The sequence below is a fragment of the Solea solea genome, chromosome 5 (assembly GCF_958295425.1).
Source record: "Solea solea chromosome 5, fSolSol10.1, whole genome shotgun sequence".
NCBI classification, from domain to species: domain Eukaryota; kingdom Metazoa; phylum Chordata; class Actinopteri; order Pleuronectiformes; family Soleidae; genus Solea; species Solea solea.
In genome coordinates, this window is record NC_081138.1 from 26,480,292 (window position 1) to 26,541,239 (window position 60,948).

General features: G+C 38.9%; 3 protein-coding genes and 1 long non-coding RNA gene across 12 annotated transcripts; all 4 read right to left on the bottom strand.

The window, feature by feature from the left end:
- Window positions 1-859: 859 nt before the first annotated feature.
- Window positions 860-20,692, bottom strand: rufy2 (RUN and FYVE domain containing 2). Of its 5 annotated transcripts, none has more exons than XM_058628694.1 (19): window positions 20,487-20,692; window positions 15,574-15,747; window positions 15,344-15,461; window positions 13,765-13,866; window positions 13,565-13,688; window positions 12,932-12,996; window positions 12,772-12,837; window positions 12,311-12,380; window positions 11,959-12,060; window positions 11,745-11,861; window positions 11,542-11,634; window positions 10,399-10,473; window positions 10,204-10,319; window positions 5,340-5,459; window positions 4,779-4,908; window positions 4,540-4,634; window positions 3,360-3,408; window positions 3,171-3,251; window positions 860-2,197 (listed from the first exon to the last, which is right to left on the bottom strand). In XM_058628694.1, exons 1-19 carry the CDS (start codon window positions 20,560-20,562, stop codon window positions 2,054-2,056), a joined length of 1,917 nt encoding a protein of 638 aa, XP_058484677.1. In that variant the 5' UTR covers window positions 20,563-20,692; the 3' UTR covers window positions 860-2,053. The 5 variants fall into 5 exon arrangements, with proteins under 5 accessions (XP_058484677.1, XP_058484678.1, XP_058484675.1 ...); XM_058628695.1 differs by having other exon boundaries at window positions 10,204-10,301; window positions 20,487-20,691; XM_058628692.1 differs by lacking the exon at window positions 20,487-20,692 and adding an exon at window positions 18,937-19,662.
- A 2,574-nt stretch (window positions 20,693-23,266) lies between these two features.
- LOC131459197 (uncharacterized) lies at window positions 23,267-27,723 on the bottom strand. 3 transcript variants are annotated; one of them, XM_058628705.1, is made up of 5 exons: window positions 26,314-26,451; window positions 26,135-26,179; window positions 25,623-25,800; window positions 25,005-25,228; window positions 23,267-24,135 (listed from the first exon to the last, which is right to left on the bottom strand). In XM_058628705.1, the coding sequence occupies exons 1-5, from the start codon at window positions 26,323-26,325 to the stop codon at window positions 23,818-23,820; spliced, it is 777 nt and encodes a 258-aa protein (XP_058484688.1). In that variant the 5' UTR covers window positions 26,326-26,451; the 3' UTR covers window positions 23,267-23,817. The 3 variants fall into 3 exon arrangements, with proteins under 3 accessions (XP_058484688.1, XP_058484689.1, XP_058484690.1); XM_058628706.1 differs by lacking the exon at window positions 26,135-26,179; XM_058628707.1 differs by lacking the exons at window positions 25,005-25,228; window positions 25,623-25,800; window positions 26,135-26,179; window positions 26,314-26,451 and adding an exon at window positions 27,294-27,723.
- A 6,840-nt stretch (window positions 27,724-34,563) lies between these two features.
- LOC131459200 (uncharacterized) lies at window positions 34,564-44,158 on the bottom strand. Its single transcript, XR_009240222.1, has 3 exons — window positions 42,338-44,158; window positions 39,979-40,034; window positions 34,564-36,440 (listed from the first exon to the last, which is right to left on the bottom strand). It is a non-coding gene; the product is annotated as an uncharacterized LOC131459200 (long non-coding RNA).
- A 578-nt stretch (window positions 44,159-44,736) lies between these two features.
- fam120b (family with sequence similarity 120 member B) lies at window positions 44,737-60,015 on the bottom strand. 3 transcript variants are annotated; one of them, XM_058628688.1, is made up of 15 exons: window positions 59,729-60,015; window positions 59,304-59,429; window positions 58,724-58,914; window positions 58,469-58,602; window positions 58,274-58,396; window positions 57,881-58,072; window positions 57,239-57,506; window positions 56,946-57,123; window positions 56,729-56,830; window positions 55,404-55,576; window positions 53,253-53,345; window positions 50,404-50,610; window positions 49,321-49,477; window positions 45,937-46,161; window positions 44,737-45,796 (listed from the first exon to the last, which is right to left on the bottom strand). In XM_058628688.1, the coding sequence occupies exons 2-15, from the start codon at window positions 59,425-59,427 to the stop codon at window positions 45,696-45,698; spliced, it is 2,268 nt and encodes a 755-aa protein (XP_058484671.1). In that variant the 5' UTR covers window positions 59,428-59,429; window positions 59,729-60,015; the 3' UTR covers window positions 44,737-45,695. The 3 variants fall into 3 exon arrangements, with proteins under 3 accessions (XP_058484671.1, XP_058484672.1, XP_058484673.1); XM_058628689.1 differs by having other exon boundaries at window positions 45,891-46,161; XM_058628690.1 differs by lacking the exons at window positions 44,737-45,796; window positions 45,937-46,161 and adding an exon at window positions 46,276-46,977.
- Between the last annotated feature and the right edge of the window lie 933 nt (window positions 60,016-60,948).

Below are 60,948 nucleotides of genomic sequence, written 5' to 3' on the forward strand. Positions count from 1 at the left end.
CTCTGCAATAAATGCAATGAGATGAACATGAACATAATACAATTCATGTTGTGGCACATTAGCAAATACAAACCTGAAGTTTAAAGTTGGATTTACCTCGTCAGTGTTTTGTGTCACTCCACTCTGAAAACTCAGTGCTTTTTAAACCAGACAGCATCAAGTCCACTATAGATTGAGTATAAATTGAATTGTATAACTTGATGTATACACACATGTAGGTTGTAGGTTTGGCTGAGGAAAAACATCTACATTAAGCTGCAGCAGCGCAGTTTCTCTTCCACTTCATTGTAAACTTGATTTTTTTTTTTTTTTTTTAATCATCCCACCTTCATATGGCCATAAACGAGTGCAATTTAGATTTAAACTTAATCTAAAAAGGTCCACATTTACAGCAAATAAGTGGTTTAATTTGGAACTGTTTTAGATTTTAGTTTAAATGATTTGACGGAGGAATGTCAGGATTGTCTGAGGCCGTGTTCAGAAGTGGGATTAACATCTGTCCTCAGTGATCCCGTCACACCTTGCTGTGTCTCCTCCGACCACATAGGGCCAGGCTTCCTCTGCCCTGATTTCAAAGAAACACTGACATTATATTAATGTTTTTAAGGAGTTTGAGTGTACAGAGAATGTCTGCTGTGTATGTGCCTGTAAATGACAGAGTGGGATCGGCAAATAAACGGCAGTGGCTGCAAATTAATACATACTGTGAAACTATTGCAGATCAGAGGAATAATAATTGATTACTGAATTAATCATCAACTAATTTCATAATTGATTAATCGGTTTGCTTTTTTATATATATATCAGAGAAACTTGTTTTAACGATATACATATATATATATGTATATCGTTAAAACAAGTTTCTCTGATTTTTCAGCTTCTTAGATGTGAATATTTATAGTTTTATAATCTATAGTTTCTTTGCTACATATAACAAAGAAATCATTCAAACTGAATCAGAAAACAAAGACATCTGAGAACATCATCATTTCTTCAACATCTTCTGGTCCAAACGATTACTCGATTAATTGAGAAAAAGATGGACAGATTATTCGATTATGAAAACAATCGTAAATTGCAGCCGTACTCTAATGTGTCCTGAGGGTAGATTGTGTTTCTGCATACACTCAAAAATGTGAATAAATGTGTGCTCAAAACCACCTCCGAATGTGGTTTCTGGATCTGAGTACAAATTTTGTACAAAAGTGGGAGGGTTCTAAGTGTGGACATGACTGGATCAATGAGGACGCATGTTAACACCAGGTCTGAACAGGGAATATTTTACTCACACATTATCATTTCCAACTCCTCAGCTGTGGACTGACTTACACAGCGTTATTTTTGTGCCACGTTGTTCTTTTTGTACGTGCATGCCGTATGTTTCTCACTCCGCTTAACTCAACGCAGCTTTCTGTTGAGCCATTTCAAAGACACAGCTACAGTCTTCACATTTATTATTATCTGTTCGATATCTGATCCAGGGATTTACGTGTGATCTAGTTAGTATATGTTTTTACTGTTGCAGTGAAGCCACCTGTGTAACATAATTCAACTCTACTTGATTCAGTCAATATTTTTTACAGTGTAAAATCAGTAATAATTTGCATATACTGTAAGTCAGTCAACAATTGGCTGAAATTTGGGCTCATTTGTAACTCATCTGTGTTGAGTTGAGTAAGTGGACAGTGAGTTTTGTGTGTAAAAAGATAACACGTACAAAACATACTTGCGTGCGCTCAACAACATGGCACAAAACTAAAGAGAATAGTGACCAGACACAGAAACAGTAGTGACATCAAACTCAAACAGGCCTGATAGATTAACGACCGTGAGGTGAATTTGTTTTTGACTTTGTTTTTTCTTTCATTTTCTTTAACTTGCAATTAAAAGAGCAGTCATGTTCTTCACATTCATGCACGTGGTCCACTTGTTCCTAGCAGCAAACACTGTTCAGGTAAGTTAGGAGAAGGGTTTTGGTCTCACAGAAGGACAAGGACAGGAGAGTGTGATCTGTCTGTCCGTCCTCCTGACGGCAGCCCCCGGGGACACGCGCTCACGTTGGATTGGACGAGCATCGCTGGAGGAGGAGGGCGTGGCACGTGTCGCACACTCGTACTGGTTTTGGTGACGCAGGCAGAGGGAGCTCGTTGTCGGAGCAACTGTTGCAGAAAATCTCGCCGCAGTTTCTACAATGGTGCTGCAGACAGAACACACAGTCAATAATGACTGAGCTGTCGTTTTAGGCAAACGTACTGTTAGTTATGCAATAATTATATGTTTAATTATAAGTTTTTTAATTTGAAATGAGTTAGAATTTTGCCAGAAAATGACAGAACCATGTACAGCACGTATAGAAAACATATTATAAACATCAACATGCATCATTTACAGTATTTAACACTTAAAATTGAAAAAGATCTGCCTTCATACTTAACAATACAGTCCCTATTTTCAAGAAGATAGAGAGTGCTTATTCAGATACAATAGTTGCAACTCCAGACTCATTCAATATATGGAGTAAAGTCAATAAAAAAGATATATATATACATATTAGTTACTTGCAACTAAATTCCTGAGTTGTAAGGACACATTGATCTGATGACTCACATCAGAGTGGCCTTCATTTTTAACCTTGGGCCAAAATGTATTCAGTTTATCTCTTGAGCGAATGTTTCTGCCAAATATGGCTATAGATAATAGAGATTGCTTCTGTACCTCAGATAATATTGTTTTGAGGACAAAACACTTTTTTCGTAAGAAAACATGGAAAGATAATCAAAAATGTAAATATCTCAGACTAAAGCTGTCAATTTAAACCATTGACATTTACATCTGCAAAGTGACTGGGGAGAACAACTTAAGTAAGGAAGATCATTTCAGTGTATTTGTGACAAGAACTGAGCTGATGTGTTACCCAGCATCAGTGTGATACTGGTCCAAATCACTAGATCAGAGATATGTAACAGAAAAACATGTATGTATGCATCTTTACACACGTAAATTTCAGATAAATAATTCACTAAGCACTGGCTGTAAGAATAAAATGTGTTATACATTGTTTTATAGCAGTAAATAATCACCACAAACTTAGTAAGTTTTAAAGATTTAAAGATTAGGTGGTGATATTGATACTGAATTTTCAAAAAGGACATACAGATGTGTAAACTCACCTTTCTTCTCGAGATGGAAAACTCCTTCTCACAGAGTTTGCAGTGGCTGGCGTCCTTGTCCTTCAGCCAAACCTGTCCCCCCTGAAACAACAACACACATCAAATCACAGGCATCGAAAACACACCGTACATATGCAAATTGAGTTATTTCAGTAAAACCTGATCTAAGTGAAGATGCTGCTGCTTCACCTGAAGAGCTTTGTTGGCTTCTTTGATGTCCTCAATCTTCAGTTTGGACCTGATGACAAAAACAACAGCACAGTGCACGTTAATGAAACCTTCATTAGTTTTCTACAAAAACTCTTTATTAAAGAAATAAATAACCTCACTTCTTTTAGGAAAATGTGTTGATAAAGAGCTAGTGCTTCAAATATCACAGTGTCTAACTATATTTACAGGTCCAGTGTGCAATATTTTGAAGGTTTTAGTGGCAGAAAATGAATATACTAACTATAAGTATCTGCTTAAGTGTATAATTGCTTTTTAAAATAAGAATTGTTTGCCTTTTAGGTAGGGGGCCTTTCTTTACAGAGGCTGCCATCTTGTGGCGCAATATTTCGATAGCAGCCCAATCAGACAAAGCACTAAAATTGAGTTTTGGAGCAAAAAAAAAGAAAAAAGGATGACATCATTTCTAGTATGAAAAGGCCACCATAGTTCCCTGACATGCTTAGGAAAGGGAGGGGTGAGTAAAGGAGTCCTAGATGTGTCACAATCTGCAGTTTTACATTCATATGTGCAGCTTAATAGAGCTAAGGCCGTAGTCCGGCTAAGACAGGCAATGGGAGTAAACATGTGGAGGGGAAAATGTATCTATTGGCAGTGCAAGTCTGACTCACCGTAGCTGGCGCTGCATATCTTTAGTAAACTAGTGTGTATTGATCAGTTTCCTGTTGATCTTTCCTTCACCGAAAAACAGATGGCGACTAATGATGGTGAGAGACTAAGCGTATACATGCAGGAGCAATCAGACTATGAATCGCGTTATCCAGGTATGTTAGTCCGATTAACTACTTAATTAGCTCAATTTTAGTCAGACTAACGTGTTTACATGATATTAAGGAAACCAAATCCTTGTCAGTCCGACTAAAATTAGACTTTTAACATGCATGTGAATGCACTGAATAATTTTTACACATCGATCTTATAATCACTAATCCATTCATAAAGATGATGATCGCAGAACTTTACATTTTAGAGCCTTTTAATTCAAAAGTCATACTATTTTACCAAAAACGAGGTGCATCACAACTTTTAACAGTGAATCAAGCATAACACATATTACATTGGAGGACATGGAGCCACTCTTCTGTCTAACTGTCTCTAAAACCCACCTGAGCCTCATACACAGAGAACATAGTGAACATACTCGCTGAGTTTGGAGCCCAGTTCCTCCAGAGCCTGTTCTTGGTCTTCACAGATTGTCTTCAGCTGAAAGTTTTCTTCCTGGAGACGATGGAACTCCTGAAAAAACAACAACATTAATAAATAACTCCTTGAGTTTCAATAGGGTTCTACGCACTTTGTGCTCGAACCCTAATGATAATTAATAAACATAAATAAGAGAAAACATGCATCACATTTTGTCTCGTTTCTGTATCTTCGTACTTTTTTTAGTCCATTGATCTGCAGCGCTTCTGTGCTGAGTTGAGACACCGTGTCTCGCTCTCTGTCCAGATCATTTTGTAAAGTGTGTCTCCACTCCCTCTCTATCTTCAGGTCCGTCTCCAGCTGCTGCCTGCAGGAGAAACGCGAACACAATCACGAGTGTGAGGACGGGCAGAAACAGAGCAAAGTATCTAAGGACTAATGGAATAAAAAAGATAATAATAGCAACAGTGAGATAAGTTACAAGGATCATATCACAAGAGGAGGACCTTATTTCACTTTCTGTCGGCTCAAGTAATGCAATTAAGTCAATTGACCATAAATGTATTCATAAAATGTATATTTGTATTAACTGTTTATTTTGCTTTCAAAGTTAAATCAAGGAGGAACATTTGGACGTTTCATGTTGGTCCTTCAAATACAATAAAACTATTTATAATTTACAGATTTTCTTTGGTTCATTGAGGCCAAATGGCACCTCAAGCATGTAAACAACACCACAGGTTGTACAGATGTTAGGTGAAGTTGTATGTATGTGTGTGCAGATGTATTTGTTCTTACAGTTGTTTCTCTTTGTGCTCGATCTGCCGCTGCAGGCTGTCGGCCTTGTTGGCAAAGTCCAGCTTGAAGCGTCTGGTTCCCTCCTCGGCCGAGGTGCGGTGCCTCTCTGCCTCCTGTAATCTGCACCATTATAACCAGGGACAAACTCAGGACCAAGGAGAGAAAAAACTGGAGAAGAAGGTGGGGGGAGGGAGGGGGATGGAGGGTGAAGGAGTGAAGGCTGAAGGAGTGAATGAGGAAGTATGGCGTTGTATTTGCACTATTACAACATCAGAGTAAAGTTTAAAAATAGCAGGGATGAGAGGTGTTCCAATTAAAGAATACAAAAGGGATGATGAGTCCAAAATAAAGACAAGTGATAAAAACAATGATCTTAAAGTAAGTGAAAGGACAAAAAATTAAGAAAACTAACTAATGCAGCATCTCACAGAGAGAATCTGAGCATCAAAATGGTGGGATCAGACTGATCTGTCCTCAATAAATTCTGCCAGCTTAACTTATCACTGACTCCAAAGCCTTGGTAACAGAAATTTCCCCAACACACAGCATCATCTTGAGCTGAAATGAAAATCTACGATAGAGAATAAAATACAGAAGAAAAATGTGAATTATCATTTATTGTGAGCATTTTAAGTAAAGGAACAGAAGATGAATATCACTGACTACAGTGTGTTTAAAGCAGGCTGGAACTGTTCTATGTTTAATATCAAATAATCATTAAATCATAATGTTTGCAAAATATGCCAAATGACTTATCTATAAATGCAGAAGGAGGAACCTTGTTTCCACTGTAGTTGATAGAAGACAACATACACGGATATATATATATATATATATATGATAAATGCTGCTAAGTTACTTTATTTTTTCATATAAAATGTATTTTGTTTTTGGAAGACCTGTTTCAAATATTTCATATTAAATGTATACATTATTTTTATTGAAAATTCTGTATATAATAGCACTGCAGTGCACTGCAGAGACGCAGACCATTGGTGTTGTTCAAAAAATGGCTACTGAATGTAACCTATTTATTTGCGTTATTTGTTATCATTAAACAGTTTTAATTTATCAGATGGAGAAAAAACGGCTAAATATATGGACCCAAATAATTATCAGCATAATTTATCAGCCATCAGCTGCACTAATTTCTGGCACTGGCCATAAACCACAACCACATTAAACCACAACTGAGTACAAAGACATCCACTCTGAACATGGCCAAAAAATCCACAGCAATTTCAAAACATCTAACTTTATTTGTCATGGTGGTAAAAGACAGAAGTTTTTATTCTTCTACAAAGTGAGTTGCAGAACTTTTTGCAGAATGTGGAGTTAGAATAAGTCGATCGATTACTTCCTGATATTATCACAAAAGTCAATAAATACGCCAAAACGAGACACAACATCACATTCAGAAGCTTCAAGGTCTTAGAGTTTAGTAGCAACAGTTCATCTCAGTGACTCTAAGCACATGTGTCTTTAAAATCAGACTCAATCTTTAAACCTCTTCAGTTAAAGGTGAATCTTCAGAGGAAACGGAGCATATAAACGATACACTGTGTCTTTTATAAAGGTACAGTTCACTGTATTAATCCTCTGAGACTGTAGTGTAGTGAGATGTTTGCTCTGTATACTGCCCAAAAATCTTAAATGTCATTTTACGTCATTTGGATTTGCTGTGACGACAAACTAGCGACAGTGCCCGAAATCTACGGTACATACAGTGACCTATTTTCCATCAATCTATCACAAATTTTTACCATATTTTGAAAATATTCGTAAAAGAAATTGCACATTTACTGCTGATATTTTGTTTAGAGCGACAAGTTCATTGAGATAAGCGGAAGGTAGCTCATTTTAAGTTCGGTTTCACAGTAAAAGTATACGAAAGTGCAACTGTTATAATGTTATAATGAATGTTTCCCAAATTTTCTATACTTTTTAAAAATGGGACACAGTCGTGACGCAAATCCCGATATAAATCATGAAAAGAGACCTGACACCTAATTCCATTTTGAATAGGTAAATTGGTAAGAAATTAATTACTAACTTCATTTGATGTTATTTAAAACACATATCCTAAATGACTGAATTTGAAATAATATTTTATCTTTTACTGTACTACTGTACTAGGAATGTTTGTTGTGTTCAATCATACCTGCTCTTGTTTCTGCCATTTTATCAGTGCAGGGAAATGTGAAAGCAGAAGTGAAATCATCCTTTATTTTAAAGACTCTGTTCCCATTGAACATAATGTGCATTTGCCTTTTATCGATCTGCAACGTTTCCACCTGCATCACGAGTAAAAACCTCCAATATTTCAAGATACGTTTACACGTATGCACATAAAAACGAGCTGAAGAAAACCCACCTATTGAGGGTCATCGCAGCCAGTCAGAAGCAGGTCAGGTGAGGAGGGATGTGCAGAACACACAGAACCTCACTCCTGAGGTCTAACTCCCATATACAGTACGTTTAGGCCTGTCCTTCTGTAAACACTACAGTGACTGAAATTACAATTCAGAGCTAAAAAAACAATTATCATTCCATTAGCGATACCGCGAGTATAAACTGCCAAGCATGTGTGTGTATGTATGTGTGAGCATGTGAGTGAGTTAATAAAGTATTATGAATAAATTCAAATGTTTTTTTCAAATTATTTTTTAAGTATAACTGAGGAAATATTCAGGCAGTTCTCTCACCGACTACACACAACCTTTGATTATGTTAAAACTGGAGTAGAATGAATATTTAAGTGTTATTTACCATTTCCCACAAAGGAGATTGTGTTTTTGGCTGCGTTTATCATATTCAGGATTTCTTTTTAAACAAGTATTAATTAGGGAGAGTGTGTTGACACTGTGGGAAATCGAGTGGCCTTTGAGCAGAGGTTTGTGCTCTCCATCTCATATAACATTTCAGCATAATGTGATTAAGTGATCCGAGAGAAAACCAGACTTATTCACCTCCTCTACGCTGGGTTTATAGCCTTGGGAAAAACTGGCCCAGACGATCTCAGAAAGAAAGAAAGAAAGAAAGAATGAAAGAAAGAAAGAAAGAAAGGAAGCCTCTTATTGGCTGTTCTAACGACTTCACTTATACGACTAAGGAGTCTAAAGGTGAGATGGACAATAAATGCTTGTCAATATTAAATGGAGTAAACTGGGGATTGAAATTTCAACTGAACAATCATCTATTTTTCTAGCAAACCCACCTACTGCAGCTTTAAGTAAGAAAAGGTGAGATAATTGATTAGGCCGTATGACTGCAATCTTACTACAGATCACGACACACGTTATCAGACAGTCTCTACAAATCGCAGCGCTCTGTCGATGTTCACGATCATCATGTTTCAGGAAGTAAAGGACAAAAACAATGCAATCCCAGTTACGACGGATTCTGTGGCTGCATTTCCACCAGAAAACCATCTAAATATTATTATCTGCAAAAAAACAAAAAAACAAACAAACCCCAAAACAAAACAGTAGTGTTCCTTAGTTAAGTCCATGTCGTCATTAAACAATCGTGTGTCCTCAGAAGGAGATGTCCTTCACTAGTTTGTACTGGTGCTCCGTGTCTGCGCTGGCACACTTAACAAATGACATAGCAAGCGTTCTGGTCTGACTTAGCAGGTCCTTATCGCTACACAGCGGAGCAGGGACAAAACAAATCAGGAAATCAAAACCAAACATGGAGGATTCAAGAGGAGCAAAATGGATGAATGATGTAAAATGGCAAACAGAAGGGAGGCAAGAAGGAGGAGGAAAAGGAAAGAAGGAAGGAAGAAAGGATGTCAATACATCAGTAACGACCCCCGCCCGCAGTTACACTAAACACTTGAAGTGACTTTAAACATCAAGCACAGCAGGAAGTGTGAATGAAATGCAGTAAAAAGACCAGCATCTGATCATAGACAGCCAGGCTCCTTCTGTGATGAGACTTTTCTCTTAACATAAGTTGAGAGTAATGAGTGAAGTAGTGAAGGAGAAGCAGAGAAAGGGTAATGTGGTCATATAAACGAAAACAACTACAGCAGACAAAGACTGTACAAAGAGTGACATCAACAACATTAGAGTAATCAATACTTTATCTTGTATCCACATGGTAGATTGTGGGAGAGATGTTTCTCATGGAGTGTGTGTTCAGAATATATTTTACTTAATTAAGACTAAAGAAAACTCACACCAAAAATAACCAGAGTAACCTGAATTTGTGCACTGCCATCCTACAACAGCTTTCAGAGCAGCAAAAAACATTCACAACCAATCACAAATAGGATGGAACAGATTTAAACCAATGGGAGACGAAGAGGAGGAGGAAGAGGAGGGATGGACAGTGGAGTGAGGAGGGATCATAAGGTATCACAGAACCAGCAGATCTAATGACGGATGTAGATATGACGCGTTTAAACAGACTAAGAGAACTTAGCCGCACAAAAAGATCTGGAAAATTATCAAAGCAAACATGATGAATTAAGGATTGTAATGAAACTGAGAAATCCTGACAAATCTCGCCCTTCCCCAGTCACACGCCAGGTGGCATTGTTAAGCAAAAAAACAATAATTTACTTCAGTCTATGGGGTTTTCACTTAATTTGCATATCACAGTAAATGAAAAAACGTAGACTTCCACTTCTCCAGAGAGAAACCCTGATTGGCAGGAAACTCGAATCATCTTTGAATTGCATTAATTTACTGAGTAATGATTCATGTCATACTGTACATTATTTTGTGCGTCAGCTTTCCACGTACATTCAAGTTAATTTAAGACAGGTGGACCTGCTGAGAACACATGGGGTAAACTATACTAATACTAAAGTATTGTGTCCTGCGTCTTAACACATATATAAAGTGCATCTCACCTTTGCTCCAGCTGCTTCATGGTGGCAGTGATCTGATTGGTCTTCTCCTCCAGGCGACTGATCATATCGTTCTTCTTCTTCATCTCCTCATCGGACGACTGAGAAATGAGACACGTCTGTCATAAGAAATTATTACAATGTGGGTTTTTTTTATCTCACAGGCAACATTGAAGTGAAGTGTGTTTGTTACCGTACATGCATCTTCTGGTACATTTCTACGTTGATGGCTTTGACCTCGTCCAGTTGATGTCTCAGGCCGATCAGTGTGTCCTGTTGAACCAAAGAGGGTTTATTCATAAATGAGTTAATTATTGAGTTATTTCTAAGCAATTCATTTGCGTTCATCTACTTCTCATCTTTAGAGATAATTACTCTGGCAGCTTTGAAGTTTAGTTGTAACATTTAGGAGAGTTTATTGGTAAAAACTGAATTTATTACCCATTTGTTTAAGTGTATATCCTATCGTAGCCTCAGAATAAACTTTTACTTTTTTGTACTTAAGGGTCCTAATGTACAGAGCTGGCAAGAGCGTGAGTTTTGAAGAGGAAACATACTACGTAAAAAAGAAAGAGGAAAATTATTCCAATGATACAACATAACAACATCTGTAAAAGAGAGACAAAGAGAGAAACAATTCATTCTCACTGATTCACCCATTGATACTACTTTCATGACGCACATAACTTTCTGATAAAATCGGTCATGAAGAAGCCACTGAGGCTGTAACGGTATGTCACAGCTTGACTACAAATGCCAGCTGGTGGTATTTATGCTTCAGAGATCTCAAGTTGGTGGTGAGAGACCCGACACTGGCAGCGCTGCCACAGAGACGGGCACAAGAGCTTCTGACTCATAACTGCTCCATGTGACCAAGTACAGGGCAGACTGGTGCTGTATTTTTAGTCTTAGCCCCAAAGGGCTTGTTATCATCAGTTTAGACCAACAAGAGTAAAGAAAAATAGGATCATCATCCTTAATAGAGCCACTTGGACTGGAGTTAAAATGGATAGTGCTTGAATTCTACCCCTAAGGACAACCCTTCAATGAGAGACTTGACATCAAATTCAAGGACAGTTGAGCCAGAGATCTTGGAATTTGAACTTCCCAGGCATCACTTAATTTGCTCTGTCTTGCTTAACGTTGCTCGCTCATTGTTCTGCATGGAATCTCACGCCAACGGTGGAGAGAGACAGTGGACAGTGTCCACTACACCGCTAGTAATAAGGGTCTAGTCTATGTACATCAAGCAATAAAGGGGGCATATAGCCGTAGGGGACAGTAGGTGAAAGAAAAAAAGAAAGAAAGAAAGAAAGAAAGAAAGAGTAAATGTATGTTGACCTGTTTTTCATGAATATCCTTCTCCAGAAGTTTCATGGCCAGCTCCATTTCCTGTTTCATTGACACCTGGACGACCAGCTCATTCTCCACATCCTAAAAAAAAAGTACAAACATATACACACAGTCAGTCATTACACAGTCAGCATGTATCACACAAAATGTTATTTTTATTTTTTTGACACATAAGCAGTTAAGAGTGTGACCTGTCTGAGTTGACACTCCTCCTTCAGCTGTCTCCGAGCCTCGTTGTACATCTCGTCCAAACCCTGACGAGACTGTTTGTACGTGTCTCTCTCCAATGATACATCACCTTGAGTTACCTGGGGGGTAACACATCAATAGCATTATTTATTTTGTACATAATGATTTTAATTATGAGGCTTGTATGTGTGTGTGTGTGTGTGAGTGACTGTATACCTCTAAATGTTGTTGTGCTTTCAGGAGAATGAGGCTGTTTTCACTCCTCAACTGCTGGTTCTCTTCCTGCAGTTTAATGATGTTGTTCTTGGCTATGGCTAACTGCACATGCACACATGTAGAAACAAACAATGACAGAAAATTAGACAGAAGATAATGCTAAAAACTGCAGGAGAAACCAAATAATATAATGAGATTTTACAACAGAAAATGTGCTTTGGTGAATAAGGATGTATGGCATTGTCAAAAATAAACAAAACAGTGTAATTTGTATATTAAATAACTGCAGCTTTTACAAGATTCTCTAGTCATATTCCCTCTACTGCATAGATATATAAAAGCCAAGTCTCACCTCCTCTATGAGTTTGGAGTTGGACTTTTCCAAAGTGTCAACTCTTCCCTGGAGACCATGGACTGAGGAGCTGGGTGAACAAATAAACAACAACAGGAAAAACACAATCAATCGCTGATCATTTGCAGTCTCACCCAGTTTATCGTGCCAGAGTTTATATAGTAGCTTTGGAATCGGCTGAAGTGTCATTAACATTCCTGTAATTATTACACGAAGCTGCGACAGATGTTAAGTGTATAAGGTTAAACTACTATCTTCTTAAGGAGTGGGGGTAAATGAAGGGATGTGCAGCAAATCAAGGTTGAGTTTTGTGAGATGTGGAAACTTCTGAAACCTGAAAACTGTGATCAGCTTTTTCAACCCTCTACCTTTGATTTAATACATGATAACAACACTCACACATCCACTTCAGGTAGAGGTAGAGAAATAGATAGAATAGATAGAAATAAAGTAACTCTTACTTCAGTTGTCGATTCAGTTCCTCTACATAGTTCTTCTGGTCCAAGATGGATGATATCTGGCTGTTCCTGTTTCCATGGAAACATGCATAAAATAGGACTTCTGCATCAAACACATGTTGCAGCAAATAAAGTGGGCAGATACTGATCATACAGGTCATACCTCTCTTCACTCCTGTAATCATCTATGTCGTTTTTCAGGTACATGGAGAAATCGATTACGCCGACCTTTAAAGAAGAAAAAAAACAAAACAAGAACAAAGCCGTGTTGACATCATTACTCGAGGGAGATAGCATGAACTGAGAGGCAGAGTTTCCATGACCACTGATTTGGTATCAAGCTGTTAGCCACATAACAAAATGAGGTACATTTATGGTCTTCTGAGGACTTGGATGCACAAATTTGCAATTAAAACTCAATTCAAATCACTTTATTTGTCCCCAAAGGGCAACTTAAAAGGGTCATGAATGAAGGTAAAACTAAACATCAAACAACAGACACCACTTACAGTCGAATAACTGAGATATTATATAAATACAGCAACATTAACATTAGCTAACACAAGCTCAATAATACACATGAATGCTCTTAAATACCAATTCATTTGCACATACTCACTATGAAGTATCACAACTAGCTAGTCTGAATTCATTCACCTCATAGAGTTGATTCTGAATTAGATACACTCATGCAGTAGCAGCTACACATTCTGTACATCGCAATAGCACGTCTATATTATGATAATGTTTTTGTTTTTAGACAAAATGGTCTAATGTCGTTTCAAAGAGTATTTACCTGGGAGTCCAGGTCCTCTCCTTTGACACACAGGTTAGCATCGATGACGTTCAGGCCCACCAGCAGGCCCACGATCACGGCTCCCTCCTCCTCCAGCATCAGTGCTGAGTTCTCATAGAAATCACTGTGGACAGAAGAGACACAAGATCCTCTTGCACTGTTTCTTTACATTTACATTTAATTATTGTGTGTATGTGTACCTGAGGAGGTCTTTTCTGGTGATGAGAAGTCGCAGATAGTCGGCCAGTCGTTTTTGCATGAGAGCGAGACGCAACCAGGCCCTGGCTCTGCCTAAAGGCGTCCTAGACAACACAGACAGACACAAGACAGACACACCAATAACTAAGTTAGATTTTTTTTCAGAGAATCTGGAGTGTTGATAGTGAGACATTAGTGGGGCTAATTTTGTTTTTTCTTTCTTTGTTTCCATTTGGTTTATGACTATATTTTAAATCTGTGTGCATTGTGAGATGGGAACATAAAATGTATATTTATTGCAACAAAGGGACTCGTTTTAGTAAAGCTGCAAGCATATTTATTCTTTTTAAGAGTTCCACCTTTACTACCTGCCACAACAACCACTTGTCTCATTGTCATTTAATTGACTATGTTGCTATTATTCCATAACATTATGCTAATGAACACTGCAGACACAGGTAAAGTATACATTCTCCTGCAGCAATTAACCTTTAGTTGGTTTTGTATTGTTGCAGAAACGCTGCTGCTCTGCTTCTCATCTGTTGGTCTGACTCAGCAGCACCAAAGGAAATGGACTCTGTTCCACCCTCTAAAGCAGCACAACTGTTCCCCATTTGGCTGAATTTGATGTGAACTAAATATTACTCACTTGATTTGTGTCTGGAAACTCTAGGATACTGTAAAGTGACTAGTGTGACCAAGTGAGAAAGCAAAGCCTGATATAGAAGCCACGTGAAATAGTGTGAGAAAATTCTGTCTTATGCAGTTGTTTGCTTAAGTTTAAAAGTAATGCGACAAATTATCAAAAATTGAGTTTATCATCGTTTTCTCAGGCCTCAGATTCTGCCTGTCCAGACTAAAATGCAACCTCAGAGTTTTCAAACTTCTGTTTTCTGTGCTTGAAATCACCAGGGCAACTTGGACTACACACATCCAGAGCAGAATTCATGTGTTTTTAAATGAAAATGAAGTAGTGTGGCTTTTAATATAGAACTGTTCAAGTATTGATGGCTACTGAAATTTGATTTACACTACATTTTAACCATTGAAACAGTCACACATCCGTCAAGACCAACATGGGCTTACGTCTCTTTATCAGGGACACATCGGCATGTAGACTAGTGGAGCCAGGGATTGAACACAGTTTTTCTGTTGAGAGACATGCCACTCTACCACTGATCTATGGCAAAATGGCGCTGGCTAAATTGCATAACCAAGGTTTCAAACGGCAGCTTATAAACCAATGGGTGGTGTCACTGTGCCAGTTGGTGTAAATATAGGGGTGCAGGTGAACCTTCACTGATATTACTGATACTGATTTTAACAACTGACTTCAAGCTGAGTTTCAACCCTGACCTGACTGATCACATTTGAGTAAAAATGTGTCAGTTTCTACAAAGAGCAAAAAAAAAGTAGAAACAAGACAGGGAAGAAGTATGGGAAAGGAAAGGTGAAGTGAAAGTAATCACACCTGGTGTTCTCATCTAAGTCATGCATGTGAGAGTGTGTGGGTGTTTCGGCTCATGTTTCTCGACCAGGCTGTAGCATGTGAGAACAGATGTGTACAAACACATTACTTACTTTAGTCCTGGCAGGTCACGGACAGATGCTGAAATCTCTGCTGCTTCAGGACACAGTTTCTCCACCAGCTCCAGAGGACCCCACAGAGACTTGTTAAAGCCTAGAAATGACTTCTTTACTGGAGAAAGAAAAAGATGAGCAGAGTCAGAGAGGCACATGCACACACAGTTCTGCTGCTTGGAGCGTGGACACAACAGCCACACATGGGACCATTTTAGTCTCCTCCTTACCTCTGAGACCATGTTTGAGACAGTGCTCCATGACAACAAAAAACTGTTGGAGGGGCGGGTAGTCCGAGTCCAGTGTGCGTCCGAAGCTCAGAGCCGACTCAATCAGGCCTTTAATGCTCAGCTTGGCCATGTTCAGCAGGTTGGCTCGTTCCATGGCCATCGGGTCTCGCAGAGCTTTCAGAAGAAAAACAGAACATAAACATTATAATGAAAATGTATGGAAATTACTGAGTGATCATAATCATTTCTTAACATCATAATTATTCCCACAGGGAATTCACTTTTTTTTTTAACTATTTACTAAATGTTTCTCATGTTTCTATTTGAGGGAGAGATCGTAAGTAAATGTCTCACAACTATATAAAATCAGACAGCAACTTAGTACTAATGTTTAGGTTTGTGCATCTCTCTTAGAGAACAATTCCATACAAATGTAGATTTGTTGTCTGGTTCTGTCAGAGATTTCTTCTAGTTAAAAGCGAGTTTTTTTCTTTACACCGATACCTAGTGCCCGCTTGAAATGACTCCCAACAGTTCTCATAATGAGCGGGCACTAGGTATCAGTGTAAAGAAAAAAAAAGAGCACTTGAAAGAACACAATGAGAAAGTAATGGCACCGAAACTTCATTCTTAACATTAACAGATGGTACAGCGACCAGTTCATCTCATTGATCTCACAGTTTATTACAGATTACAATCATTTATATTGGCTAATTTTTCCCCCTATGATAATATAACAAATGTATGCACAGGTGTAAGACAACCTACACATTAACGTATAATTTGCATTTCTGTAACATTAGTAAAGTGTCACAGTAGTGTCAACAGGTAGTAAATAATAGACTCCACCCACACAGATAACAAATTACATGACAAATCGGTTGACAAAGAATAATAACATGACAAGATAATTCTCCACTTTGCTGAGCTAACAAGACTGAAAATATGTGCCTGACAGTAACTACTCTGCTTTAACTTTACTGCATATAAACAAGGAAGCAAAAAATAAAAACAGAGAAAACACCTGGTCCTCTGCTCAGTATGCATTTGTGGACACATTGGGTTGGAGACACAGTATTCAGAGCCTTTAGCATCTCCATTATAGACAACTTCCAGGAGAAGGTAGGATTTTTAAATGCTTTGAGTTAATGTTTAGCCAAACACAAGAAAGGGACAGAACAATGTTGAAACACTACTATGTTTCCTTGTAATGTGGGTCACGGCAGTTTGGCCTGAGGGAAGCTCTTAAAATCAACAAATTATTTCTCAGGAAGTTCATGACCTGGTGTCATAGGGGAGTAGGCCCAGAAGATACAAGGTGATTACCCTTTAGCAACCCGTAACATCTTCATGTGATGCCCATATTTTAAGATTCAATGTGATTCAATTTGTGTCTCAGGTGAGTTTAGGTGGTGAAAAATCATCAGTATGATCAGATGCCCTGACTTCAGGTCTTAGAGAGAAAAGAATAGATAAATGCTTCATTACAAATCAATGCTGACGTGACTGTCATGTCTATACTGAACTGTTTGACAATCTGAAAAACAAAGACCTTTCATTTTCAGTGACACAAAGACTTCTACATTAATAAACTGGCATATGCACATGAAAGCTCCTGTATTATGCTATGCTACAGGCTGCAGAATCATAAACTAGGTCATAAAACACACAAAGCCAACAGCAACACAGACACTGTTTCCATACACGTCAAGTCTAACTACAGTTGTAGTTTGACGACTGCCCTTGACTCAGTCTACAAGCACTGGTGGGGAATTGATTATTGAATGAAGTAGGGCTGCAACTAACAATTATTTTCATAATTGAATACTCTGTCAATTATTCTCTTGATTAATCAAGCAATAGGTCCATAAAATATCAGAAAATGTTGAAAATATCGATTGGAGTTTCCCAAACCTGGGAATGATAATGTTCTCAAATGTCTTGTTTTGCCCACAAACCAAAAATATTCACACTTAAGAAACGGAAAAAAACAGAAAACTTGTTTTAACTATAAAAAAAACAAAACATTCAAACCAATTACTCAAGTATAAAATTAGTTAATTATTAATTTAACTGCATGCATGCAGGAGTAAATTGATGACCAATCGCATTGTCTGTGTGTATTAGACTGACATCAAGAAATTAAATTTAGTGCTGTACAGATTTAGATGGACAAACTAAATAATTTGTCTTTTTCTTAATGTCATGTTAACCTACTACTGTAAATGAGTGTGAGAAGCACGGGGCCCCTTTTGGAAAGAGGATCAATTTGCATTCTGCAGCAGCCCAACATGCACCATCACAACATGACCGCAGAACTAATCTGTGATAAATAAATAGGCCACACACAGACAGTAGTGAAGTAATGTCAGATATGGAGAAGTACTGTATTGTACTTCCACAGTTCCTGTAACTGAGCTCCATTAGTTGATTGATTGTTCCTGAACATCTGGTTAGGAGTCACAGGGTGGAGTTTTAGAAACAACAGCAATAAACATAATTAGACCAGTTATCATTAACAAGGGATCCCCCTACACACACACCCCACAATGTCCTTCACATGCCTAGAGTGAATGAATCCTCCTCACTATCAAAGGAAAGCATGTGCTTGAATAATAAATGACATGAATTATACATATGGTAAGTCCTCGTTAAAGGGGTATTTTTTAAAAACAAAGAAGCCTTGCAAGAAAAGCTACAAAAAAGCTAGATCTTTTGTTAACTACTGCAAACTCAGCACCGTAGTGCTTGGTGGAAACAAAGCTAAGTAGTAGTAAGTATCAAGGAACTGCTTTAATTGATTGAAGTATTGGTATCAATAAGCAGTATTCTTTTATCTCATCCAAGTCCCAAAATTTCTAGCTCCCACCTTGGATGGTCCATTTTTCCGAGAAAGGCCATCCTGTGCTGGTCCTAGCAATTCAGGGCTAGTTTGTATTTAATTTTTATATAACAGTGCAGTGGAGTGGAGACTCATGGATATGTTTTGTATTCTTCTTTATTCATGAAATTTACTAGTGGGCTAGACTGTACCACACAAGTATGATGTCACACTATTTGTGCTTTACGATTCTGAATAAATATCTAATTGTGATTATTTTTGACAGGAATTGTGAGCCAGATATCAGGTGGAATGGTATGCTTGCTGTATTGCGATTTCAATACAATTTCAATTAAAGCCCTATTACACACAAGCAGATGTTTTTTTTAATGCCATATCTAACATACTGTAGACCAGCAAGACTGATTAGTATCAGTGTCGATATTGGTGTAATTTTGGGGCCTATTATTATACTCTTCCATGGGGCCCAGAATGTCTAGCTGCGCCCCTGCAAAGAGGTGACACACACACACACACAATACCTTGGACAGTCCACTCCCCAGGCAGAGACGTCCTGTGCTCCGACACTTTGGGCAGCACATGAATGCTCCCCGAAATGGTTTCGGATGCTTTCCTAGCCAAAGCGAAGATAGGAGCCTGCCACCGGCCGTCAACTCCTCCGCTGCCTCCTGCTGCTGCTGCTGCTGCTCCTCCTCTCATTGTGCTGCTACTGTTAGCTTTGTCTCCAGCTCCACACTTCTCCTCCTGCAATCTCAGTATTCCAAACACCTGAGCCTTCTCTTTGCTGCTGTCCGCCTCAGACAGAGCCAGGTCGTGCTCTGCGGCCGATGCCATGTTCAAGTTCCCCTGAAATGTCTGTAGCTTAGCGAGTGGTCACAGTGTGAAAAACACACCGGGGTGTTTTGTTCAACCGTTAACGGGCTACCTTTGGTTCACACAACTCAACCGGCGACCATTATGACAACGTCCGCATGAAAACAGCCTGTGAAAGCAGCGGCCACAGCGTTGACAGGTCCAGATACTGTGTCCAAAATCCACAGCTGAACCGCTCGAGAGACACGGACTTACTCGTCGGTTTACATGGTCAACGTTAGTGGCGACGGAACGCGGGGCCCGGTAACTTCGCCGTTTCGGTTCATTGTGGTTGTGATGTGTTTACAGGCAGTGGACCTAACCGACAGTCTGCTGTTTCCACCGGAGCGAGGGTGGGTAGGAGGGGCGGTGTCTACGGTTCACGAGACACACAAAAGGCAGCACTACGTCATGATTTCAGTGTGGCGGCTGTGTTGTGGATGTGCTGCCCCCTGCTGCTGGAAGTCAGAACAGCACTGCCCAGGTTGAGCTTTTGTAAATAAAATAGTAGGGGATTTTTCATTGGAATTTCCTCAGAAAGGCAAAATGAAATTACAATGTATTAAGTTTAGAGTATAATTTTTTTCCAATCATCTTATTATAATCAATCTTAGAATAAACCATTTAAATACCTATAGCCTATTTTACATACGTTTTTCAATGTGTAAATTTCTCCTGTCATATTTATTTATACTCATACCACTCTATAACCTGTCCGTTTTACACATTATGTTTCAATCTGTATACACTGCCATATTTATATCACTTCGTAACCTGTTTTTTTCACTTACTTGTACAATCTCTGTACGGCCATATTTATACTCTCCATCATAACCACATGTACATAATTGTTTCTATACCTCACTGCTATGCACTTCTGGTTAGACGCCTTCTGCATTTCGTTACCAGGTACTTGTGACACGTAGGTGTCACTAATTCTTACACTCTTACTAAACAACATAAACGTAGAAGAGCAGGGGAGTATTCACAGTACAGGCCTACTGTATCTCTGGCAGCAACTTTAATGTTCTTGATATATTTTATAGATGCATAAACCTCAAACAACTGAGCGCAAATATACAAACAAGCCCTTATGTCGACTCCTTGCGCCAAGCCTTATTTACAAGCCCTTTAACTGGTTTGTAGCACACCCTTAGTAAAGACCATATCACATTTTTAAGATCAGGGTTATTCACTTAAATAGTCATTTGTCACTCACCTTGGCTGTAGGCTAACCTCTCCATGCTCTCACTGTGAGTGATTCCCCAGCGGTGGAGACTCTGGGGGGAGTACATGATTGTTGACACTCTCCTCCGTCCACTGCACTGGTTGTAGAGAGGTTAGCAGATCAAATAGTCCCCAAGTGTCCTGCTCCTGGGTGGTTTTCCTCTGATGTGGCGTGATAGGGTTCAAGTTTCCTTGGATTTTCTGATTCCCAAAGTGACCCTGCCTGCTAGGCCGTTGGGGACTAATATTATGAGTTCCAGTTTGTTCTGGTTTAGCCACCGTGTCTGGATGTGCTGGGCTTCTACTGGGCTGGACAGTGACAGTGTCTGGAACAGAAGACATAGGAAAAAGACAGTGAGATTAATGACGAGTCCTCATAATCAGTAAACGACTCAAGGAATACACATCTTATTAGGACATTTACATGTTTGACATGAAGGGGTTTACGGAGATATACCCGAAAAAGGCAAAAAATACCCAGTGGACAGCAGCAAAAATGCCTTGTTAATGCCAGAGGTCAGAGGAGAATGGCCAGACTGGTTTGAGATGATAAAAAAGGAAGCAGTAACTCAAATAATAATATAGATGCTTGCTTTGCTTTGCCAAGCAGGCACCAATAATTATGCATTGCAACCAAGGTAAGAAGAAGACCATGTTTAAAACTCTGAAGCAGAAAAAGCAGCAGAAGAGCTCAATCCCTTACACTTATATATGGTGTGCTGTGTAATAAAATGGCTGGTATGTGTACATGGCAAACCCAGTCCCAGACCACAGTCGCACTTCCTATATCTTCAACTCAGTTCCTCAAAATATGTGATATTCATTTCTCGTCATTTCTCTTTCTTCCTATCTCCTTTTACAGACATAATTCACACGTTCACCAGCCTTTACCGTCATAAACAATATACACCAGAGGGCATTTTAACCAGCTCATGAGGAATGAAATCAGTAGATCTCCACTTCCCCATGTTGTGACTGAAAAAGCCTCCAACCACAGACTCAGCCAGACAACACAACTAACATCACACAGCGAGACAAACTCTCTGTTAGCACTGACCGTTCAGTTCACTGCTTCATCTGTTTTCCTCTTTTGTTTTTCTTTTCCTGCTTCTCTTCATCATCTTCTGTTGAACAGACTCCTCTCTCTCTCTTGCTCTCTCTCTCTCTAATAGCTTAGGGCTGACCAGTCATATGACCACCTTCCTAGAGATCTCTACAATCCTCTCACTGAATTTACTAAGTAGCTGTTTCCTCTTTTTCTTTTTTTTCTGCCTGTTTTTTTCCCCCTCTCTGGCTTATTTTTAAACTTGGTGAAGAGACCTCACATATTTATTTATCATGAGCCTCTTCATGAAAGTATTACTCTGCACGTTTGACAGTGTTAACGCTGCTCTGGAAACACCAGTAATGAATACATGCTATACATATATACCTATGCTGTTTGTTTTATTTCTCTGTATAGAGAAATATTTAATGAATATTATATTTAATCGTCTTTGTCAATCTTTTTTTTTTTTATTGTCAAAGATGCTTTCCTGCTAAAGTAAAGGTTATACTACCAGTAATAATAATAATAATTGGGTGTGTTCTGATTCATGTACAGTACATGCAGCTGAAATGGTATCTATTTCAAAATAAAAGTAATTGAATAAAATAGCTTTCTCAGTCTTTTCTCTTGGCATCAATCGTCTCCTGAACCACACCTTAACAAACACACACAACACAAACACCACTTCCAGGGTGGTGGTTATGTTTATGTCACATGACCACCTCGGTCACTGAAGGTGCACTCTTCTCTCATGACGGACGGCTGGAGCAACGAACCAGCGTTCACTATGGAAACCTCCAATAAGGGCGTGATGCTGTTTCATTGTAGTAGCCAGCCTCTCATTCTGCAGCATCGCTGGAAGGGGAGTGTTGCTGTGATAAGACATTTATCAAAAAAACTTTTAAATAAATGATAGTAGGATGATACTACAACACATGCCGTGCACACAATCACACCGTCATCCCCGCCCGTGTTCATCATCATGCAGTTGTTGCGACTCACCACCGGCTGGAAACAGAATAAAGATTCTTGGTTTTGCAGTTTGTCAGCAATTCATATTCCAGTCTGTGTGCTCTGGTTTCTATGTTTCAGCTCTGCTAATCATGTGTGAAATTTAGTGTCCAGTCCAGTAGCAGCTACAGGCAGCAGATGGAGACTCACAGATGTCCAGTGAGAAACACATCAGATGGTACCATATGTCTGTCATCTATCTCTCCATCTATCCATCTATCTGTCTGTGCTGCTACTTCATTGTGCACTTCTGCAGTTCTGAGGCAAAAGAAAAAAGCCGGTACACACTGTGGAGATATCACCAGCAGAAACCACAACCATCACCCCACACAGTGTCCAATAACAAGAGAGCAGGAAGAGAAAGAGGAAAGACAGGGGGAGGGGTTAGGGAGTAACACAGCAAAAGAGGGGAGATGGAGAGGAGGGAGGAGGCTTCAATGGGTGTAAATTCAGTGAGATGATGGTGTAAAAACGCAGCAGGATGGGGGCGCCCTTACACACACATTCATTGGTGTAAGTGAATGAACACATACATATATTGTTAAATGGAATTTACAAAACATTTAGGTCATTAATGATGTAAACACATCTTTGCAGCACCAACGACAAACCTACAACTGACTTGTCAGACGACTGTCAGTCGTGCGACAACACATTCAAGCAGCAGCTGCTGTTGTATTTGAATAGACGAACAAAAATATTATCAAAAAATGTTTACATGTGGAAGAGAGGATTTATTTGAAAAATGTGTACAGTAGAAATGTCCTTTCAGAAATTTAAACTTTAGTCATCTACAAAAATAATAATAAAAATCATCGGATAAATCAGACATCATTAGCAGGCAGCGGGATCATTTGGCATGAATACCTAATTCCCTACTGTGTAGATAAAAAGTTAAACAAACCATTTTTTTCCACATTTGCTGTAATTTAAAAACATGATAATAATAATTAATTGTATGAATATAAGTATGAATATAGTAAGACTGTGGGTGATCACAGTCTTCTATCGTCTATAGTCCAATACTACAATATCATTATACCCTCAAACTTTGGGCTCTTGTATTTCCTTGCATCACATGTCACTGTACCAATGCAGTCGTTGAAATAATACCCAACATTTAATGACCATGAAATGGCCTGCTCCATGACCATGACTGAAAATCCATTCTGGTATTCTTTGACAACTAGACCAACATATAGATCTATTTTAATAGGAATAGTGCAACAAAATAAATATAAACAAAACTGTCTTTTTAGGCTCTTTAGTCCTCAAACTCTGCAGTATAAAGCACCTGCTGGAATTTCATCCGCACCTCCATTCTCCTTTTGATGGTCAGCCTCTTCAGCGAGGGCAGGAGGCTGAGCAGAAACAGTTCGTCCTCATCTCTGATGCTGGTGTGGGCATCTACAGGACTTATCTCAGGCTCTGTGGCCGCTTGCCTTTTACGTTTGATCTCCTGTTGGTTGTTTGGACAGGACTCCAGAAGAGAGAAACTGGTACTAATCAGAGGCAAAGGTAAGTGCTGCTCCTTCTTGTCTTTATCTTGCACGTTCTCCAGGTCATCCCCACTTTCAGCAACCTGCATCATATAAAAACAGCACAGAGTAGAACTGTTACTGCAGACACTGATAAGAGATGATTTTCTTTAGAGGGTGATCACAGCTAAACTTACAAAAAGGTGTTTTGACAGGACTTGTAAAATAGTTTTTAAGATAGTAATCAAACAGGGAAATTTGCATTATTTTATATCTTTCATATTTCTTTGAAATCATGCATCTTTTGAATTTATATTACTGTGTATATGATATAATTAACATAGTCAACCTCTATAAATGCTACAAAGTACATTGTTATACAAATTTGATTCACCCGTACCTTCCTGTTATAAAGTGAAACTGCTTTATAAAGACTTTTTAAGACGTTGAGACCAATTTGACAATAAACAAAAATAAAAAAACAACAACACACAATTGAATTGGGTTGGGGCCAATTTTGCCCTAAAGTTTATTTTAACATAAAGCATAAAGACTTTTTGATCCAGTGAAAAAGTGTTTTCATGTGCAACAAGTTAAACTGAGATGTGCGGGGCTAATCCAAACTTGTTGGTGTGACGCAGTAACAAGTGGGCAATTTCAGGGCCAACGAGAAATAATTAGATGAGCGAACTCTCCCCCTTCTCCCTCTTTTATTCATGTTGTTTGCGGATAATTAACAGATATAATATTTTTACAGTCCGTGGAAATGTTCCAAGAAAAACAGTTTAATTCTGCTTTTACAGATCTGAGTGCTTTCATCGGCTCTGCTGCTGCTCTATGGTCACACACAGTGTTTACTGAAAAGTACCTGGCTGGAAATGATTGAAAATATGAGCGCTCACATTCTTTTAAGAAGTAGGACCAATCTCAAAACATTGTGGCAGTTCAAAGAAGAGACATACATGGAAGATACCTTAAATAAAATGTCATCCTGCATGTTTTCTGCAGTGGTGTCTGGCTCTTTTTGGACATCAATAGCATCTGGGTTTGCAGTGGGAACTTTCTCGTCCACATCATTAGCACATCCTTTAAGATGGAACAAGAGTCTATCTCTCCTAATGAATATTTTTGTGCAGGACGGGCAGTGGAAATGTGCAATATTTTGGCAGTGTAAATTGCACTTGAAGATTGTATAATCTGAAAAAGAAATTTCACATATCCATAATTAACAGTATTTGTACTTTGTATACATGCGTTTCTTGAACAGAGATACTAAGAGAATCAACATACATTCTGGTACATCATAAAAGCTTCCTCAAATTCAAGGACTGAATGTGCTGACAGTTTAAGATGGGAGGGCAACATGTAAGAGCTGCTTCGCCCATGGCGTCCACTTTCATTGATTTGCAGCACGCTCTGCATCTGGACAAGTGATTGTCCTTTGGATCTTGGGCAAGTCAGTCTTTGCAATTTTCTTTGGTGAGACAGGGATCTTGGAATTTGCATTTCTTGCTTAAAGTTACTCGCTCATTGTTGGTATGTTCACAAATACTTTATGGGTTAGTGAACATGTGAAGGAAATATAAAATACCTTTGTGCTGGACAGCCCTTCTTACATGTCCTTCAAGATGTTTTAGGACTTTGTTTTTTACCCTGGGCTTGAAAATATTTGTACTGCAGAATGGGCAGTGGAACAAACTGCAGCAGCTGCTGCATTTTTCAAGTTTGGGTAACTGGTCCCTGAGTTGACAGGTGATGTGAGGTCCTGACTGGAGTAGAGAAGATTACACTTAAGCACCATGTAGCAATAAGTGACAACCAATGTTTACATTACACATACATACAGAATTTAAATTGTGACTCACATTATTTAGCAAAATGTATTCTAATATGTATTCAAACACCTCAAGAAATGCAATTACATTTGTAAGAAATATCTTATAATCTTATATTAGCGGAAAATAAAATGGAGATTATAAAATAAACATCTGAAACCTTTATTTTCACACAGCAAACTGAATAAATCTAATAATAAAAAAACAAAGCAAAAAATACTCGTGACATACTGTATATCGATCGTATTTAATTATAAGTGATACACACCTGCCTGGTGGCCAAGTAAGCATGGTCACTCATGGGAAAGGAGGTCTGCGCGAACACGGACAGTTTAATATGAACTCAAAACAGACACTTTACACTCTAAAGCTTACTCTACTCGATTCGTTTAGTAAAATATGACCAAAAGAATCGATGAAACTCAACAAAATAAGTCAGTAACTTACCACACAATCCATCTTCGTATGAAAAGCGTTCAACTCAATCAGGTTTGAACTGAAGAGACACTATTTTCCTGTCTCGTCAGGGGTTGTTGTCACGCTCCGGTTCTGCAGCTGGATACTATTGCGACACTTGCGCGAACTGCGATAGCTAGCAACTAGCATTGCGCGAATATCCTGTCCGAGCGTCCGGGCGGAAACATGAAACTCTTTTTTGTTTCCGCTTTCTACTTGGATTGCACTGCAATAGCTCACCAACCTCTTGAAAAGGTTATCAATAAATTCACTTTCACAATTAGGAAGGTAGCCATTTTGTATTTGTACAGTATCTATATATCTCATGCGACAACATGTTTTATAAAACACCTACTTTGTGTTCAGAGTTAATGTGTGTTTTTGAAATTATTTAATAATTTTTGTTTAAACATTTAGTTGTTTTCTTTTTAATGTAACTGTTTTCGTTTATGTATTATGCATTGCTAAATAAAACGTGTTCAACGCCATCATTTAAAAACAAATAAAATTTTTAAGACGTTTAAATACATTGTCAAAGACAAGAATTACAGTAATAACAACAGTAAGTTAAAAAACAAAAACAAAAGAAAAACACCGAATAAATACATTGAAAGGCTGATTTTGTTACCAACTAGTTTTTCCCATTAAGAACTTTTATTTTGAAAACACAACCAGGATGATTGGTTTGAAAACAATGTCAGTCATCATCTACCGCTTTATCCTCCACCAGAGGGTCGCGGGGGGTGCTGTGCCAATCTCAGCTACATCGGGCGATAGGCGGGGTACACCCTGGACAGTTCGCCAGTCCATCGAGTTAGCATTAAAAATAGCTATATTAAATTAAACGTGGATTTAAAAAAAAAATGCCTTGTAATTAGCAGTGCTTTAGCAGTTAGCCAGTATCCGTGAGCACCGGGTCCTACCTTGAAAACAAAGTTTCGAAAAGGCAAAAACGTGTGTATTTTTTTTACCTCGCTGCTTGTCACCCCGCCACTTTCCACTCGGGGCTTGACGAACGCGTTGAGCCAGTCGAGCTGGTGGAGGAGCGCAGGAGCGGGCCTGTCCACATGGTTCTCCTCGCTGTCCGCCAGGCGACGGTCGGAGCTTCTCTTCGTCATTCGCTTCTTCGCTTTGCAGTACTTGTCGCGCAGATTCTTCCATTTCATCTTCAACTCTTCCTCAGACTTCCCCATGACGCCCGCGATTTCTTTCCATGACAGATGCCCCTTCAGAGCGTCTTTGTAGTCCTGCCGTGACTGGTCGTACAAATTCGGGTGTTCGCGTATGAGTTCCGCCAGTTTCTTTTCGACCGTGTTCATTTTGTTTTCTGTTTCTTGACTTCAGCGCGAAGTCCTTTCGTCGACAGACGACGACCCGTGTTCGCCCCGAGTGACGGAAGTACAAGCTCCGTTCATTCAAAATAAAAGTTTGTCCTTTCTTTCTTTTTACATTTTTTCTTTTAAATGGAAATCTATCATACAGGATGTACCACACACACGTTTTAAATTAGTCATATTTAAAATGACTGATGATCAATTATTTTGTATTTGCTATTAAACTTATTTATGGTCACAAATTGACAAATCTGGGCTAAAATATTCAAACCATGTAACAATATTTTGACGTATATATGCATAAATGTCCTATTCATTATCTTATAAATCTTCAACACCTTGTCTTTTGATGGTGTGTAATACTACTAAATAAATGTTATTTTTGAATTGGTTAGATGTTCCTTTCCTCTATTCATGTTAAAACAAAATCGCAATTGTATTTATTATATATGTGAGAAAATGAAGCAACATGTAAAGCTGTCTATGTATCCTAAAAATAAGCAGATGATCGTCATCACTCTAACTTATTATTTATTTTACCAATGTACTTGCAGCAAGTATACACAGGGTGGCGTAGCAGGTCTTTTCTTTTCACCTCTACGTGTCCTTCTCATGTCTCCGTGATGAGTCTGTCAACAGTTGAGATGGTTAAATAAACCAGAGTAGTTTGATTCTGAGGACACACGTGACCACTCTATGCTTGAATTGGTCATGGAAATATAGCGTGGCTGCTTGTGTTGGTTCTTTTTTATTGTCCATATGTTTTGTCGGTATAGTATTTTTCATTCTTTCCTTTCCTCCCTGTCTTTATATCTTTAGGGATTTTAAAATATTTTTATCTGTGCTACCAAAAACACAAGAGCGGTGAACACGCACACAGAAGTGCTAGTTATGGTACAAACTTCATAATTAACTAAATTGCTTTCAGGTGGTCGATGGCTTTTTAAGTACATGTTTTGTATAAATAAAGAAAAGAAATATCCTTAAAAAATGCCATCGCTTGCCAAAATACCTCCATCAATCATCGAAATTAAGTGTACTGTTGTGTGGTTTATTCTACTGTATGTGCAAGCTGCTGTCAATCTTGTGGAAAAGAGAGGAATGGATGTTTTGCTGTCACCATGTTATATTGGTGTTAAAATAAACATATTTTGAATGGAAACACTTTCTACACTCTAAAAAGGCTTTAATTTTTTGATTTTTAAATAATTGTGCAGCACCTTTCACTGCAAGTTTGGATCTAAAAGGGTGGTTTCACCCATTTAAAATCATTATGATGTTGCTGTGTTTGTTTAATTCACATTTTCGTCAGATTAAATGTGACCAGTTTTTTTATTTATGTGAATTTTTTGATATCTTTTACTCATAAAACTTGACAGAAACACAGTAAAGAGCAGCGTAGAGCTTTTATTTTCTTTGGAGGAAGTGACTTTGACGTCGACTTTTTGTCAGTTACATTTATTTTTTAAATCCCAACTTCCTCTGTTGTTGGGGGAATGAGACATGTATCTCAGATCCACCGTCTGATGACCTAATAACATGTTTATCTCTGGAAATCAGTAAAAAAAAAAAAGTGGGGTGAAGTGGCCCTTTTTAAGAGTTGGAGCAACAAACAATAGGTTGCTTTAAGTTTTTTGAAATGGTAAACATATGAAGACTCCAGGCAGGTGTGATTCATATTTACATAAGTGGATTTCAGTAACATGTGAATGCCTATATACCGAGTTGCGACACATCAAACGTCGTCTCTGCTGGAAGTGTCGCCGGGGAGACTCCTCATGTAGGACATTACAGACCACAGGGATAACACCAATTACAGGGACAGCAGCTATTATCACAGGGATGTCATACGTGATTGCACACCCAGTTACTCTGATAATGATAGGACCACTGTCTGGGGCGGCCAACAAAGGTTTACACAAGAAGTGACAACCTGTTTTTATTGGGATTCAAAAAGTCAGGACACCTTTATTTAAAAAAAAAAAGGACAACACTAATTATATAAACAGCAACAGATATTTACTAATTCTTACTGATAAACATGAGGAGGTGTTATTATTACGGACAGACAGACAGACAACCCCTCTGAACATGTTTAAAACATATTTAAATATAGCCAGAACACGGGGTTCACTATAAGTTTGAATTGTTTCAGTACTATATCATTACAGTTCTGTATTTTACATTAAATCTAAAACTTACTGCTGAACAGTCAGGAATTTGGGGAATTGAAAATTAGATGATGCGGTAGAAGATGCTATTAAATACACCCTCATTGACATTAAAACATACCATGGCACTTTTATATATAAAGATATATAGAGATATTTTCAAGACATTATCTTCCTGAATAAACTCCAACTGTAAAATGTCCTCTCCTGGAGTCAGCAAATGACAAATGCAGATTTCTGTTTTCAGGTGAAGAGAAATTACTTGCACAAGCACAAAAACACAGAATATTCCACTTTTACGAGCCATTCAATACTTTTTCTTTTTGGAGATGAATCTATAGAATTAGAGAGGAACACTGACGCTGAATGTAGCCTGTGGTTGTTTGGAAAAACATGGTTTTATCTTTGTTGTCTGTTGTTGTAATAGAGTGTGAGATCATACAAGCTTACATTCAGGAGGGCACAAAACATCTCTGATATGTACTTTCAGCGCAAGGTACACACAGTTACCTAAAAGGTGCGACTTTCAGGTCCAATATGTAATATTCTGCATCACATAGATATCAAGAAAAACTAGTAATACATGTGTTAATACAGTATATAAACGAGCACTAATATCTTTAGCATAGTATTATATTCCACTCCCTCTCTGTGTGCTGTTTTTAAGGCCTCTGCTTTGGTGGCCGGTTGCATTTTAGTATCACATACTAAAATATGTCATATTCACTATCTGTTACCACTTAGTTTCCCCCAAAGCTCCAAGTTAAAAAAAAGTCCATTATATGATGTGTGCAGTGTGATTTGCTAGTTCATGAATTCCACCAGAATAAAGGAATAAACATGGAGAGTAATGATCCATGATGAAGAGCTTTAACAAGAGCCACGAAAGGCTCCAAAATGATGAGCTTCTCCTCCTGAGCTGGCAAGTGAATTGATAAACACATTATGTTACATTACAGTTACTTCTCTAACTTCTGTTGGTTTTTTCACTTTCAAATTGTTCATTTTTAGTCTCAGCTTCCACGGATTGTCAGTTTACGTGAGCGCTCCATTAGAGCGACAGACTGACAGTAATGTCGTGCAGTGGCCGGATCCAGTGTTTGAGACGTCTGTGGCACACTGAAGACATGTGTGTCTGTGTGTGTCGACCACTTTCCCTGTGTGGTAGGAGGCCAGGAATTTGAACCACTGACCCCTCTGGTCACAAGGTCACTTTTGCAACCATTTGCCTACTGTCCTCCACAAATGTTTACATTCTGTACTCTGCTGTTTGCACTGGTAGTGCACTGCTGAATGCTGAAACAGTAGTTGTTGTGTTAGTTTAAATGTCTGTACTCCATCTATCGCCCTATGTCAGCGTAACCCTCATGTGGAGGATAAAGCGGTAGAAGATGGATGGATGGACATGTTAGCCTGTTAGTTAATTCTCTGAAGGCCAATTTGTACTAAATGTTTCATCTGCTGTATGTGGTTAGGGTTTTTTTAAATACATTTTTATTGGTAGGCAGTCCCAGAAGTTACATATCAAGTGTATACTTGAGGTGGGATTAAAGAAGAAAATAGATAAATAAAGAATGGTTGCAGGAAAGAAAATAAATAACTGTTTCATTCAAACAAGATGAGGTGAGGGAGTTAAGAGCTTATCGTTGATATAGTGTATGAGTGGCTGCCAAACCTTTGCAAATATGGCCAACGAGCCATGCAATGTAAGTCTCAGTTTCTCAAGGCTGAGATGATGCAACACATCCTGCATCCACCGAGTCCAGCTTTTATTATTCAAAGTTTTGTACCCACTAGATTCTTATTGTTGGTCTGTGCCACCCCAAAGATAGCAATTAAATGATTCGCCTTGATTGTCAATTTGAAGACATCTTCTAGGGGTTTGAAAATGGAATTCCAGTAAGTGGACAAACTAGGACACCCACTTTCTTACCGGACTTTCTCAACACACACACACACACACACACACACACACACACACACACACACACACACACACAGAGACACACACATCCTTTGTAGAGTGAGTGACATATTTATCTTCAGAGGAAAGGAGGAGGGAGAACAAGGAAAGATACAAAGCCTAAAAACAGACAGCAGTCAGGTAGTCACAGATAAATATATGGGAGTGAGTGTGTGAGTATAGGAGACGAGGCCCTACATGCTGAGCCACACACTGTGACCCTGATAATGTAGATCAGTGAAGAGGACACACGAGTTTAACAGGCTAAATCCATACTACCCTGTTTTGGGCTAAAAACAATGCATACATGCTGCTCCTGGTACACCTGCTGTCCACACTACTGCGGTGTTTTGTCAAGTCTTAAAAACTACAGTAGAAGTCTGAAAATGCTGTTGTCTTTATTTTAGTTTTAAAAAAAAAACCTGGACGATAGCAAAAACATACACTATGAGGTGCCAGATTCTAAAGTGGCTAAAGCTGAAAACAACATCAACATTTTGCCACATTTCGCTTCACACAATGGTTAAAAAAAGTGTATTTTTCCACATTTACACCAATATTTGAACGTATACATATATTAAATAGTTCAATCTAAATATTAAATGTTAAAATTCTACTTTTCACCTTATAGTGGATCATGTGTATCATCTCATTGATGACACCAGCACATACAGATCATTTTTAGATAAACAAAGCAGAATGATGATCTAAACTCTATATATCTAGTGAGAGGGAGATTTTTTCCAACCTTACTCGCCCTCTGCTATCTGTGTGTGTGTGTGTGTGTGTGTGTGTGTGTGTGTGTGTGTGTAGTGTTGCAGAGCAGCTCTTTCCCAGACTAGTGATAAGTGTCACCTCAGTGGGGGCTTTGACACCTGGGTTGGTGTTAAGGAGGTGGCGGTGGAGTCGTCTCGAATTCACACCTTATTGACGGTAGGAGATGATCCTGTAACTAACCCTAATACACACACACACACATACTCCTGGAGAGAGAGAGAGAGAGAGACAGACAGACAGACAGACAGACAGACAGAGAGATTATTTCCGGATACCTGTTTTCTTATAGAACGTCTTGTGTAAAGAACCTAAAAGGGATACTTGACAATAAGTACAAGTATGTTACCAGAAAATTTTTTTTTTACTTGATTGAAGATTGAATGACTTTATTCCTCCCCTAGGGGGGAAACACACATTTACAACAGCTCAGTTAAAGAAATGAGAATAGAATAAAATAAAATACAATATAGTAAAAAAATTACAAAATTAAAAAAAATTAAAATTACACTCTAATATAGAGTAAGTAAAAGTATGTGACATTTACTGTACTATATACTGTACTAGTCTCAAAAGTCATTGATTGGATACAAAAATGATAAAATGTGATACAAAATGACACAAAATGTTTAAGTTTTAGAAGTATAAAAAAGTGAGGAGTTATGATTGAGCCAGGGCAAATCGTCTTTCAACTGGAAAGTTGTGGTTTCAATTCCTGGCCCTGCTAGTCTATATGTGTCCTTGAGCAAGACACTTAAGTGTATATGGGTGAAAACTGTAATGTAAAGCAGGTCATCAAGACTAGAGAAGCTCTATGTAAAAACAGACCATTACTAACTCTTCTTCTTCTGATTTTATTTGGTAGTAACGAGAAACAAAAATAGTGGAGGAAATGTAGTGGAGAAAAAGTAAAAGTTGTTTATTTAGAAATATAAATAACAAAGTAAAGCACAGATACATGCATTTTGTACTTGAGTACAGTAACAAAGTATTTGTACTTTGTTACATTACACTGCTTATTGGCCAACTTGTCGCTTATAGAGCTAATGGTGGCCGATATGACAGTAGCTGTGCTGTTTAAATACAGTATATAGGGTATATGGCAGCATAAATATCACGCAAAATGTCTCCCAGCTTGTCCCTTTGTTGACTGTATGCATAAAAAAGCCCTTCAAAGATGTGAAGACCAGCCAAAATGTCCTCACTCTGTATGATTTATACAATTGGTCCTCACAAAGCTACAAACACAAGAACACACACACAAGGAAGTACACATCCTGTTCCTTTTGACAAATACATGCTAAAGAGAGACTCGGCCACATTTGTACTATTTAAGGCCTCTGTGAGACTTTCTTTCTTTCTGTCTTTCTGTCTTTCTTTCTATCTTTCTTTCTTTCTTTCTTTCTTTCTTTCTTTCTTTCTTTCTTTCTTTCTTTCTTGTTTTCCTGAATAGGGCTGAATGATTTTGTTTAAATATTTGTTTTACTATTGTCGATTAATTATTCAGCCTTATTCATAAATCCATACTACATTTTCTGGTCTGCTTTACAACATATTTTGGATGAGTAAAACATGTGACATGAATTTATTTTACTTATAAGTCATGATGCCTTTTTAGTGATAGCAGACGTACATAGCCAGTGGCTATAATGTGGCATATTCACGGGTCGATGTTTATTAATGATAAACAATGTCCCTGGTGAAATAAACACACAAACAAAGACATGAATAAATAAATGTGTGTATTTCTGATCGTGAGAATGATTCGAAAGAGTTTTTTTCGAGGTTAACAGTTGTTCTTTGCGCATTAATAATCAAAGTGATATCTTTTATAACATACACTACACTTGTGGACCTTCTTTGTGAGGACATTTTGTCTGGTCCACACAACTTAAACAGGCCTGGTTTTAGGGTCAGGGTTAGAATAAGGTTTATGGCGCTTTTCAACTATACAGTACCAGTAAGGCTTACCTCGACACGGCGCGGCACAGCTAGACTACATGGTTTTCCATTACTTTAGTCCCTCCTCAATGCGGGCTGAATCATCATTGCATGGCTGCATGAAACTGCTGTGGCTTGGTTTTACATGCGACACACACAAACTAGTGACTTGTAAAGCAGTTGTTTTCGGTGTAACTGAATTATTAGAATCACTTAATTAAAAAGATTATTGAAATACGGCGGAACAGGTTGTGATTCAGCTCGCGATCGCAGGCTTTCTGCAGTGCTGTCGCTAAATACACCAGACTCCTGAGATTTTAGAAATGTCCTTTGCTAAATGTTGGAGATTAACGCATGTTTTCAGGATTTTTAAGTCTCAGCTCACTTGGAACCTCGCCAGAGCAGGTACTAAAAAAGAACCAGGTACCTGGTACTATCTCTAACGGAAATGAGTCATGCCGTGCCGGAACTGTGTAGTGGAAAAGTGCCATTAGGTTAGGATAAGAGTTAGTTGTACTGGTTAAGGTTACTATGAGTGTCCACACAAAGAAACAAAACCAGCACAGTGTGTATGTGTGTGTGTGTGTGTGTGTGTGTTTGTCAGTCCTATGCTAAAGGGAAGTGTCTGTGTTAATCAAAGAGCAGGATGAGGCGACATGTATCTGCTGAAGACCTATCAGCTTTTTTTTTTTACCCCCACTACATATGAGACAATGTGTTTGTGTGTGTGTGTGTATTTTTCAAAACATTAAATTTGACATGTTTATTATAATGATTGGTTTGCTGCTATGGTAACTCCTTGAGTCCCCCTGTGTTATTTGAAAGGCTTAATTCACCTTGTGTGTCCAGTTGGAAAAAGATGACCTGTAACACCTGGGCTGCACCTCACCAGTCACACTCAGACATCCTCTCTGTCTCTCTCTCTCATTTTTCCTCAGTGATCAAAGAGTTGTGTCAGGCATTTACAGCCATGACTGTGATTTAAACAGAGGAAGATGCCACCACGGTGTGACAGGCTTTAAAAAGTCAATTCAACTGTTGCTTTTCCTTTAAAAAAAAAGGAGAAGAAAATAAAGTTTTCAAAGTAGATTAAAGGGAGAAATTAAGGGGAGATTAACGACAAATTGGTGCTGCTGTAGTGTAGTGCAAAGCAGTTATTTTCGTTGTACTGAATCACTAGAATCAGTAAATTAAAAAAGATTAGTTCAGTACTTCCTGCATTACCGGAGCACAGACTCTGTCTGAAAGTCACTGAATTAAAATATGGTTGTGATTCAGCTCACGATGGCCAGCTTTCAGCAGTGTTGTCGCTAAATACACCAGACTCCAGACTCCTCTGTTAAATATTGATACTTTTTTGTGAAATTTTGCAGATTAACATGTCTTCTGGATTTTTAAGTCTTCTTAACTGATCTACAATTCGGCATTGTTCGGTTTGGTTTTTGTGTAGGTCGTTGCACTCATGACTCTTCCAGTGACGACACTCTCTGAGCAATCAGTACTCGGCAGTCTGACTACATCACATTTTAGTATCAGCTCAGCTCGCTTGAAACCTCACCAGAGCAGGTACTATAAAAAGCACCAGGAACCAGCTACTATTGCTAACGGAAAAGCACAAAAAATGAGTAGATTTGAGTCAAGCTGAGCTGAGTTGTGCTATAACTGTATAGTGGCAAAGCGCCATAAGTTACCACAATCTTCTGTCACCTGTTGAAGAAAATGTGCTCCAGTGGAGCTGCACATCAAAGCAGACTGTGAGTGAATCGTCCCACAGGAGGAGGAGTGTCACTGCACCCAGCTCAGGGATTTCCCGGTTATCCCGACCTTTGACCATGACCCTCCATCCCAACCTCTGCCGAACCTGCCGGCTTGTTAACCTGGTCGTCATGCGTGTGACCCATCAGCACTTCAGAGGAAGTCCCAGCAGCGAGTCATCTGTGCAGGGTTAAAGCGTTACAGAGACACAGAGAGAGAGACGTGAATGAGAGCGAGGGGAAGGAAGAAAGACAAGTCCAGTCAGAGTGTCATGATTCATGCATTAACACAGGAATGCCATCGAGAAGTGGAACAGTCCCGTTAGTTTCCAGCAGCAGGGGAGACAGCGTGAGCATGCGACTGATGATCTAGTTCAACCTGTGGCACTAGAGCACTAAAATTATTTGTATCTTTATTCGTTCATGATTTCTTTCAAAATGAACACTTAAATAAATGAAAGCGGTTTAATATTTCGTCCACTAAAATATGTGTCACATCCCATGTCCCCATCAAATGCGATATTGAAAATGTCCCATAACCCGACAAACTTGTGTGGAGAGTCATTTCCAGCACCTAAATGAAGTCATTTGTACCTGAAGAAGAACATATTAAGAGTCCTGTCCATCTTTGGATCCCCTATATAACTACTATACTATATAAAATCTATATACTATATAAAAATATTTATTTCAAAGAGGTAAAAACAGTAATGAAATGTCAACAGTTTTCTTTTTCTACTTTTTAGATGTAAGAAATACAACAAACTAGGTTTTTATATAAAGAGAGATAAGACTTTATACATGATGGTATTCTATGGATCAACTAGGTTTTGTGGCTCCAGATTACATTTATTTGGGTGGAGAAGGGACAAAAAAAAGGGAAATTTCCATCCATGTGCAGCCTCTGCTTTCATCTTATAGCATGTATAAAAACACAAATAGATACTGAAGTTAGATACTGGAGCTTTAAGGAGGTAAAGAAAATTGCAATTACTGATACTTCTGAATCACAATAAATCACAATACTTCAGTAAAGTTAGGGATGCCGCTTTGTTTAGGCTGTCCAAATGAATGGACGTCAATCTAATGTCCTAAGGACAGCTGTGTGTGTGTGTGTCCAGATTTTGAATGTTATAACATGTGTGTGTGTGTGTGGGTTCACAGGTACAAACATTCCGTTCTTGACCCGGTAGAGGATAAATTATCCAAACTTCTTTGCTCAGAGCAGAACCAAAGACAAGGTGGATGAATGTCTGCACCAGGTGACAGGATTGTTCCACTTACATGCAAAATAACAAAACAACAAATAATCATGTAATAAATTAAAAAATCTCTTAATCTCTTGCTCAAAACTACCAAACATTCAATTAATAAGAGGATGTTAACACTTTAAATGCCAGTTTGATTATTTGATACCGCTGTATGAACATTGGTGGTAATGGTGTTAAATATTTTCTCAGGTGGTACTTGGTATAAAAACTTTGAAAACGACTGCAATAGAGTGTGTGTGATTGGGATTATCTCAATTGAATCTGCACAAACATAATTTTAATAACCTCACAACATCAGAGTAGGCAAAAAACTCTGCGCCCCCCATGTGACCTCTGGCTTGGACCCCAGGTTGGGAACCATAAACCGTCAGAACTTAATGTCAAACCACAACCCTAATAACTCCTATCAAGGTTTTATAATGAACTTTGTGTGTTTTAACCTCAGTCTGACCCGATTTCTGTCTCTGAATAGACGCCTCACTTCTTCAACCTCTTCTTTTTTTGGATGAAAGTCAGTGGAAATTGCAGAAATTGCATTAAGTCATACCCACAACACAGACATGTGACACTCATCCGGCGTATATAACAAGAACATGTCATGTGATGATTCAAAAACATATCTATTTTTGAAGAGTCCCTTACATTTTTATTGTCATGTTGGATCAGGAAAACATGACACAGCTCTTCTCAGTGACGACAAGGATAATAATAATAGTAATAATAATGACAACAGGAGTTTTACTTGTGGAAAATGGAGGCGTGCATTGAAGACTTGTCTGCGTCACTAGATAGTGGAGACAGTGGTGAGAGACCAATGAAATTGGAAGGATTTTATGTGGCCGACTTTAAACCAAGATCATAATTTGGTCTCAAACACAAACGACCACAACATGGAATGAGCTTCAGATGCCAAATAACCACGACACTCCAGTAAGTCCTGCGCTACGGCAGAGGGGGGGATCCCCATGTGTCTCTGCTTTACTACACAAGGACTGTTTGAAGAATTCATGTTTTTTTTTTCTTAAATATGAAGATATAAACCTATCTTTTAAGATTTTTTATTTGAAGATGATTGATTGATCATATAGACGACATCTTATTACAAGGAAATCATACCACGTTTTCCATTAAGTAAACTGTTTTACAAAATGTAAATACATTTAAGTATTTGTCACTCAGTTACATTCTTAATTTGACACATTTATTTGTAAAATATTTTAATTTTAGAACCAGGGAGATGGCGGATTTGATTATTTATCAGTTATTTTAAATAAAAATATTTTTTATTTTTATATTGCAAAAAGAAAATACAATGAGAAGATAAGAAGTTTTAAGGCTCTGGAAAAGTGCAATATAGATAGAAAAAAAGATAAAATATGAAAATATATAAGAAATAAAACAGGTAATAGAAATATAACTATGAGTATTTATATTGTAGCTCAGGAGCATAGAAGTGTTTCTCTCAATGAGACAATATAAAGTTTTTTAGTAGTGCTTCAATGCAAATTGTATATATATGTATATTTATACATCACTGTATATATACATTGTATATCATAAATACAAGATCTTTTTGAAAAATGAATACAACTGTGGATTGAAATAATAGTAAATGTGTCCTTGCACGATCTTATCAGAACAAAGCCACAGCGTCGCCGTTATCAAACTTATTTGTTCAGTGCTGTTGTTGTTGTTCTCACTTCTGTGTACGTGTGTGTGTGTGTGTGTGTGCACAGAGTAACGTGAAACCAGAGTAGTCAAATTTCTTACATGCGCGTGTGTGTGCACACTTGACTGATAAAGCCAAGTCTGATTCTGAAACAAACGCATACTGGAGAGTAAACACTTACACACACGCACACAAAAGACTGAAGGAGCCACGAGAGGTGTCTCTCTGTGGAGATGGGCTGACATATGGCCAGCAGACCACTGCACTGGGTGGAGCAGTGTGTGTGTGTGAGAGAGGGTGGGGCTGCTGAATGGTCTGACTGAGGGTGCAGATGAATAGACCGGTGGTTAGAGACAGTTGAAACTCAATATTCATTCTCACTGTTGCCCTGCTGCTGTTTGAGAGACAAGAGAGAGATTGTGTGTATTTAACCTCATTTCCTTTTTAATTACACTTTTAAAGAAACATACTGAAGTCCCTGATTATTAATTCTGCCTATTATTGTTATTATTGTTGTTATGCTTTTTTAAAAATGAGGATATTAGTATTTATTAGTATTATTTATGCAGTTTTCTCACCTTTATTGTGTATTTTTGTTGTTGTCAATGGCCAATACTGGCCTATCTGATGTTGGTTTTATGTCTTGATGCATGCGAGTGTGTTGCACAATTAAAGGCAAAACTATTATTATTATGTTATGTTCAAATTAAAATGAATCCACATAGAACTGAGGACAATTTTAAGTTGTTCCTCTCCAGTGTTTTTTTTTATCCTCTTACCTCGTAAATGGTGTGGCTGGGTCAGTCGGTGTCCCACGGACAATTTCCTCAGTCAGCTACAGTATTAAAAAAAGACAACAACAACAACAACAGTGTGAATGGAGACCAAAGCAAAAGTGGGCTAACGTAGGAGCAGGTCGACTTCAGGGTCAACCTCATTTCATCAACATGTGGGAATTCCTCCACTCTGCCAGTCAATTCCTAAACATTAACACACACACACACACACACACACACACTCACACACTCACGCATGCACACAAACACAGGGGTTGTTTGATGGCTATTTGACAGAATGGCCCATTGCCATGGTTACAGCAGCACTCCATCAGTCCATTCAAGGAACAGATGGCCGATGTGCAACAGGAGGCATATGTTTCAATGAAGACACACACACACACACACACACACAAAACACTCATTCATACACACACGTACATACACACAGACACACAAACTCATCCACATCATTGTGTCATTCTCTCTCTCTCACACACACACGTACACAGCTTTGCTCAGCTATTCTTGTTAGGACTTACTTGCACTTATCCTTAACCATAACTAGTTAATACCTAACCTGTTAATACCTAACCACATTCAGACCTTTAATCCTAACTTTAACCAGAGTCTCAGCAATGAGACTTGTACTTCATGAGAACCAGGCTTTGGTCCCCATGAGGACAAGTGGACCGGAGAAAAAAAAGTTAGTGTTAAAAGGTCCTACAGGGATAACAATACAAGTATACACACATACGCACACACAGGGGAACGCATGGATGCGCCCCTGCTCAGAGGGAGGGGATTGAACAACCAGCAGCATATGTTCCACTAGTCAGAGTGTGTTCATTCATTCAGGGACAGACAGAGTGGAGAGGGGGGGTTGGAGATACACGAAAGGAAAATGAATCAGAGAGGGATGGAGGGATGGATAGAGGTGAAAAAAGTTAAAGGAAGATGAGAGGAGGAGGGTGTAGGGAGATAACTGCCAGGACAGGAGGGAGTAGTCACAGCGCCTCCTCCGCCCACTGCTGGAAGCAAATACACGCAGCATTAGGACACACACACCCGCACCGAAAGTGTCTGCGTGGACCACCATTGGCCCTCTTGGGACGCAGAAAGGAAGTTAGGGGCCTCAGTAACCTAGTTTGAACAAGTTTGAATTGTTGTATCTCCACGTATGTTTGGACGGAACCAACCTTAAATTGTTGAAGAAGTACAAGCGGCCCACAAACAGACCCCACAAGAGTGGAAGACACAACAACAGTGAACCCAACGGTGAATTTACAAATGCTGAGAGATGCAAATTTAAATCAAATTACAGCTTATTCATACTGTAGTTACTTGATTACTAGAATCCATATCCAGTCCTTGAACTGTAAAACCATATTTTTCCTCTTGGTTGCTAGATTTCCTTTGACATGGCCAACAATTCACAAGACTAGGCCTTCATCATCTTGTCAGAAATTGAACTGAAAAATATTATACATAAAACAGGGTGGCACAGCAGTGCAGTGGTTTTCTCTTGTTTTTGAGTCCTGGGTCTTTGTAGAGTTCATTTCCTATCTCCAAAGTCTGAAGATAGGAGAGAATATAATCCATTTTCAATTAAAAAGGTATAAATTCTGATCTGCATAGGAATGGCGTCCACGCCACCCTGACATTTTCAGCCATTAAATATGGAGAATTTTGTAAATGCTGCTGGTTCTGCATTTTAAACTGGATGAGGAGAAAAAGAGAGAAAAATTAAAACAAGGTCACATTTGCTCACATTCACGTCCTCATGATCCTATTGGCCACACTTCGACTACCAGTTGCGAACCATAACCTTCTTTTACACTTGTCTGTCTCGTTACACAATCACTGTTCTGTATTCTCAGAACAGTCTGAGAGTTGTTCCCTCTCCGTTTTGGCCTCAGCTAAAGAAAGCAGTTGATATTTATATCCACTGCTGCAGTAAATACAGAAGGGTTATATTTGGTCACTTGGGCTCAGTGTATTTTTGGACGCTCATGTCACTTTGGTCCATGCCTTTGTAAAACGGACTAAAAACAACTACAAAGAGCAAATGGCAGACTCACTTCTTCTGGTGCCAGCATCCAAGATTCATTCTAATGTGTAAACATACAAACACATGCATGTACACACACACACACACAAACTAAAGGGAAAAAGTCATGTTTATATCTGTTGCAGAAACAGAGCCATGTTGCATTCATGGATATAGATTTTTTTTGTGTTCCAGAGAATGACGCTGCGCGTGAGAAAACGAAAACACCAACAACATAACAGCAGTGCATCCTAAAGGTACTTGTTAACTTAGTGTACCATTTGTTATCCACCATATAATAATAACCATTACCTTCTATAACAGCTGGTTTGTATGCAGTTTACTCGTGTGTCAACAAAGTGGGGCTGTGGTTCAGCCAAATTGTTGCCTGTGACTTCAATTTTCTCCCAAACTCGTATAATTGCATCGGTACAAACAAGGGAGTGTTGTCGTCCACAGTCATGTGATTGGCTCTGCGAGGGGAAAAAAAGAAAAAAGAATATAGTGTGGTGAGATTAACACTAACATAAGCAGGCCAACAGCGATGATGTCATCGCGCTGTTGCCGGGCAGGTGTCTCAGGTTTATCACCTGAGACCAGCTTTGATGTCTGATGTCCGTTTATCATAAATTTAAGTTTGAATTTTTACTTTATGCAGCTGCTAAAATGCAGCGAGTACTTATTGTTGCTGATTTTGTTCGTTTATCTGGTTAAATTACATTTTCTAATTACTCTTTCCTCTCTTTACAGCTGCATATATTCATGGTTCTCAAACTGTGGTACATGTAAATTATCTTAGCGGGAATAAATCTGCCTCCTGTGAAAAGTCCGTATCTGACTTTGCTCTGCCTACTTACACCACTGTATTTTAACGTTGGTGATAATAGTCTTACATTGAGAGATCAATATCTTCTCAGGTGGTACTTGGTATAAAAAGTATTAAAACCCACTGGTCTATATCTTTTTTAACATCTTATTTAACCCTCAGGCCTCAGTTTAATTTAATACCATCTAAAGTCATTAAGGACAAAAATGTCCACTTCCAAACAACTGTTATAAAAACATGACAGATTAATATTGTTAAATGTTTTTTCTACCAAACATTCAAACTTTTAGAGGATTTAGGATGTTAACCCTTTAAATACCAGTTTGATTATTTGATGTCACTAGTGTTATGAAGCTTGAGGGTTAATTTACTTGACATGTATATTTTGCTTTCACCTAATCTTTTCTTGTAAAGTGTCCGAAACTGTGCTGCTGTAACACAATAATCTCTTAGTTTTGGAAACACAGAAATCTGTCCAATTACTTTCTTTAGCTCACCTCTCTGTAGCTCAGATAAATGGTTAACCTCTCCCTTGTGAGGCACGTTGTACCTCATCAGTCTCTACCTGCAATAGTAAGTCCCTCTTGCGGACATTAGAACACTGAGCTCGCACTTGTTCCTGGGGTAAATCTAGACGCTGAGTGGATAAAAAGTTTATTAAAGTGGTTTTGTGGTCCAAATGGGATCAGTGCAGGTGCTGCCCACTGTGGCCACTGCTGGACACCACAGGGTTTTAGATGAAATCCCCACTGGTGTGACTGGGTTACACAAACGGGAGTCTGGTATGATGACTTAGGTTGAAAAAAAAAAAAGAAAAAAGAGAGAAAGTTTAGATAAGGCGCAGAGACATAGCGAGACAGAGTCGTGCAGACAGTCTGTTGAATGATAGCCACCGGAGAGGAAAGTGCCCCAAGCCAGTCCCAGGGAGGAGGAGGCCGGGAGAGGGTGTTTGAGTGTTTGTCTCCCTGCTGCTGGAGGGACCACGCCCAGACCTCCACCACACACACACACACACAGAGGAAGCTGATTTGTTGGGCAGCCAACTGAGTTTCCTGTGGTTGCGGCAGGACTACTGACTGTGGACTCAACTTCTGTCTTCCCTCTTCAATCACCTCCTTTCTTTTCTCCTACACTCTCATCCTGTTTTCTGTTGTTCTACCTATTCTTAGTCTGCCACCTTTCCATCAAACCACCCCTCCGTTTCCCCTCCATCTTCCTCACTTTCCTCATCTCGGTGTTAACTTCTCCTCTCTCCTTTACACTCTTTCATTTCCCTCCTCCGTTTTCTTTTCTCCCCCTCTTCCTCCCTTTTTAAACTTCCATCCCTCACTTCCTACTCACCACAGAAAACACATCCCTCCTCCGGTTATTGTTATTATCTCGATGGGGCGACTGGACTCAAGTTATGGATGTGTGTGTTGTACGCCCCACCCTTGCCCCCCCTCCCTCATACAGTGCACTCACCCACACCCACTCCACTCACCACAGTTACTAAAACACACACACACACACACACACAGACACACACATACTGTTGTTTCTTGCTGCCACTGGACTGAAAGTAAAGACAGGGAGGAGAGAGTTTAGTCACATCCCACTAGAAAAGGATTTACACATGACTCAGTCTTTGAAATAAATGTCTTGCCCCCGGGAAAGTGTCAAAACTGTTTTTTCCAATAAATCAAAAATGCAAATTTCTCTTGCACTGCGCTCAAAAGAGTGAAATGATATGTCTACATAATAACAATATGATGAATGGAAAGGCTCCATGAATTTTCCATAAAAGTGACTTTGCTAACTTCAGATGGATGTCACAGACGTTCTTTATTTTTTTAAATTGAAATGTACAAAAATAAAAACACAATAATGTGAGGCAAATCTGTGCTGTAATTTAATTATTTAATACTCAGTATAGACAAGTACTAAAACTTAAGTAATCATACTTGTACTCAGTCAGAAAAAGTGGTATCCATGCATCCCTATATTAGATGATTACCAAATTAATAGCCAGATAATTTGATCACTTAATCTTTTTAAATTCAACATCTGTGACTCCTCAGAGTCTTACATGTAAATACTTTCTAGGTTTTTTTTTCATTCATATAACAAAGACACCAGAAAAACTGCTTTGTGGTTAAAACAAGATTGAGAAGAATTGATGAGAATGTCGTGAGTTTTTAAAATGTTTTACTGGTTTTTACAATTTTATGGACCAAAATAATTAATCAAATAATTCATTCAATATGAAATTAAGTGATGTTGTGGGGGACAATTACTACACACAGGGGTTGTATGGTGTGAATCACAGTGTGCATAAAGCCCTAAAGACCTTTACAGTCAAGAGTTCAATGTTTAAATTATCAATCATCTTCCTCTGTAACAAACAGCCGAGCAGAAAAAAAGGAGCAGAGACCATTGACTCCTGTAACAGCTTATATTACATGACTGTTTTTCCACTTCAAACCATGACTTTAAAAGGATTATGGCACTGGATACACAAGCTTTTAAGATCTTTGCCTTTTAAAGTCAAAGATAAGAGGTAACAACAGGCTGGAGGATTAACCATTAATCCACTTCTCAGGGTAAAATCCCACATTTCTATAATTCCTTGCCAACTTACTCTGAACTCAAAATATGACAAGTATGTTTCCCTGAGATGCATGATTAGTTGGTATAAGGACTGCTTTATATATACAATATACAAATTCAAATTAAAATAGTCTCTTAATACTGACCCTTCTCAATCCCCATTTCTCTACCTAGTGCATCCTTTAGACAAACATTCCTGATGGGTGATTCACTAATCAGTTTGTTCAGAGAAATCTGATTCCTTCTCTTCTTTCATCACATATTTCCCATCCTCTTAACTCCCCAAGCTCTCACCGCTAATCCTCTCTGTTCAGAGTCGAGAGAGTTATGTTCCAGGTGCAGGAGGCTGAGACCACCTGAGTGCAGAAGACACAGAAACAGAGGAAACGTAACGTGAAGGAGAGGAAACTCAAAAGGGAGACATTTATTTATGGACCGTGCCATTGTTACCTGGGGGCCAGGTGGTATCGTCCTCTGCCTCTGCGGTGTGACTGACCTATGTACTGTCTGGGAGAACCGCTCGTGTACTGTGGATTTCCACTGTAGGAGTTTGGGTGAAAGTGAGGGTTGAAATGTTGGCCTCCTCCTCGTCCTCTCTCCCACAGTCTCTCTCTGCTTCCATATTCACTCTGGTCTCTTCTTTCCTCCTCCTGCTTCCTCCATCCACCTCCCGTCATCTCTCCTGTCCCTCTCTGGTGCTCACCACCACCTGAAGGCCAACCTGAACATGGGAATCCGGTTTATTGCCACAGGGACTTCGTATAAATATAGATATACAAGTATAAATAAAGACTAAAAATGCAATTATTTACAATCGAAAAATATGAATATAAGTAAAAACAGAGGTCAGAACTCAGAAAATGTTCCTGGTTTTCTTGGACTAAATCCTCCGATTTCAAATGTGAAACAATGTCACGTCTTTGATCACAGGTAATTCTTTAATTGTTTCATTTCTCCTGATGAAATAGTGCGTTGTTGTCGTCAGATACATATTTCCAGTAACTACCACAGCCTTGGACTGGACTTGAACTGAGTGATAAGTCACATTTTACAACTATTTATACTTGAGTTCCAACTTTTCAATATAACAATATCCCTGTGCATGCGCCCACGCAATCACGCACTCAGTCACGACTTTGCTTTAAAGTTTGTCCACAATTATTTGAAGGCTACCCACGGAGCAAAAAAAAAACAAAAAAACACATGAAAACAAAACAAAGAAGAAAAAAACAAAACAAGAGAACACACATTCCATATCACAGGAAAAAAAACAACACAACCATGAATCCTAACAAAAGCTGCCGGAGCCAAATGCAGAATATTTAAGCGAACAATAACATCCCATGAAGCCAAATGGCTATGGATCTCCTCATCAACTGTCAACAAACAGCAGCTTTTTAGTTTTCTGTCATGAATTAAATAAATGTGATTAACTTCATGTATAAGTAAAACGCTGGCTTTCTGAAACGCTTCCAACAAACGTATAACTTCAGGAACTCTCGACAGATGTGGCAGATTTCAATCCAGTTAAGAAGTGCTGAAAATAAAACATCAGGTTAGACTTAGGCTTTTACCAAAAAAAAGGAGCTGTGGGCTTGTTAGGCTAAATCAGGTCACCCCCCCCCCCCCATCCTACCATCAATCAAAGGCCGTACACAAGTGAACAGTCTGGCACGTGGAAAAGTCTCTCTGATTTAGATTTAGAGTAAAACCAGAGGAGGGAGACAGTTTGGAGAGAAATCTCAGACTGAGGTAAGTAGAAGTAATTTCTGCATTAGATGATTCAAATGTGGGTTGTTAAAAATGAATATGATCAGAGGGCAGAGTGGAGGAGAGATTACAAGAACACCGCTGCTCTTATTCAGAGTCAAATATGGTCCAAAGTGAGTGTGAGTGGATCTGAAAATAAGGATTGTTTTCATTTAGTTTTTTTTTGCACTTTTAAACTGGACAGAAACGAGAGAGCAGCTTTAGTGGCTACACTGCTGGAGTGTAATTGTGAGGGCAGGCAGGCAGAGAAGGTATTTGCTGAGGAGACTAAACATCAGGCCTGATTCCAAACAAAAACCAAACCGGGCCCTCAACGATACCACATAGCGCCACCACTACTCTCACGCACACACATACTCTCTCTTCATCTCTGTCTCTCCGACATACACACACAATATCCCCACAGTTCTGTGGTAATGATTGGTGTCTGTGTCTGGCAGAAATGAAACACTGAGGTATAAAGAGTGTAGCCTTCCATCTATAAAACCAGAAACATCCTTGTGAGACCCAACATGGGTTGACTTGGGCAAGAGGCAGACACTTTGGCGCAAACCCGGAGACTCTGCATCGACATGGCACGGAGCAAATCGGTTGCAAAAGGTTTACAAGTCGGCGGGTTGAAGAGGAACAACAGGATTGAATTTCACAGGCTGCTGCTGAGCTGCATCTTCTACAACTGGGGAGCTGAATTTGGCTTTCGGCCTGTAGTGTACACTACTGTGGAAAGCAACATTTGGAAAGTATGCACAAATCAGTTGGAAGCGTGTCAGAAGAGCAAGGAAAAATAACAGCGATAAAAGAGCAAGAGCAGCAGTATGAGAGTAAAGAAAGAGGGGTGATTACAAAAAAAAAAGAATGAAGAGGGAAACAGGGGGAATGAGTGAGGGGACCGGGGAGCAGAGGGAGGGGGAGAGAAGAAAGAAGCCTGTAATCAGTTCGTCTTGTTGTGTGTCTTAAAATAGAGCTCTCCCAGCCTATAAACAGAAACCTGCTATTACTAGTGCACTGACAAAGCAAGTCTCGGACCCAGAGCGTGCACACGCACAGCGTGGTATGCACGGAGGCCGCAGCACACATGGAGCTGGTTACAGCACAGCCCTCTGGGTAATGTGGTTCTTTGAGGGGCAGCAAAGGACTACAACCACAGATCAACTGTCAGATTATAAAGTTCCTTCACTGATGAGCTGCACGGGCATTTTCATCAGGTTTTCATATTTGGAGCTCAGATCAGAGAAGACTCTTTGTGTCTGTGTACACAGTGGACAATGATTAGAAACAAACACTAGCTCTAAAACAAACAAACTCAACCACTGGAGCACGAAGAGTAATACAGACAACATCATTTCTCTTTTTATAACATGCCTTTTGGCATTTTCTGTGTTGGAGAGTCAACGGGCAGGAGAAAGACGATCTGATATGCAAACAAATGTACCATTGTCAGATTTGCACAAAGTGGTTTTATGATAAGCATCTACACCACTGGGCCACCAGCGTCCCCCGAAAACACTAACATTTCGTAATTCAGATCAAAATGTTTGTCTGAAGACCAAAAAAGTGTATTTCCAAAGAGTCCTGGCAGCATAACTACAGCACACAGAAAGCAATCACAAACACAGGGGATGTTGAGTAAAGAACAAGAACAGAGAAGACATGAGAGCGGATTAATAACCTTTAAAACACAGGACATATCAACAAAATATAAAGGTTATTGGTGAGATGAACTGAACATTTCAGGTTTTAAATTAAATGTGGAACAATTTGAAAACATGAACGACTTTGAGAGGTTGATTGATTCAGGTTTTTCTTTGGCCGTTGTCGACCTTTAGGAATCAATGCAGCCTATGTCCATAATAAGAGGCTAATTTGTTTTGGCCAATATAATTTTCTTTTTTTCCCCCTACCTCTGGTAAAATTAAACAGTTTAATAATTACAAATGATACAAAAAATTGCTTAACTTAAACATTTATGATCCATCTGTCCAACCTGCGTTTTGTGTCTGCACTGCAGTGCACTTCCTCGTCTTAAATAAAAAATAATACATAAACTTAATATTAAAAACAGGTGTCTGAAGCAGTTGGAAGGTGGTATACATGTACAAAAGATGCTCACCTGCGCGTCTCGCTCTGTATCCAGGTGTTGCCGTGGTTCTATGACTTGGTGCTGGTGCGTTGTTGGTTCTTGGTTTGGACTGCAGGACTCTGCCTCTCTTCCTACAGGTTTCTATAAGTTTCTCTCTCAGGTGGAGAAACAAGGACAGGCGCGAGGACTGGAGGGAAAGGAAAAACAATAGAACACTACAGATTACACATACAGTATTAAATTATATTAATTAACATAAATATATATGTATGTATACATATATACATATATATATATATATATATATATATATGTATATATATATATATATATATATGGATTCTCTGCTCAGAACAGTCTCAACCACACAGACACACCCAGCATTCTTAGTGAGGTCACTTGGAGACATAACCAACAAACAAAATGCCTAAACTTAAGCCAAACAGCCCTAACCCTAGCCCAGCCATAACACTAAAACCAGGTCTTAATCCACAAAAAAACACTTTCACTCAAACACTTTTCATTTGTGAGGACCAGCCTAAATGTCCTCACTTTCCCAAAAATGTATTTCAAATGTAATTCAATTGTCTTTTGTCTTCGTCGAATATTGTTTCATTCATATTTGTTGTGATTTTGTGTTCTCTGCCCGACTAGGCATAACACCTTAAGATATTTATTAGGGTTCAATTTGACTTAAAATGTTAAAATTACTATTATCATTATTAATATTAATAAAAATATCCTACAGTTTAAGTTTTGTGGACCTCATGAAGATATACATTCAAGTATAAACACACGGACACACACACAGACAGTCATGTCTCTCTGGTTGTGAGGACTCATCTTCTTACCTTAACCTCAACCCAAACCCTTATCTTAGCCTTACCCAGAAATAAATCTCTATCAGTATCACCTGCAGGTGTTTGAATTCATCTTTTCCTAAACTACTTCTAACCCTAAAACCAGTTCTTCACCCTCCTCCTATAGTCTTACTTACATGGACCAGTTAAAATGTCTTCACAACAACGGCTTTGAACCAATAATGATGCTCATAAGTACAGAAAGACATGCACGCACACATATTCCATTATTTGTTTTCCTGTCTTCACTCACATCACTGTCCAGCAGCACGGTTTTCTCTGCTCCACTATGAGCCAGCATGTATTTGGAGTGGAACAGCTGTCCATCAAAGCTGTGCCAAGGCATCAGGGCGGCGTTGGGCAACGGGCAGCCACTGGCACAGTTAGCACCCAGCAGATGGCTCAGTCCTCGGACGTAGAGAGATCCCAGCTGCACTGCCCGACTGGAGAGGAAAGGCAGCTGGAAGTGAAAATAAAGGAAACATTATTTTGGGTGGTCGGTCGTGCATCTTTATCACAAGGCTGGCTACTTTGGTGAATCTTCAAACTTGTACTTTCAATATACAAAGAGACTTTTCTGAACCACAAACAGGTCTCGGCCCACTTTATTAAATTAAAATTGTGTTAATTTGACAGAAAAGTCTTTAGCTTGATTAGATACTGTGTTGATAAATTTTGTCCTTTATTTACTGTCAAATCAAGTCCATGCTGTGTGTATTCTGCAAACTGTCTATAATGTACATTCTACATTCTATTTAACTCATTTTTAAATGTCTAAGTGTTAATATATTGTACATTTTTTGGTAATGCATGTTTATTATTTATTATATTTATCTTTACTGTCTGCCCACTGTAGGACAAATAAATAAAAAGTCTTATCTTATCTTAATCCCTGAGACTGAGGATCTGTCCAGACCTGGTATTAACACCATGCTCCTGTTATAAACACACAATGTTGGTGCACAATTTTATATTGCTGTGGATCATTCAATTCTTTTGTTGGTTAACAATTAAGATCATAAAAGCCAGTAAAAGAAGACAATGGTGCAAGACAATAAAGGGCAGAGAAGATGATTGGGAAGTAAAGAGACGGATGGCTACGATAACAGCAGGCAGATGTTCTCTGTGTGTGTGTGTGTGTTTTCTGCTCTCACCTGTCCTCTGGCACCTAGCACTGATAACAAGGATTACCTGGACACACACACACACACACAGACACACACACAGTAAGGCCTGCCTGCCACCTGCTTCCAGTCAAACACAGCTTCACCTTCAGAAAACAATGAACCCCTCGACAGACACACAAAAGCCTGGAGGAAGAACACAACCACAGAGCGAGAGAGAGCGAGAGAGACGGAGACACAAGACATCAAGTGTAACACAAAGAGATAAAGATCAGGAAAAGGTGTAAGAGAGTGAAAACTAGAGGAACATGAGAACTCACAAAGACAAAGACAGAACAGTGAGTGTGTGCACGTGTGTGTGTGTGTGTGTGTGTGTGTCTGTCCATCCAGGCATTCAGAGTCTGCAAACGTGTGAGTGTGAATAGCTCCATGTGGTGAACGTCAGCCAGGACAGAGAGGCAACTGTTACCCGCACTCTCTCTCTCTCTCTCTCAGTCAGTACCTTTCTATACACAGTTAAGTCAGGCTACGGTTGTAGCTAGGCTTCGCCATTCAATTTGACTTCTGTGACTGTCCCATTATACAAGCACGAAGAGTGAGTGTGTGGCTCCCAGGCTGCTTCTTGGACATGGCAGAGCCCTCAGTGATGTCAGTGTTGAAAATGTGTAACTTCAAAAAAACCCTGCACTATCTCTTTAAGCGAGCATGATGCACACTCAGTTAAACCATAAACATTTTGTCACCAACATCAGTGTGTGTATGTGTTTAGGTAATCCATACAATAGTCACCCAGTTAACCCTCGTCCTGCAGCTCTGAGCTTCTCCCAGACAGCATAATCAAATCAACGCCAGCCCTAATTATTGTGTAGCACACAGACAAGCAGCAAAAATACAAATTACTAGGCATAAGTATGGTAATTAAGCTGTAAAAATAAATGGAGCTACAACAAGGCAGCAAACGGCACAGCTGTTTTCCCAGAGACTGGTAAAGCACAGCTGACTGTGATGCTGGTGTCACAGAGTGCAATGTTCCCGTTGGACGTAAGCTCTTGTCTCTGGCTGGAGTGTGTCCACCTCCACTACACTAGGTGGCGACACGCCCCCTTTCAGCTTGCTAGTATTAGGCGGTTCCTGGTTTATTTTGTTAGTTTTTAGCATATCCGGGTCTTCCGACCATCCATGAACTTTAAAGTATTAAATTCTTTAAGCTGACAGAGCACACAATCAGTCTCCTTATCAGCCTGAATTTGTGCTCGTCCGACTGAAATTTGACTAAATCAAATTTCTCAGACTCATATATGTATTTTTTATATTTATTTTAAAAGTTGTGATGTTATTCCAACTAGTACAATAATTATTTTTTTTCTAATGTCATGTAAATGAACAGTGACTGAAGTCTCGAAGACAGGTTTGTTGCTCTGTCTGAAAAGAGCCATACATTTATGATAATAATAATTATGTCCAAAATGCTATTTAGGTGATGCTCTCATTATTGGCAAAATCAATTGTTTCCAATTGTTGTTTTTTTTTTTTTTTTTAAATAAATAACTTTTACGCTTCAAAATGTGCATGTGAAAAGAAATCCCATTTTATTTTAAACTTTTACAAAGGTAAAGGTGAAAATCTAAATGATTTATAGTTTCTCTCTCCTTAATCTAATAATACTGTGAGTCATCTGTTTTAATTAGAGACTTGTTAAGCACATTTTAATCTGGTCCTACAAACAGTTTCAATACTGCACAACTATTACAGGTTTTGTTAGTTGTTGTTTGTATTTGTTTAAACTGTATTTTCTTCTCATTTCTTTTTCACTTTCCATAACTGGAAAAAAAATCTTTCTACCCTGTGTTTGTTTACTGTGAAACTTGTTTGCTGTACAGCGAACATTGTCGTCCACCAACAGGAAACAACACAGCACAAATTGAGACATAAAATCATGACATTGAGAGGGTTGTTGGTAGTTGTTCTTTTAACTGACCTTGATCTGCTGAAGCTCCTGAGAAGATTTCATGCTCAGACAGATACACTGACTCAGGTAAGCATCCACATCCTCTTGAGACACCGACTGCATCTGATAACACACATATAGAGCAGAATATATATATGTATAATATGGTTTACAAACTAAATAACATTCCAGTGTGTGTTCTTACGTGGGTTCCGTTTGTTTTGTCTGCTCTCGGTGCAGCAATTCAACAGAGAAAGACACAATGCTGAATACAGAAACGAGGCTGCCCAGTTGTGTGTTCAAAACAAACAAGCCCTGAAGCCATTCAATCAGACGAGTGACGAGGGAATGTGAATGCAGCAGTAATCAGATGACAACAGCTACTGTTGTCTGTCTCATCTTTGATTGTCTACATGCAGCTGCTCCGACTCGTCACTTGTCCATTTTAACTTTGACTGTCCTCTGTCTGTACTGAAATCTCTGCCGGTACTAAAGTCTGTCCGTGCCTGATACGGCTGCCAATAAAAAGACTGAAAACTGAACCTGTATTTCTATCTTTTATAGAAAAGGATGAGAAGGAAGGAAATAGTATGTGAGAAACAACTTCTTAAAGGTGAAACTGTCTTAAAAACATACAGAGGTCTAAACACCCAACGTGGTTCAACTTTACTGCTCATCTGTTTGTCTATAACTCAGTGCTTTTCCTATATTTGTAGGTTCAAATACAAACAGTTCATCCATGAGGGTTTCTTTTAGTAACTGCAACATTAAGTAAATTTTTCAAGACTGCTGTAGCAATCACTACTCAGTGAAAGTAGATTTTAGATACTGTCTACATTTTCTTTAAAAGGCACAGTGTGCAAGAATCAATGAACTCTAATAATGAGACTCCAGATTGTAACAACAGAGGACTTCTTCTTACAAAGGGATGTTGTTGTTCTTCATTTGAATAGTAAGCTTCTATGTCTAGACACAAAAAAATGCACGCTCTGGACGGTTTGTCTATTGAGGCTGCTGCAGAAGTAAGGTGGCGCAGCATGGCAGCCTCTGTAAAGCAAGGCCCTTGCCTATGGTTCATATAAAAGGCTTATTTTTAAGGGTACGAAAAACCAAGTAGCTATTTTGAGGTTAGAAAAAGTTGCATCGTGTTGCTTTGAAATACTATTTAAAATTATTTCTTCAACGAAGAAAAAGTGTTTGTTTGGTAATCACTCTTGATTGAATTCATGACCAGTTTACAATTAGTTACCCACATGACAGATTAGTCCATAATAATCTTTGTTTATCTTCTGGAAAATGCTATAAGACCCTTCATCCAGGTAATCTCATCCTCTGATCTGTTGTGACCTCAGCTCCATCAGTTGACGTCAATAAAAAAAACGTGTAAACATCACAAACCTCTGCTCCTTTCACATACTTCACAAAATCAAAGCAGACCAACAGGCTTACAAAGAGCATGTATGTTTGTAGTTTAAAATTTACAACCAAAATAAAAAACAGAAAAGATGTGAAGCAAATTAAATCTCTTTTTAAATATTCTAAGCCCGTTATCAGAGCTCTTGTTGACATTAAACTAAAAAGACCAGTGTCTGTGGTTTAACTGGGCACTCAGGGTGATAATGGCTGACATCAAGCCATGACAATACAACACAACACAGACGTCAACAAGTCATGTTTGACTTCACATCACAAGTTCACAAAAGAACCAAATAACTGTTTGTAATCCATTTCAATAGCTGACGTGTGTGTGTAATTCTCACTAAACGCAATAGGTCTTTTATTCTGTTTACATAAAATCACCAGGTGTCGCTTTTTAACGCATTTACCCACATTATCTTGGCTGAAAGGTCTAAAACAAACTGAAGTCTATGGTGAACAACAGTTTCATTCAACAGCTTCACTTGTTCACTGAGCCAAACATGCAGCCCTGCAAAAAATAATTTTCTATTGAAATTTATTTTAAAAAGAGTAATTTGTTTGTAAAACACAAATATTGCCTACAAAATGTATTAGATATGACAATATGATGAGATCAAGTCCAGTGGTGAAATCACTGGGCCTTATGTACAAATCTATCCCTCAGGGTTTTGGCTGGATTGAAAGTGTTTTCTTTTCCAGTGATTTCATTTAAAATACCATTTAACATTACCCCAAGAATACGGAAGAAAGAGATGACATTACCTGCAGGACTATGAAACTGACCAAACACAACGCAGCCAGGAGAGAGTCTTCAATGGTGCCGTACAACTCAGACAACTCCTGGCAGTCAAAAATGGTCAAGAAGGATTTCAGGCGAAGGGCAGAAACATTAGGATCAGTGCCTAACCACAACAAATCAAGACTGGGATGACCACCTACAAATGAAAAAGACAAAAAAACAAATCGACAGCAAAAGCTCTGTGAGCGTGGTTGGTTTTAGATGCCATGATGAAAGCAGATTTTTAACGACTTCAAATTCCATTTTACTGACCTCATTCAACATTACAATGCTGATAGTTTGAGTCTTGAGCATAGACAGTAAGGTAAGGAGTTGAAGAATTCAACCACTAGTTTCAGATCTTCTTCAATAGAGCATGATTTTAACTTTATAAATTATGTTTCTCATTTAGAAGAAAATAAATGATAAACCATGGCACATATGTGGAGACAGGGCACCGGTGTATTTGACGGCTGCTATTGTCCAATAGGAACCTGGTTGCAGGTGACGTCTGTGAATATCCAGGCACAAAACCTCAACGTGGTGAAGGCTAATCTTGCGACTTCAAAATTCACCAGTTGTCACTTTGTCCACAAACCTCTACTAACACACCTCAGCAGTGGTCAGCTCGAGTAGGTATGTCTGCAACCCAAGGACATCGTGGACCCTAATTTTAGTATCAATGGAAATACAGATATAGCAGAAAGACCCCGCAAATCTCTGTGAACATGGAATACGAAGAGTATGGTCCCAAGATGTCGCATGCCCAGTGGCAGCCTATTGAAGCAGCTGTCACTGAATTTTAAGACTTTTCTCCTCTAACTCAGTCTTTCTCCTGGAAAACATTTTTTCTTACATTATCAACTTTTCTTACTAGTGTGCTTTTTTTCTCTTTAACCTGTGTACCATGGACACCAAGTACATCATGCTTACAGTGGCTCTTTTGCTGTGTTTTATTATCTTGATATTTAATATGTTTCTATATTCCATGTTCTCTTAACTCATCTTGTCTTACAAAAAGTACCAACTCATAATGTTAAGGACACAAGCAAAATATTTCTATATCCTCCCTAAATCAAATCTGCTGTTCTTCCATGGGTAATGGTCCAACCCTAGTTCAGTAATCGTGGAGCTTATAGACAAACAGAAACTCAAACATAACCTCCTTGGTAGAGTTGAATGATTCATTTTGTTGCTTTGTATAACAAGCATTGTAAAGTGTTAAAATTCAGCAGAGCTCATTTTCTGTCTTGTCCCTATTTTGGGAAAACAGAGAGAAAAGACAGTAAGAAATTTCCGGGTGCCATACATGGAGGGTTGACTTGAACAGGGTGGACCATGTCCGGTTCCGTCAGAGGGTTTCCAGGGTAGACAAACCATTCTCTAATCACTGGAGAGTCAACTGTGCTGCCTAAAACACAAAAAACAACGAGTAACAAAACACACCACTGATAAGCATGTGTTTACAATGTCTGTTTGTCTTTGAGTATATTCATGTCATCCCTGCAGTAAGTTCACCGTCTTACCATGGTGACCAAGCAGCAGTCCGTAAATGTGCTGTCTACAGGGTTTGTAGACGAGAGCCTGAGGAAGCAGTTCAGTGTCCTCTTCATCCTCCAAAGTGTTGCTACATTGAATGACTCCAGCACACAACACATGGTAAACCATAAAACCCTCCGTCGTTACATGCTTCTCTGTGCATGCCTGGGGAAAACCACACGACAGACAAAATATATATGCGATCTTGCATCTGGTACCCTCGGATCTTAGGAGACTTCTAAATTACAAATACTGCACATGTTCTGTATGTAATACATACCTTTAATATCTCCGGACTAACATATTTCTCAAAGGCAGAGGCAGAGGGATGTAAAGGGATGTCACATCGCTGAAATGCTTCTTGACCGGGTAGGATGTAGAAGGAGATCCCCCTCTTCAGCAGCTCTCTTTGAGGAGCAGATAGATTCATGGACTGGAGAATTTGCCCAGGCTCTTCCTCGTCTCTGCCCCACAAAGAGCTTACAAGCTTGGATACAGCCAGGACCATCTGACCACGAGGAGTGTGGTGTGGAGCAAGATCGTGTTTCCTGGGAAACAATGAAGCAAAGATGTCATGTGACTGAAACTTAATCAGGTTGGCTTATTGTCAAACATCTAAATAAGATGAAGTTATGAAGTTGAAATACATTTTCTAAAGAGGGACACAATCTGGACAGGTTGCCAGGGCCAGCAACAGAGGCAAACGCTTATTCATGCTCACATTCAGACTTATAGTCAGTTTATAGTGCCCTCATCACCAAAGCACAAGTTTTTGAACCGTGAAAGGAAGCCAGAGTACCCAAATGGAACCTAGAACATGGAAACTCCACATAACTGGTATTCAAACTGGTGTCCACTGGGTGTCCAGTGGTATTTATATCAATTAGAACAAAAATCGAATATGACATAAACGCCTAGGCACCTGTATGTTGCCACAGCATCGTTTCGAATGTGCTGCATCTGCCCCTCTGACACCACATCATTGCCTAGGAGACAAGCCAGCAGAGGTAACTGAGCAGTAGTTAGTCCGATGGCTCGACAGAACCTCTGTCTGTCATACAAGACAGTGGTGAGGCTGTTTATTTGCAGCTTTTCCACTGATAAGTAAGGGACACTGAAAAAAGAAAACAAAAAACATGTTACAATTAATCAGTTCTAGTAATTCACATAATCATGGCATATCACACACACTTGTCATGCTGCCATACTGTGTGTTGCGTAAATATCAGAGATGAGCCGTATTGGTATTCAACAACCAACATGCAACTTGACATGGCATTCCAACAAAATGCAATTACATCAAAGTTTGACAAACCTGTCATATATGATGAAGTCCGAGTCCTGTCCCAGGATGCCCATGCTGCTATGCTGACGAGCGTAGTTGGCAATTTCATAGTCAGCTTCCTTCACTGAGCAAAACACTTCCTGACCCAGTGACCTGCAAAGAATAATAATAAAATCAGTATATTATCCTCAACCTGTAACTATAGATGTTTGTATAAATGCTGACCTCAGAGCAAAGCATGTGAACGTTGCCAGAGCAGAGGGAAGGGAGAAGAGATTTTTACCCGGCTGCTCCCCATGTGTCTTAATATAATTAAATATTTTAGAAATTTCTCCATTTACTCTGCGTCTCCTCTTCACCTACAGACAGGAGAGGATGATAGTATTCAAAAGAGCATACATTAATTTAATGGAATAGATTGCTGTACATGTATAAAAAAAATGACCAACAATTAGTAAAAAAAATTCTTTCTTTCCTCACCCACTCTTGTCTCTTTTGCTCCTCCACCACTCCATCAAAGAAGAAGACCAATCTGATGCCAGCAGAGTCAAATGCTCCCACCCAGCTCTTCAGGACATCCATGTATTCCCTCCACTGCCCCCCACACACCCAGTTCTTACACGAGTACCAGTGACACAGACAGGCCATACCATCCACAACAAGTGTGGGGTCTAGGAGAGAAAACACAATGTATTAGTTGAACATCCAGCATGTAAACTGTCAGTAATCATGATATGTCTGATTTGCAAAGGTACCAACATCTTCAAAACATTTACCCCAGTGCAGCCAGTACAGCTTACTGGGACTGTGAGCCTTTTCAGTATATTTCTATGTATATTAAGTTTGAGACCATCCAAATTTGTATTGACTGTATCAGAATGGTTTGGTGTAACACTGCAAATATCTCCAGTTGTTTTTAAATGTGGTTTTAGCTGAGTTTCTGAGACAAGAAAGGGACACAGTGCACGAGGTGATGGTTTGAAAACGTTTAGACTTTTACAATCAAATCACAAATACTTGCACAGAGCAAATGAACCTGGACCCTTTGCCATCATTGTACCTGAGCTGTTGGCTGTGGCTGAGCCTCTGGCAACATGTTGAGCTGCCATCTCTCTCAGGTTCACAGTCACACAGACCTCAGGACAGCAAGTGTACATAAACCCCTGAAGACCTTTCACACCCATGTCTGCAGACAGAGAAGAGAAACCCAAGCACATACTGAGAAAAAGAGGGTCTGACTCTTTCACTGGAATCATTTTAATAACATGAAATCATAATCGGGTTTATTGCCAGGTAAAGTTCACACAATACTAGGAATTTGCTCTGGTCAGTGGTGCACATATATAGAGAGAGAGACAGATAAATAATATAAGGAAAATAAAGTAGAAGTCAGTGCAACATGAGACCCAGTGCAAACTCTCATAAAGCAGGAGACAATTATGATAGAATACATCCGTTCCAACCACAAACAAAGCTAAATCTTACCTCAGCTCAGTGCAAATGATAACAGTTAGCTTCACTGCTCACTGGGAATGAGTATGTAAACAGTTAGCTTCAGTGCTCACTGAGAATGGACCAGAATGCTAAGAGTTAGCGTAGTTTCCTGCCGATAAACTCATCGTTTCAGGCGCACCGACGTGCCCGAACTTTACAAACCAAACCGCCTTATATCAAATCCTGCTCAAAGTTTACTTTGAAATAAAGACAAGAGCAGCATTTGTAAAGTGCTAAGCTAACTCGGAAGAGTTACTGAAATAGCTTCCTGGTCTGCGTGTGACGTCATCACGTTGCTAAACAAGCACACGTGCTCGGCGCATGGACTCAAACAAGTGTGTTTGGCGAGCGGTTTCAAAGTTTAATTGTTAGGCAGGATGTTTTTTTAAAGATATCTGCAACGTAATTCTTACTTAGACAAAACTATAGTTTAAGACATCGTCAAAATGACGTCACAGATATCCGTAATTGAGTTTTTTACGTGAGACTGACGTCATGTTTGCCATTCATGTATATGGGGTATACAGTGTATGGGGTTTGTCATTGTCAATTGAGATTCAGATGCAGGTATTGTAGATGTGTCTAATTCCAGTTATAGATAGGCTATCTATAACGTCATTATGACTAGTCATAATTCAAGTTCATGATATCTTTATTTGATTATCCTAAATTGAAGATATCTACACTGTCCTATTTAGATATCTTAAATTAAGTTTCAGATATTCAGAATGAAGTTGTAAATATCTTGAACTTGAATTGTGACCAGTCCTAATGGCTTGTAGCTATCTATAATGACCCCATACACATGAATGGCAAAAATTAAACTGAAAAATAAACAAATAAATAAATAGCATGTGTGTAGTTAAGGAGGAAATGTCCCTTCAGTTGAACAGGCCCCCACAAAATACACCACAATACACCCTTGATATAAAAGTTAAAGTTACGAAAGGAAAATGTGCAATAAATAATAATAATATCTGGCAATTGTTTAAAGAAAACTTTATCCAAGTCTGTTTTTGACTTTTTCACTGAGGCTTTTATGCTGCTCACAGATCGACAGACATTTAGTGACAAAAACATTACAGAAGTTATAACAGTAATAGTTAACATATAGCCCCTTTCAAATAAAAAGTACTTTGACAAGCAGTACTATGTGAAGTACAAATAGTACTAAGCAGTTTTATTAAAACATTATATAACAAATATGAAAT

What these genes read in the sequence shown, in the direction of transcription:
- rufy2 (XM_058628692.1), bottom strand. Translation starts at nt 19,249, where the DNA reads ATGGCATCGGCCGCAGAGCACGACCTGGCTCTGTCTGAGGCGGACAGC. An exon ending in ACTCCAAACTCATAGAGGAG is followed by an intron (nt 12,061 to 12,310) that starts GTGAGACTTGGC and finishes GTGCATGTGCAG; the next exon opens with TTAGCCATAGCCAAGAACAA. An exon ending in CTGGGCTCCAAACTCAGCGA is followed by an intron (nt 3,409 to 4,539) that starts GTATGTTCACTA and finishes TTTTGTCATCAG; the next exon opens with GTCCAAACTGAAGATTGAGG.
- LOC131459197 (XM_058628705.1), bottom strand. An exon ending in CTTACTTGGCCACCAGGCAG is followed by an intron (nt 25,801 to 26,134) that starts GTGTGTATCACT and finishes TCTCTACTCCAG; the next exon opens with TCAGGACCTCACATCACCTG. An exon ending in AGGATGACATTTTATTTAAG is followed by an intron (nt 24,136 to 25,004) that starts GTATCTTCCATG and finishes TATATGATGCAG; the next exon opens with GTTGCTGAAAGTGGGGATGA.
- fam120b (XM_058628688.1), bottom strand. Translation starts at nt 59,427, where the DNA reads ATGGGTGTGAAAGGTCTTCAGGGGTTTATGTACACTTGCTGTCCTGAG. An exon ending in TGTTCAAGTCAACCCTCCAT is followed by an intron (nt 55,577 to 56,728) that starts GTATGGCACCCG and finishes TTTCATTTGTAG; the next exon opens with GTGGTCATCCCAGTCTTGAT. An exon ending in AGGAGCTTCAGCAGATCAAG is followed by an intron (nt 50,611 to 53,252) that starts GTCAGTTAAAAG and finishes TTTCACTTCCAG; the next exon opens with CTGCCTTTCCTCTCCAGTCG.